We start from the raw sequence: 72,089 nt of genomic DNA on the forward strand, positions 1-72,089 counted from the left end.
GGAAACAGTATGCAGTGTTGGTTGGGTAGATAATTTGAGTGTTGTGGGGTCCTACTTGGAGGGTAGTACTATTGTTTATTCTGCTATTGAACGAAGCAAAGATAAGTTATCAAATCAAACACTAAATGTGGTGGGTCCATTATGTGCCTTAACAAAACAAAATAGGTAACAACTGCCAAACTGGTTGCCTGCAATACAATCAAACATAAAACTGACTGTGTCCCACTTCTTCAACTCAAATGTGTACTTAAGTAATTTTTGTCATTTAATCACAAATATGTGTACCTTTGCTTATATCTTACATAGGAGTTGATGTCATCAGTGTTTTCACTCTCAGCTATAATAACAAATCTCCACTTGTAATATTTACAGGAAATTATTATTACATTCATAATATCAAAACTTTCTTTGCTAATTCTTTGTCTGGTTGGTGGTGAGGGAAGTTAATAATTGATTTGGGACAAAAAGAATGAGATAGTATGATTTAATTAAAAGAGTATATTTAAATAATTTTTTTAATATTGAATCATTGAAGATTAATTAGTTGTTTCTACTTAAGGTTATTCTTAGATAATTTTTTAAAATATAAACAATTTTAATTAAAAAAGTAGTTCAGAAACTGCAAATAAATTATTTAAAATATTAATTATTTAAAAGTTATTTATTATTTGTCAAGAATAATTATGAAAATTTATAAAAAAACTCAATAAATAGAAATATTAAAAAAAAATGTTGAATATAAAGATAATTTTATAATTTAATAATTTATCAAACTTTTTTCTTATTTCACATTTAATTTTCTCTTCTAAATTGTTTTCCTATTACAAAACGTCACAAACCATTTTTGCCTACAGTTCTCATAAACCATTTAATATCAATCTCCTAAAGTACCTATAAATAGTAAATAACTTACCAAAAAAAATCTACAAAAATGTTTATTTAACCAAAAGAAGTACATATGTAAAAAAAAAAAGTTATTGTCATCAACCAAAAACAGTTGAATGGTACTATAAAATATAAATATTTCAGCCGAAAGTTATGAGTACTCAAATGTTATTTTTTTAAGAAAAAGTAAATAAAATATAAATGTAAGATTAAATCAATATAACTATTTAAGAAACCCTACCTACTTCTATGTGATAAAAATAATAAAATTAAAGAGGTTTAGTTTAATTTGTTTTTAATTAGATAATATTTTTAATATATATTATCTTGTGATAAATTTTTAGGCTATCATCTAATTTAATTTATAAAATTTATTTATAAAATAATATTAGTTACTATTTTAGTTAATGTAAAACTTGAATATATTTCAACCATTTTTCTATGTTCAACTATATTCAGTTTGATATTAGGATAACATGACTAACTGTCTTTTAAAAAATTTATGATCACTTTTTTTATAATGTTTTAGATTATTTGAATTAGTCATTATCTTTTAAAATATTAAAATTTAATTTGAAATATAAATGAAAAATTTATGTGAAAAAGATAAAATTTTCTAAGTCTCGTTAAATAAAAACTTCTAAAAACACTTTTGAAAAAAAAATTCTAATAATTCATTTCATTTTTACCTATATTAAATATTACATTTATTATGTTTCTTACTCTATCCGTCTCCTTCTTCTCCAAAAAAAATTAATTATAATTTTTAATTGTACATAGCGAATAATTTAAATAGTAAATTTTATATTAAATTCAATAAAAAAATTACTTTTATTTATTATCAATATAAAAACTTTGCACGCGAATACAACAGGAAATGTTATCAAAGTGACTTTTAAACGTAAAAATAAGAAACTATAATACACATGATAATTTATATTAGACATAATTGTAGTAGTGTGTATATAATTGGTACAGACTACTAAATCAAGTGCATCTAATTTTATATTGTTCAGTCTCTAAGATTGAAGGCTACAATTAAAAATGAGTGAATTTTAATTTTAATCTTTATAGAATATATTTTTTATTTAATTTAATTAGAATTTAAGAGAATTATTTTTTTGTAAAATTCATTTTAAAGTAAATAAAAGCATTTATTGAAAATTCCTCAAAGATGTAGGATATTTGGCATTAAATTATAAAGTTGGGAATATTAGTTGGAATAAAGAGGAGTTTATTTGTTTAAAATTGATTATAATAGGATGGTGAAATGCATGGAGAAAGAGAAAGAGAAAAGAGAAAGAGAGAGAAAAGACATGGATCACGTGGTGGGGACAAGTAGCGTGGACCAGTCTAAAAGGGTAGAGTTAGTTACTTTATATTTGAAAACCAAACACATTGGAACACCTACCTTTACCAAACTAATTCTTATTTGATAATCATGCGGTTCAACACTTCACACACCTTATCACTTTCACGCAGAGTTAACGTGAGATTAAGAACTCTGTTGCGACTGTGACTGCGTGAATGATGGGACAAGCACGACCGTGTTGTACGGAACGGAATTTAGAATTCGAAGAAGCTAGAGACCGGACACATCACACGTCTCACATGTGAAATAGGCAAAAGAGCATATGCTCATGCATGCCCATATATGCCATGCGCATCCATTCTTTCTCTTCTAGAACCTCCCGCTTCAACTTTCAACATTCCTACTTCTTTCGCCGACTCTTTACCCTTTTTTAATATCTTCTCACTAAAAGGAAGTTGGATGAGTTATTGCTGTCAAAATTTTCTATTTAAATCAAAGGGAAAAATAATAAATAAAACAGATTCCATTTAATTCTTAATTTTAACCAGTGAAAGTCATATACAAAATTTAATATTGTAGTCGCGGTTTAATATATGGAGGAAAATAACTCCTTTGTAAAACCAAATAATTAATAGCTTTCAGCTCAAAATATGATTTCTACCTTCTTCCTAACTTCTCAAACCATTCTAATAGTTTATACCAATGGTTTATTATGGTACATAGGTTTGATGCTACATGCCTTTCCCCTGCCATTAATATTTCTCTTGTTATTTTTTAAAGTTCAAGTTTTAACTCATTTAATTTTCACTTTTTTATTTATTTTAGGTTAATGTTATAATTTTTTTTATAGGCAATAATAAATTAATAAATACGAGTCACTTCAGGGGTGATTCAACTCTTATACAAAAGAAACAAGAGATACCAAACCAACTACTAGCTAAAACCTCCAAACTAATAAACACAAACATTAACCGGACATAGACTTAAACTACATCAAGCAATCATTCTCATACACTCCCAAGGGACCATATACCAACTAGAAAAGGGAAACGAAGTGGACTGAGATCTAACATTAATCCAAGACCAAACCTTTCCTTTCACTCGTGCACACACTTCAAACGTATCAGCCACTCCCCTGTTGAAGATAATAGAATTCATGTGGATCCAAAAATTTCACTCACCACCCCAACCCAGATTGTGCGCCACACTTCATTAACCGACTGAAGACTGACTCATCCTAAAATGTGCAAAGTTTAACACAGGATCAATATGGGACACAAACGCCACCCCCAACCACTTTAGGCAGAGGCACCAAACCCGCCAAGCAAATCTGCAATCGAAAAACAAATGGCGGTAAGACTCTTCCTCCTTCCCACACAAACAACACAAAAGGCTACCAACCAACACACCTCGCCTTTCCAAATTGGTCTTAGTAACGATCTTATTCTCCAACACCCTCCAGACAGTGACTAAAGCAGAAGGTACGACTTTACAACTCCATAACTTACTGTAAGTCGGAGAGAAAACCACCTCACCATCCCTCATAAGAAAAGAATAAGCAGAACTAACTGAAAACGTCTGAAGACCCCCTGCCTTCCAAACCCACCTATCCGCTTCTCCCAGGACCAACCTAACCTCAAGTAAAGCCTGATATAACTGATTCACCAAAGGTTTCTCCCATTCAAACAAAGGTCTACGCCATGCTAAAAGCCAAACCCAAACACCATCAGACCAAGACCCAATCTCAGCCACCTTTGCATCTTTGATCAGACACAGGGAGAACAATCTTGGAAATACTCTCTTTAGCGCATCTTGACCAAGCCAGCAGTCCTCCCAAAAAAGAACATCGTTTCCATCACCAACTTTCCAACTAATCCCGTCTTCAAAACTACTACCCCACCCCTCCGAAACCCACATATTTTTTAAGTCTTTCCACCAAAGAGAGAACCTACTACTTTTCTCTTCCTCTCTCAAACTTCTCCAACCACCATATTTGGAGACAAGAATCTCCTTCCAAAGACCATCCTTATCTGAACTCAACCTCCATATCCACTGGCCTAACAGAGCCACATTAAAAGTCTTTAGATCAATGATACCAAGGCCCCCAAGTTCGCAAGGTTTACAAACCTTTTCCTAGGAGGCCCAAGCGATCTTCCTTCCTTCAAATCCCCAACCCCAAAGAAAATCCCTTTGAATCCTGACCAACTTGTCTGTCACCCCGGAAGGCAATTTAAATAGTGACATAAAGAATAACGGGATGGAAGAAAGAACAGACTTGATCAAATAAACTCTCCCTGCCCACAACAAGCACTTACCTTTCCACCTACTAAGCCTAGTCTTAACCTTCTTGATCACCCCATTCCAAAAGTCATCGCGCTTATGACTCCCACCAATAGGCAAACCCAAGTAAACAAAAGGAGAACCCATTACATCACACTTAAGGATATCTGCAAAACTCCAAAGCGAACCATGACTCAACCCCGTTGCGCCAATCCTACTTTTCACAAAATTAACCCTAAGTCCAGAGGCAAGTTCAAAGCATTGCAAAATCGCCTTAATATTGAAAATGTTTTTGGTGTTAGCTTCACAGAAAAACAAAGTATCGTCAGCGTACTGTAACATATTAACCTTCACTCTATCCCTGCCAACCTCCAAACTATCAATCAAATTCTTTTCTTCAGCCATCCTAACATAATTAATTTTTTTTATGTAAGTTGTTAAAGAGTTTTAGTATCTCTTATACCATTCCTATTAATATATATCATTTCTGGATATTGATTTTTTTTTTTATAATTGGTAGGTTTTTCTACAATCTCAAATAGCTTATTAATCACTAAAAGAAACATTACTTACTTTACACATAGCTTATTAATCACTAAAAGAAACATTACTTACTTTACACATGTATAATTATGAAATTGTGTATCATAACTCTGTTAATATTGATAATATGAATAAAAGAACATGTTGGTTATGTCAATTGAAGTTGTAAAAATTGTGACAATATATAATATTTTTATTTTTTTTACCTATGAACTATAATATATATAATATTTAATTAAATATTTATATATTCACATCTTTATTATTGTAAAATCATTTGTTTTTGTGTAAAATAATTTGTTTTTGTGTAAAAACATGATCATTACATATTGATCCTGCCTGTTGACCGGAGCGCTGGAGAATGCCTCGTCAAAGGATCGACGTGCGCGCCGCTTCTCACTTCCGTTCCTCCTCTGGATCTATCTCAAGAACCTGCAAAGAAACGATACGGCGCCGCTGCGGCCGATCGCACTCCGACGCTCAAGTCAGTGACGGTATCACCAAATACTAAGAACTGGAGCCGTGCAAATCTCTCTCACAAACAGCTCTGTCACTCGCAAGCGTAAAGTGTATGAACTGAACGTGCGTACCTTAGGAAAACTGTTAGGAACTCTTATATACCTGGTGATTTTCTCTCTCCTGGCAGTTACAGGCTATGACACGTGGCCTGCATCCAACCGTACACGTGCCATCATCTGGAGGCTCACTGACTTGGCGCTGTTTCTACTCTCATTTTGGCTAAGTTACCTATGCATGGTGCTGCCCAGTGCATAGCTAACTCAGGAGTGCGATCCCTACTGAAACTGGCGAGGTAGGGCCTTCATACACCTTCCCTGTGGTCTCGCCGGCCGCCTTCATAATCTGCTTCTCCTTTAACTTCGGCGATGTGCTCGTTCTGGCGATCTCCGACTGCCTGGTCGCCTGAGTCCGCATTTGGCGACTTCATCCCCAAACTGGCGATCGCCTATGCTGGAGACCGGAACACGCCAACTTAACTATCGGCGACTACACGTGCCTCCTGACTTCTTTCTCAACTGCCAATCTGGCGCCTTGTCAACACGCCTACACTGTAACAGGATGCCACGTCACCGCACCCGACCACCAGGGCGGTACACATATGATTAAAACAAAAAAAATGCAAACAAGAAGAAAAATTAACTATTTTTAAAACTTCTAATATAAATATAACTTCAATCAATACTCATATATGTATACACACAGAAATCAAGTGTCTATAAAATTTCATAATCAATATGTCTGATGTCAGACTTCTACTAACCCATATACTTAGACACTTAATTATACTTTAATAAGACTTATGCATTGACTTAGACACATAATTTTGTACTTGTCATACTACCTCACTGTGAATCTACATAGTTATGCACATAATAATTTCAATATCTCGAATCACCTATGATAAGGTTAATTCATATAAATTTGAAAGATCATATTCTTTTTCACATCTAGACATAATCACATGAAGCTCTTTCAACTTTCACCACCTGACTAACTTCTTCTATATGATTCCAATATATCAGTAGAGTCAATATACCCCCTTCTAGATGCATCACTAGCCAATGCATGTCCTAACAATCTTAACACTGTATTTTCTTTCCTGAAAATACTATGTCTCGGGAAAAAATTTCATATCTTATATCTTATATCATACCATAAATTAAACCAAAAAGTTAAAAATTCAATCAAAACAATTTTTTTTTCTAAAATCACATAAAATACATAAACTAAAGATTTTCAATTAAATATATAATTAAAATTTACATAAAATTTAATTAAAAACAATAAACAATAATAAAACACAAACACAAACAAATCCTAAAATTTAAGTTTTTTTTAGCTTGAGCAACAATAATCTCGCTTGTGCGAAAATCCTCTCATTTGAGTGAAAATCAACCCATGAGCACCCCAAAATTCATCCAATTTTTGCTTGAGTGAGATCCTCTTTTGCTTGAGCGAGAATTGACTCGAGAACATCCTTTTTTTTTTTTACTTTATGAGCTTGAGTGAGAATTTTCTCGCTTGAGCGAAAGTTGTAGATTCAAAGTGCATAATTTGGTTGTATTTCCAATTTTAAACCATTTTCATCAAACATGTTAGACCCACAATGACAATTCTCTTCTCATAGTTGGATAATTACTCTAATAAAGCTACTATGTCAATCTATAATACTATTTATATATTCAACATCTCTCAATTAAATTCATTCATAATCAACAACCAATACTCACAATTTCTTAATTTCAATTATATCATAGTATAATTCAACTCCTTTATACTACCCTACAAACACTTTCAATCTCAATTGTAACATCCCTATATTTTCTCATATCTAATAACCATAATCTGTATGAAATATTAAAATAAATATATAAAAATAATACAAATATATTTGCAATTCTTTCGTATAATGTTTCAAATTATCTCTCTCTTTATAAGACTTGAAACATTTACATAAAATTAAAAACAAAATTTCAAAAGAAAATAAACATTTTCCATCATCCATCTTCTCACCGAGAAACTTTATCACCTGTAATATCATCTGCTCCCGTGTAAAATACACAATCATCACATATCAAAGGAAAACAACCACAAAACAAAACAAAGGGTAAGCTAGGTATTTTTAAAACTTATAACATAATATAACTTTAAACATCCACATAAATCCATCCTTTCTCATGCATTCCACATAACCATCGAGTGTCTATCAACAATTTCAATATTCATCTTTCTCATGTCAGACTTCTACTGACTCATAACACATAGACACTTGACTCATACTTCCGGAAGACTCGTGCGTTGACTTAGACTCAAAGATCTGCACCTGTCATACTACATCACTGTGAAATCCACACAGCTATGCGCATAATTAATCTCAATATCATCTCTCTCCCAGTATGACAGGGTTAACTCATATAACAGGTCAAGTTAGTTATCTTTCAAACAACTTACCCATTCATATGAACCTCCTTCGACTCTCACCACCTGAATAACTTCATCTATATGATTCCATTATCTCAATAGAGTCAAGATATCTCCTTCTAGACGAATCCCTAGTCAATGCACATCCTAAACAATCTTAACACGGTATTTTCTTTCCTGAAAATACTATGTCTTGATTAAAACTCATATTTTGAACCTCATAATATCCAACATCAAACAATCAAATCATACCAATGTTTACAATATCCAAAATGCACAACAATTCATTGACTAATCATATAAATGTCTAATTAAAGAGATTTTCAATTAACTATACATGAAATAAAAGTTTACATACTTTATAAGAAAAACTATATAGAAATAAATAAATTAATCTTTTAAAAGCAAATAAAAATTAGTTTAATATTTTTATTTTCATTTATTTATTTATTATTATTATTTTTTTAAACTCTAGCTTGAGCTAGAAATTGCTAGCTTGAGCTAGAAATTCGCCAAAGAGCAACTAGAATTTTAGCTTGAGCTAAAATTCGCTAGCTTGAGCTAAAATCCACCAGAGAGCACCCAGAATTTTAGTTTGAGCTAAAATTCGCTAGCTTGGGCTAAAATCCTCTAGAGAGCACCTAGAATTTTAGCTTGAGCTAGAATTCGCTAGCTTGAGCTAAAATCCTCTAGAGAGCATCCAAAATTTTAGCTTGAGCTAAAATTCGCTAGCTTGAGCTAAAATCCTCCAGAGAGCACCCATAATTTTTTTGCTTGAGCTAGAACTTGCTAGCTTGAGCGAAATCTGCAGAAAAATTCTACATAACTTAATATACTTATTAGATTATAAATTAATATCTCATTCAATTCATAAATTATAAATCTACACATGACATTGACAGTTCCTGTTCACCATGATACAATCACTCTCATTGAATCATTGAGCTATTATGTCCATCTATACACACACACACACACACACACACACATATATATATATGTGATTTCTAATTCCAAAACCATTTAAATCAAACAACCAATTCTCAATCACAACACTTTCAATTTCAATCAAACTACAATCTACACAAAACCAGAAATCTTGCAACAAAATTTGGAATTGGTGACCACGTCACACTCACATTCAAATCTTCTAACCTGGGGTTCTATTGAAAATTTAAATTAGCTTCCCTTACCTGGACTTTAGCAAATGCTCACTAAGAGCTTCAAACTCACCAAAAGCTTAAGGATACCCTAACCTGCACCACAGAGTCCTGATCACAAATCCAACTATATCACTAAGACCCTGAGCTAACAGAGACTAATTCTGAAGATAAAAATCTCACATGCAAACTTAAACTAAAAGGCAACCTAACCAGATCAAAACTAACTCAAAGGAAAAGGAGCCAATAAAGAACTTACTCTATCTAAGATTTTGATCGGTCAATCTTGTAGAGTTCACTGCCAGGAGTCCAATGGCAGACTCCGATCATTGATTTGATGAGCGAGAAGGTCGAAATTTTAGAGAGAAGGTAGAGGAAAGGAAAATGAGTTTTTAGAGAGATGATGATTCTTTTAAAATGAAACTTGAATAACCAAATTTCTATTTATATAGCCTTTTCACTTTAATAATAAAATATTCAGGTGTCATTTTAACTGTACCATTTATATTCTAAGACTATTTTTCTCGGTCCTTACATCAATCAAAACAAATCACTCATTCACATCAAAATGAACATATATTATACAAAATAGACAAAATCAACCATTTCACAATTTAATTTCAATCAAAACACTACTTTACTCAAAAATCAAACAATCGTGCAAGAAAATTTTAGACTACTGACCACATCAGCCCCACATATAGATCTTCTGACCTAGGGTTCTATTGAAAATTAAAACTAGCTTCCCTTACCCAAGTTTGAGCAGGTCTTCACTAAGAGCTCCAATCCTACAAAAGTTCAATGGTAGCTTAACTTGCACCACAGAGTCCTGATAAAAAATCTAACTATATCACTAGGACTCTGAGCTAATAGAGACTACTCCTGAAACTCTAAACGTCACATGCAAAGTCTATACCAAAGATAATCAAACAAGTTCAAAACTGAATTAGAGAAAAAATGAGCAAAAATGATCTTACTCTATCTAAAACTTTGGTAGAGCAGTCTTGTATTTGCTGTCAAGAATCCAATGACGAACTTTGATCGTCATTCTAATGACAGAGAGGTTCAAAAAGTTAGAAAGAAGACAAATAAAAGAAAAAAGAAAATTTTATGAAAAATGACAATTATTTTAAAATAAAACCTAAATAACTTATTTTTCTATTTATATACTTTTTTTATTTTAATAAAAAATATCCCGATGTCATTTAAAATATACTCTAAAACTATTTTCTAGGTTCTTACATAATGTGTTGGTGTTTTTTTCTGGATGTTGGAGATGTTTTTTTGTAATGCAAGTTACTTTACAACTTGATTAAGTATTTTTATAAATTAGATGTGTTGAAATGTATCATTATTTGTATAAGTATTACTTCTCAAATATTAATATTGTGATAGTCATTCAAGTAATAATGTTATTTACTTAAGTTACTAATAGAGAAAGTTGTCAAAGTAGTTTTCTCTTATGTAACTTCTAATATTATGATAAATAATTAATTAAGTGATATAATAATTTATTAACGGTATTATTTATGGAAAATAGATACATTTACTTAAGATAAATGTAATTGTTATAAATAATAATAATTTTAGTCCAATATCACATTGATTAATGGATGTGGTTTTAGTAAGATTTTTTTAAATCTTCCATTTATTGTTTTGTTTGGATTGAGTGTGTAGGGAACAAAAAGGGAAGTATGAAAAAGAAAGATAAAGAAAAAAATAAAGTTGTCCTAATTAAGCCAAGATAATGTGAATGAACAAAAATTGATGAAAAAATTATACTTGAATTGATTGATGTGGCAAAACATAAAATTAAATTAATTAGAAAATATAATAAATGATCAAAATACACTTAATTAAAATTTAATAAAGATGAATACGAATCAAAATAAAAATAGATAATTATTAATATTATTCTATAAAACTGAAAATAATATTGAAATTATTTTAAAAAGTAAAATTTAATTTATTTAATAATTAAATATTAATCATGCATTTTCATAAAATTAATTACTAAATATTAAAATAATTAACTTCAAAAAATATAAAAATTAAGTGAATTTATTTTATTTTATTTCTTATTGTGATATTATTTATTTTAATTATATGTTTATTATACTGAGGTAGAAAACGTAAATATTTTATTATTTGCGTATACATGATAGAAATGAAGTTATTAAGTGGGGCACACGTGATTTCAATATACAATTATTGCTTATTTTTCATAGTGGAAAATATTTTAGCATTTTAGTATTAAATTTTGTGAAACATAATATGTAAGTAGGATTGTAGTTACCCCATTATACAAAGCAGCCATTATTTGAACACAAGGTACTATTGTAGGAATAAGGTACTATTTTCAGAGAAGTACATTGTACACTTTTAAAAATGTTGTTTTCTTCATCAATTAATCAAAATTTAAAATCAAAGATCACACATATTAAATTTCTTAAAATCCAAATCGAAATTAGAGATATTTACTTATAATTTGTGAAATTGTTATATGCCAAAAAAGGTAGATGAAAGAGTAAATAATTTATAAAGAGTAATAAATTAGTTAGTAATTTAAGTGATGTGAAAAGGATAAAAAGGTGTTTTGAAGTTAAATAAAAGAGAAGAGTGTGAAAATGAAGAATGGTCCCAAACCGAAAAAGTGGTCATACACAGTGGGCCCCACTCTGATAAGTGCATCGATATATATACACACCATTGCTTATCTTCAAATTAATTCTACATTTTCAACTTACTTATGACGTCACTGCTTACGCTTATCACTTCATCCCCTTCTTATGTTTCAACACTTTTGGTTAAATCATTAAATACTTTCAAAAATTATCATTTATTTCATTACACTAAATTATATATTTAAAAGAAGAGAAGTTGTGTTCTATAAAAAGATTATTAAAAAAAATCTAACTAGTTATCTTCACAGATTTATCTTCCCATTAAATATGATTAAATAGATTTGTTTTTTTTTATATAAAAATTAAGATTTGACTAGTTGTGTGGCATGAGGTATGAAGCATGGCCAATTTCGTGCCTTCCAAATTACCCCATCAAATCGTAGACAAAATTTTAATCAATTTTCGTTTTCCAATGAGAAATAAGATGGATCATGCCTCCACTTAAATTAAACCATTTAATCCAATGAAATATTAAACATAGTATAAAAACAATCGAATGTTCAAATAAAAAAAATCTTAACCTTACTAGTGAAACGGAATGCAACTAGTATCTAATAGTAGAACTAATTTACTTTTCCATTCAAAAAAAGTATATCTTTTCAGACATTTCTAGAATATGTATTTGTTTGAGAAAAAGTAAAATATTCACTCCATAATTTATTCGATGTATATGAAAATAAAAGAATGATGAGTTTGATGTTTGAAGTGCATGCATCCTGAGATTTAAAATATTATAAAAAATAGGGTTGAATTTAAAAGTGAAGAGGATTAAAATCCGGAACATATTCACACGTTCATCGTAGTCAATGAATATAAACCTAACGTTCATAAGCAGATCTGCTTTTCTATCAACTTATACTACTCCCTTAGAAGATGAAATATTCACACCATCTAACATTCTAATAAATTAATATTTTTATTATTCTTATTTTATTTTTAATTTAAAATATTATTATATTATTAGAAGAAGCTGTCAAGTATGTGTTTTTTACTGTTTAGAATGTGAAAGAAAAGTTTTCACTGTATGTATTCAGTGTAAATGGTATCAATATATCAACTTTTATTTTAGTTACCTGCATCTCTTTATAGTTACAATTATAATGTTTTTGCTCAACATTTTTTAATATAATGCTTTATCGTGTCATTTAATAATCGGATAATGATATATTAATATTCAAAACCATTTGTAATCTTTAATTGCATAAAAAATGCTGATATTTAAGTTTTTTTATTATTAAAAATTTGTCCAATTCAATATGATTTTGATGATAATTGTTGTAATATATATTTATAGTAAGGAGTCCCAGAGAGAAGTTTTAGAGAAAAGAAAAAGATGAATTGTAGATGATAGTGAAACCTAACATAATAAATAGACTTCACATGGTCTTGGTTAGTAGTGGATACATGTCACACCAATACTCCAGAAAAGGGACAAAGACAAGAAACCCACTTTTTCTTTTCATAATTGTTTTCCTTCCTAAACCAATTTTTCCTAACATCTTATTTTTTTTTATATACATGTTCCAAAATATCAATCATTTTTATTTTCTATATGACCTACTATATTACTTTCAAGTGATGTTCAGCTTTTAAAAAAAGCAAAAGAAAAAAAATAAAGTTAATTGTAGAGTTATTACCTTATTTAGAAGTTATTAAGATTAGTTCATTATTTGAGTGCCTTCATTAAAATTTGAAGCTGGAGTAAATAATTACAAATGAGTTGTTTTCCAAGAATTAATTAAATGTGAAAAAAAATAATCTTAAATGCTTCCTAGTTAAAAGGAGAGGGCATCCTATCTAATATTCCACCAAAATTATTATTAAGATAATAGTGGAATAAAATTATAATATCATTTGAATGTAAAAGTCTCAAAAAATAATTTATACATTATAAAAAATCTATTTAATTATTTAATGATTAGTGTATCCTCCATCATACTTCCATATTAAGTAAGATCATTTAGTAATGTTCACAAACATGCAACTAATAAACTAATTAAATTTAACCAAAAATAACACATATCATCATCACTATCAATCATAATATCATTATAAATATAAATACAATGAACTAATATGTAGCCACACATCATGTCATGATTAGATATAGGAAATTTCACTCAAAAGGTTATACACTTATGATAAATAAGTCTCAATAGAGGTTAATACTTCACATATTTTGAACTCACTAGACTTTAGTTGGCCTATGTACCCAATATTAGGGTAGCAAGAAGCATGTCACCAAGTCATGTACACCTACAAACAAGTCAAATGTAAGTCTCCCTCAATTTCTCACCATTTGAAATTCTTACCAGACACTAATACTTGACATATCTTGAACCGAATAGACCTTAGTTGACCTATGTGTCTTGATGTCATGGTGACAGGAAGCACTTGCTACCAAGTCAAATGCACACCTACTAACAAATAAGATTTAAATCTCTCTCAACTCCTTACCACCTAAGATTTTGTATATGTGACTAGACTATAGTAAAGTCGAAATACCTTTGTTAATATGAATTTTGTGTTTATAACCTCCACTCAAGGAATAATACTTCTCTGGTATGTTTACATCACACACGAGGGTCATGCAACCACCCAATTAGGACTACCCATCCAAGATCAAATTTTATATACATATATATCACTCCATATACATATATATAAATGATCCAACATGATTAATCACCCCACGAATGATCACCTAAAATGACATATATCATGCCATGCATCTTAAATCTTAGCTTTTATACATCAATCCATCCATAAAGCATGCATAAAATTATTAAATAAACACCACATAATGGGATTTTCAAGAGAAAGTGCATTGGGAAGATTAGACACCAATGAGTCATGATCAACCCATATAAGAGACTATGACACCCACTTTCAACTCAAAATCTTAAAACCAATAAGTTTGTGGGTCTTCTTCCTTACATGTTGCTCAATGTTTTTTACTTAATGTGAGATTTAAACTCACAATTAAATTCCTATAATATATCAACATCATCTCAACATATTATTATTGGAGTAAGCTCTTCTCGCTTGAGCAACTTCATCATCATAAAAGAGATAACATTCATTTCACTTGAGTGTCACACCTACCGCTTAAGTGAAATGCAACTCAAGAACAATACCCTCTCACGTCCCTCCTCACTCCAATGACAACCTCATTATTTGAGTGGTGATCGCTTGAGTGTTACAACTAGTGACATCCACTTGTTAGAATAAATCTAAGAAGTTCCAAAAATTCATCCATTGTAATAGGATGCTTGAGCATCCAACTAGTTCATGAGCACCAGTAACATGTGTCATACATCGCTACGTGTTGTGATCACATGTACATCACCTCACCTCTCGCTAAAATGTTAAAAAACAACACTTAAGTCACCAAACATATTGCTTTAGTGTCTTGTCAAATACTTGAAAGATATGCTTATAAGGGAGATATAATTGTCTTGGTCTCTCACACTCAAACTACAAGCCAACGTTTGAGGTATATAGCACACCACTTGAGCACTCAAGCTATCACTTAAGTTACCAGCTCATCGCTTGAGTGATGTAAGACAATTAGTACAATTATTGCATATCGCTTAACCTCACTTTAGCGATAATACATTTATCAATACTTAACTGGAGAGAAACACAACAATTTCATTAACATTATATAGATTCTCCCTCTTTCTATAATCATTCCCCATGATTAATCTTATGTTGACACTAACATATGCAATAATAAAATCAACAATCATAATATAGAAAATCACATTATTCACTTATCTACATTTTTCATATATTCAATACAACTAAAATAACTCTCACTTTTATAAAAGGGATATTATTACCTTACTTTGTTTGAATTGAAGTTTTTTTACAACAAATCCTTAAGAATCACCTCCACAATCAAAAGTATGTTTTCAAAATTTAACCCACTCACATTATTTCTTCTTAATTAACTCGCCTAGAAAAAAAAGAAAATAATTAAAATATTTGTAAAAATGAGTATACTTAATAATACTAAATTTTGTTAGTCTAAACTTAGGGATGACAATGCGGGGAGGGTCATGCGGGTCGGTCTGCAGCTCGTTACCAAAAAGTGCAGGGCAGGTTCACTAATCTAGCCTGTTGACTCGTTTTGTCCCGCCGCGCATAACCCACAGCCTGTGCGGGTCGGTCTGCAGCTCATTACCAAAAAGTGCGGGCGCGCGTTCTCTAATCTAGCCTGTTGACTCGCTTTGGCCCGTCGCGCATAACCCACAGCTTGTGCGGGCAGGTCTGCAGCTCGTTACCAAAAAGTGCGGGGCAGGTTGACTAATCTAGCTTGTTGACTCGCTTTGGCCCGCTGCGCATAACCCACAGCCTGCGCGGGCCAAAGTGGGGCGAGACGCGTTGACCCACTTGCCCGCATAAATAAAAAAAATAATTATTTTTTTTGTGAAAAAAAATTATACCCATTCACCTATTATTGCAGTGTGACTTTTATTTTATTTTATTTAAAAAAAATATTGAATTTAATGTACTAAAAAAAGGAATGTTTTGTTTTAATCATCTAAAGGAGTCAATATTAAGAGTGATAATAGATTTAATTTTAAGTAAAGTCTTATATCTAAAATTTGTTAATAAAAAATAATATAAAGAAGAGATTTCAATAGAATAGTTAAAAAATTAGTTATCTACATTAAAATATTTTGTAACAAAACTTTTATAAGATACTCTTATACATTTACATGCATATATAAGAAAAATAGATGCAAAACAAAACTTTAATTATTTTTAATCAAGCCTTCTAAAATCCTTATACTTGAATTTATATTTTTATTTTAATTGAATGAATTGAAACACGGATAAAATTTTAATTTTTAAGTAGTAGAAATAAGTTTTTTTATAATTAATAAAATTTTAATTTTTGAAAAAAAAATATTTTTCTTATATGGCCTGATCGGATTACATTTTATGTAGGCAGACTAGTGAAATGAGCCCACACAATGAGTTGGACCAACCTAACCTACATTTTACGGAGCAAATGCGAAATGGGACCGACCAGTGAAATGAGCTCACATTTATTGTAAGGGATAGACCAACCTAACCTACATTTTGTCGGCCAAATGCAAAATGGTACAACCCGGATTACCACCCCTATCTAAGCTAAATCACTTAACTAATTTTTCAAGATCTCTATCTAAATGAAAAATTATAATTTTACATAAAAAAAACATGTAAACATAATATTATAAGAAAGTAATTAAATAATAATTAATTTTAAAAACAAAAATGACTAATTATTATATTGACTAAGTTATAAATTATCTTATAAACTTAAATAATTATTAATATTTAAAGTAATTTTTAAATAAGTATTTAATATTAACTGGTTTTACCTATCTAAATTAAAAAATATTAATATATAAAATAATTTATATTATTAATAAATTTATAAACTAATTTTATTAATATATAACATTACTTATTTATATATTGATTAGATTCGGATATAAGTCAGAAAAATTATTTTACAAATCCAAGGGTCATACGTAGACACTAGTTATTTTTTTTCTTTTATTTTACTTTAATATATTAGTTTTTACGGAAAATTTCTGAATTGCAAATTTTCTGAATCGACATGGTGGTATTAAGTATAGTAGTGGGTTGGGTTGGGAGTGCATAGAGTTTAATTTAGTGGTGCAGAAGACTCTCTATGGTAGGGTTAGCTTGTGGCTTCAAATTTCAGCAAGTCTAATTGTTGCAGAATCTACACATTAAATTTTTTATGTCTCTGTATCTCAAATACACACTACTTCCTGTGTAAAATGATCTCAGATTTAAAGTTCCAACTTAATGAATTTTAAAATCATCATTAAAATAACCACAATAAATGTACATTTAAAACTTCATCAAATTTCACCTACCAAAACAACCACCATCACTGAATCTCTTTCAAAATTGATTATTTTTGCAGCAGAATCTGTATTCAACTTGATGACGAAATCAAAACCACAAAATAACAAGAGATTGAGAAGCCAGTAACATATTATTCACTCAAAATTATGATTATCATTGTGGTTATTACATTTACAAGAACTCAGACACAGTTTCAAGTCTGGGAGACAACCCACTTTCTCACTTTCTATACAGAGAAAATCATCGAGAGTGGAAGAAAACAAGATTCTCTGGACTCATATACATACATAAGAGTCTCAGATTCCACTATGAAAAACAAAAAGGGAAAAAAATCTACTCGCAACCACCAGAATTTACAGAAGCTTCCTCTGTTCCGTTCCTTCCTCTGCCACCACGAATAGACCACCTTATTGTCATAGTAGAAGAGAACAAAGACAAGGGGCAAAATCAGCTACACCAACCAACCGTGTAAAGTAGCTTAGGTCGTCTCTCTCTCTCTCTCTCTCTCTCTATTTATATATATGTAAATACATGTAGCTCCATTGCATTCATCTGAAGTCAAGTCATATGAGCTGTGTCACCCGCACTCAAGATCCAAGGGTGTCCTACAAATAACAAAGCAACAATCAACACAAAATCCCCAAAATTAAAGACAAAGACGAACATGAAACTAAAAACAGAAGAGAGTGGTAACTTACTCAAGGCTTGTTCTGCAGAGAACCTTCTAGAAGGGTCTCGACAAATCAATTTTCTGAGGAGATCCTTGGCGGCGGGGGAGACAGTCCGGAAGATTCTAGAAGGGAAGCGAAGGTTAGCCCTAACCACAGCCTCGAAGATCTCAGCAGCAGACTCTCCATAAAATGGAGGAACCCCTGCCAACATTATGTACAAAATAACACCACAGCTCCATAGATCAACTTTCTCATCATATTCCCTTCCCATTACAACCTCCGGCGCGACGTAGTACGGCGTCCCCACCACGCCACTCATGGTGCTTCCGTCGCCGAACCAGTCCGCGGAGCCGAAGTCCGCCAGCTTGAGATTACCCGCCGAGTCGAAGAGAAGATTGTCGGGCTTGATGTCGCGGTGAGCGACGCCGAGGCGGTGGCAGTGGGCGACGGCTTCGAGAAGGCTCTTGATGAGGTGAGCCGCCTGGGGCTCGGAGATAGGGCCGTTAACGATGCGGTCGAAGAGCGTGTGGGGCTGGCAGAGGTCCATGACGATGGAGAGATAATCGTCGTCCTCGAAGACATCGAAGATTTGGAGGATGTTGGGGTGAGGAGAGAGGAGGGTCATGAATTTTGGTTCATTTTGGAGGCACTCGCGGTCCGTGGAATCGGCGAGAAGAGACTTGTCGATGACCTTGCAGGCGTAGGGTTCGTTGGAGAGAGGATGGAAACACCGGAAGATGGTTCCGAACCGACCACGACCGATCTCCTCGTTTACCTGGTACTGCGTCTTCAGCGTTTCGCACATTCTTCTTTCCTTCCTTTCTTTTTCTGTTCTTCTTCCTGTGTTCTCTTTCTCTTAACTTGTGGGGCTTTATAGAAAAAGGGAACCCCCAAAGATGGGGAAAGAAAGGGACCCATTTTCTCGCGGAATATTGAAAACGAATATTCCTTCCTCGATACCATACCCTTCTTCACTCTCCTCTCAACTCAACTCAACTCCCCCCACCCTACTTCACGCTCAAATAATACTATTATTCATTTCACTTTTTTACAATAACCACACTGCATACTACATGCATCTATACTTCAATAATTATTTCTTTTTTTATTTAACCTACACTTTTTAAACTGCTACAATTTTAAATATTTACGAATTAATTCAATCAACACCTTCGCGGTTAGAATACAAGGTTGCATTGCCAATATTTTATGGTGACAGTAAAATTATTTGTTTCAAGCATCTATAAGTCTCTATAATTAGCCATGAATTATAGAAATCAATTTCGTTTCTTGTTCTACAAGTTGAATCTCTTTCCTTTCTCTTGTTGCTTTGCAACGGCTTATTTTAATGCTTTTCTAAAGGAGGATTCTCTTTTATGCCTTATTTTTTTCTTTGCATCTGAACACGAGGAGTAAACGAATTGGAACAACATATGCTATCCTTAGAATATACCTCCTCGGAACCAAAAGTCGTAATTTCTTTCTTTAATAGTCCAAATTTCACAAGACTTTTCTATTTAGAAACTAATATCTGTAAAACGAAGCATGTTCATCATCATTCCTTCTCCTCTCTCAACTACTGACACCTAGAGTTTGACTAGAAGCTCACAACCTAACTTCTTATATGACACCATCTTTTCTTTTTCCACTCCATATACCACACCATCTTATTCAGACTAAATATTATAAACATTTTTTCAATCATACTTTAGCTTTAAATTGTATCTCTACTTACTGTAAAATTGATTTTTATTATCTTACGAGTATTCATTGGTTGGACTTACTAATTAGACTATCCAAACTAAATCAATTAAGTTTTCTTTTCTAATTGGATTTGGTCACGAAAACAGTAACCGAATTATTATTATTATTCCATCTCCTTTATATCTCCTTTTTTTTTCTTATACTTTCATATGCCATAAGCTATATAATTATATTTTATATATTTGTTCTAGATTGGATTTAAGTTATTAGAAAAATAGAATAAAAATATGATTTTCTTAACTTATTTTAAAAAGGATTACAAATATTTGGCTGGATGCTTGATAGACCCTATACAGGCTAAACAGGTTTAACATTCTAAAAAAATAAATAAAAAAATGAATAACATTTATTGTTGAAAAGATAGTGGTGAAAGTAATTTATGTAACTAAAGGGTGTGAAGGCGTATCTAATGTATGAAGTGGAAAGATGTAACGGCCACAAAATATAAATTGGAATTTAAAAAATAGGAGGATATTTTGTTAGAAATAAACAAGTAGAAGATTTGTGGGGTAGTAAGTTGGTGTTGCCTCCACCAAGAGTAGAAGTGGATGGGTTCCTTCTGTGTACTGCAAAAGTAGACAAAAGTTACTGAGTTGGGGTCCATCCAAAATGATGATAAGGATATGCTTTCCCGGATATGTAGCCATTAAGAAAGGAGCACCTTGGGATTTTTATTTTTTTTTCTTTTTCTAAAAGGCCAGGCACCGTATCACTTACCGGACACTGCAACGTACAACACAGGACAACCATCCAGACATTGGAGAGCCACCACGTTGCATATCTTTATGCCACTCCATTTTCCTCTTTTAACCAACGGCTACGATGAAAAACTCCATGCTTTAATTCAACTGCTCTTCACTCAACATTTCCCCTTTCTAAAAAACACACTACAACTTTACGTTAATTTATTTTATTTTAACAAATTAATAGTTTGTTCTTGTATAGTATAGCCAGATGCACATGTGATTCAAAATGAATCAATAAAACCTGCACCACTCCAGTCAAACAATTAATAAGTAACTAAGACTCTGTCCAAAAATACTGACTCTACATGGTGTCAATAAATTACCAATCCAACAAATTAATCCCAAACCTATCATTAATTGACCTTTAAACAGTCAACTGACTTCTTACTTAGGCTCCATTTTTTAAAAAGTCAATCTCAAATCTTAAAGCACCTTTAAACTTCATCTGGATTTTAGCAATAATGATGGAGATCCCTATATCTACATATTTCTTCAAGAAAAATACCAGACAAAAGTAGGATTGATTGAAAAGAAATATATGCAATGTACAAAGCGACTGGATGGAAAATACACTTTCCTCAGCCCACCGTCCTCCAAGAGAAAAAAAAAAACACAGTCAAGTAGTATCTATACGGAAGAATCAATATCATCCTGCATACATCTTGAAAAAAAAAATGTGACATTACTCGTTAAATTCTTCGATGCCTAACAAAAAAAATTCAGTGAAAGACGGCAGCCAGAGGCGCAGATGATGAAACAAATGCACTCTTCAACAGATCTGGGGCAAAAGGGAGTCGATCACTGATGCAAACTACTAAAAGTTCCAAAGCTGAGAAAATATTGCTACTTATGTTCCTTAACAACTTGAGTTCCCCAAAATAACATACTCACTGATGTTAATAATATTCAACCTTCTCAGAAAACGTCCTCATTTTGCACGGATAGCAACAGAAGGCAACAAAACTTCCATGATTAATGGTTTTATCACTACCAGCAAATCAGAATATTGTTGGAACTTGCCCACCAAAAACACATTTTCTAAGCTTCGGAATTTCCCACTCGTTGAAGCAAAGTTGACACAGTCCCCACTTAAAAGCTGATCCTGTGCCCAGTGTCTCTGAATAATGGCCAGTCTATCAGTTATGGGGCATTAATTTCTTTTCATCCCTGTACTAATACACACACACTCATATATAATGCCCAAAATAAGAGAAATTCAGAAGTTTAAAAAAAGACAGAAGAGGGAATAGACACTGCACTGAACAAAGACCTCAAGTTCCTGATTTCATCTTTCAAGTAACATAAATCAAACTTAAGCATGTAGCATGGTCAGAAGACAAAAGAAAAGTCTTATTTCAAAAACACTCACCTAAAATATCTTTAGAACGGAGCCTCTAGTGATTCATCCCAGACTTCTGCACTTCCGTTAGAGACATCTTCCACGTCTTCTTCCATTGAAAGCCTGATGTATTCTCTATGAGCAAATCGATCCCACTCTGTCAATGTTGGATTCTCACGTTCCTATTCACACAATACATGCATACCATTTAATAACGAAGTCACTAACAGTAGCCAAGCCTACATACTAACTCAACAATGCAATAAACTTTATGAAATATTCCATGCACCTGACGGATCAAAAATGGGTCACGAGTTTCAAAGGCTATGAACTTATTGAGATTGAACAGGATGTTGAAAACACTTCCTGAAAGTTTACCACCTTTCAGATCACGCAGAGTTACAAGACTCTCATCCTGCAGAGCCAAAAATTTCAACTGATTAAAACACATCAAAATAATAAATCAGCACTGACATGACATGACACCAACCAAAAAATAGAGGACAAGAAAAGGGGACAATATGTTTGGGATAAGCTTTATTCCAGGAAAAAGAAAATTAAACTGCTCCTACATCTACCCTCACTTTTCCAGGTAATGTTACCTCACAGTAAAAGATCAAACAATCAGCAAAAGAAAGTTGGAAAGGGCAAACCTCAGGTTTAATCATGTCAATTAACTGACATAATATGTCCTCAAAAAGCACGGGCTCTTGGGCCATGCACTCCATCCGATGCAATTGCTCCTCATAAAAAAATTGCAGTTCATTTCTAGTCAGAACTCCATTTCCATCCAAATCTATGCACTTGAACCTATTAGTGACATTTTCAAGTCAGCCCAGACGATGATGGTTAAGAAGTTGGGAAACCAAGTTAACCACAATGTCAAATATCCACTGTTTGTCAAATAGCATGCTTTCTTGTGAAGACAGATATAAGTATAAAAGAGCAGTGACAATGTAAAGCATATCATTTTGCTCAGACACTAACAAAGGATGAAAAGTATACTGATAATACGTAGCCCAAACAGATGGAGAACACGCAAACAAAAGCTAGCTATTAAAAGGGGAGAAAAAACATTTAAATACTCCACCAAGCACTACAACTCAATGTGGGGCTTGGGCACACTGCATAATACCTATGTTCCTAGCACCGCCTAAGAGGCGACGTATCGGCAACTTTTACTCAACAACACACTTCACTCAACTTTCTCGTTGGTCAGAGAATCAGAACCCTTTGCAGGTAGCTTTTTCCATTAACAGCCACCCTTTGATAACTCAATGTGGGGCTTGGGCACCACACTGCATAATACCTATGTTCCTAGCACCTCCCTAAGAGGCGACGTCTCGGCAACTTTTACTCAACAACACTGTTAGGAACCAAGAATTATAAAGAGAAGAAAAGAAAGGTTTTTATTAAATAGACAGAAAAGAACAAGAAATAGGAGAGCACTCACTCCTTCAAAGGCTTCCCCTTCACAAAGAGCTAAAGCTCAATCTACAAAATTATTACACACTACCCCTCCCCCTCTCCTTCTTTCTTATTTATATCTAACTAGCAAATCAAATAACAACTCATGACTATTCTAATTCTAACTAACTCCTCCTCTATGTGTAACCTAACAATACACTCTTCCAAAAAACAACCTTGTCCTCAAGGTTGGAACAGTGGAACCTTGACTTCGTGGCTCATCTTCAACACCATGATCTTTATCTTCTCTCCTGAAAGTATTGTGATATTGTCTATCATAGGGAGGGAACCCATTGGCTACTGCATGCAAATTCAGGTCTAGAGGCTTAGGTGGTGGTCGGAATGAGAGGGGGTTTTGTATAAAAGTCTCTGCATCCAGTATGTTGAAATTCCAAGATTCTAATGTCATCGATGTTCAAGCCACCTTCATTATCAAATCTTGATCCCACAATGATTTCTTATGCATAGGAAGTAAATCTGAATTTGGGAAAAAATGATGCTTGGTTGCATCTCCACCTTCAACTTTCTTACTGGTTAGCTCTATAATTGGCCTATCAAGAAAAAGATCCTTATAGCACATAGTCTTCACTTTCTTTATTGATGCATGCTCTTCTGCCCTTATGATAGAGATCAAGTAAGAGAGGATTTTACTAATGGAGGAAAAGGCCATCCACCCAAACATTTAAAGTTCTTCCTTCTAGTCTTCTCAAAAAGTAAAGAAGAATTAAAATAAAGAGAGGACCAAGCCTAAAGCCAAAAGAAGACTACAAACATTCAAGAATGGACTCCAATTAATATCTCTCTTTATAGTTTCTTTTGTATAAATTTGTAAATAATATAGAATAGTGTTTAGGAAGGTGATAAAGAGGGAAACCTAAGACACCTCTTTTGTATAGCACCTATAGGCATTAGTTTTAGGAAAAGTCTAGAAGGTGTCTCTTCACTCTCCATTTAGGCGCTAGAAAATGAAGAGTTTAGAAGGCTACCTTAGAAAGCTTCTCTTGTAAGCTTCTTTTGTAATAGGTGACCGGTCTTCCTCCCTATAAAAGGAAGGCTTAGGTCTTTGAAATAATAGAATTGATTTTGAGTAAAGAACCTCTCCCAAATTGGTGAGTGAATTGAGAGAGACTTGTGTCTTCTTCTCTTCTAGTCTTATCTTGAGTGCATTCTTGGACTCTCAAGTGGCGGCAACTACACTCATCTTGAAGCTTTTCATCCTTCAAGTGGCGTGCACATCTCCAAGAGCTCCAACCACATAAGTTTCCTAGTTCTTTTCATCTTCTTCATCCATTTCCATTCTAAAACAAACTTTAAAACATGTCTTTGATGTTTCTAGTCATTTCAATCGGTAGAACTTGCTTGTTTTGTGTTTTTATTCGGTAGTTCCTTTTAGTTTGCTGTTCTTGAGACTTTAATTGAGTTTTCTTGAGTTTTAATCGGTTCATATGCCATGTTATGGGTTTCTGTATGAGTTTGGCTTGGTTACTTGTGTTTTGGTGAGTTTTTGAATGTTAAGAACATTGATCCAATTCTTAAAAAGTGCCTAATCATATTCCAACTCTTGTTGAATCCATAACATGTTCATTTCATATCTCTATCAAGTTTTTGGAATCATATCACCTTATCATTTCAGTTTCTCTTGCAAATCTCACTTCATTTTTGGTTTTTTCTTCGCTACAGAGGGTGTGATTCTTCATATCTAAACTTTCTCTCACATCTTGGGTCTTCTTGTCTTCATCATTAACAAATTTCTCTCCTCCCTCTGACATTCTGTCCCTTTTCTTGATGTCCTGCAACAATTCTTTAATTTCTTTCAAGTCTAGAAGGCTTTCCTTCAAGAACTTTGTGTCCATTCTAACAGAGTTCTCTCCTCCCTCAGATATTCTTCTCTCCTCCCTCAGATATTCTTTCCCCTTTCTTGAAATCCTGCAACATTTCTTTCAACTCCAGCATGAAAGGTTTTTATTGAATAGACAGAAAAGAACAAGAAATAGGAAAGCGCTCTCTCCTTCAAGGGTTTCCCCTTCACAAAGAGCTAAAGTTCAATCTACAAAAATATTACACATTGTCCCTCCCCCTCTCCTTTCTTATTTATATCTAACTAGCAAATCAAATAACAAACTCATGACTATTATAATTCTAACTAACTCCTCTATGTGTAACCAAACAACACTTCACTCAACTTTCACATTGGTTAGAATCAGAACCCTTGGCAGGTAGCTTTTTCCGAGATATTAACAGCCACCCTTTGATAATAATTGATAAGTACCAAAGCAATTGGGGGACCCACCCTCAAAAGCTAGCTAGCTATTAAGGGGGAGAACGAAACACTCAAGTACTCCTCTCAGCATTTCATACTACTCGATGCGGGACTTGGACACCCCATAATACCCAAATTCCTATCATATATAAAACTCCAGACATAAAAGTTAGACAGATGGAAAAATGTAGAGGATCATCTCATTATCAATTTTCCTTCAATTGTTCTGCACAATATACCCTAAATTTTCAATAGTTCAGTTTTCACTGTCCAATTTTCTGATGTGCCAAGCATCCTTCGGTAACTCTCTAGTATGCTAAAATCTTTTGACACTACACTTGCCCAGAGCATAGAATGCAGTTAACCAAACTTACAATAACATATTCGCGGTCTCAAGCACATGGGTTACTTGGCACAAATAGAACTGTTCTCTTTTGCACGATGCCATTGATTAATGTACATAACATTCCAGACGTCCAGCAACAGATAAAGTTTCATAAGCATGGACTCCAGAACAAGGATGTGCACAATTCAAAATCCAATCAAATAAAGCACATTTCAACCATATGCCTAATCTAGCAAAGCACCATCCCGAGAAACTAATCTGGTAACTCCTTTCAAAAAAAGAAAGCAACAAATGAATAGATATGAATGAGAAACAAATACCAATACTCAAGACTTGGTTCAGACGATTTATCCTCTTCTGCCAGTATGAAATAAACAAAATCTTCATATCCCATCTTTCCCTGAACCTTACTGGTAAACTTTCTTGGGACCTGAGAGATAATATCGAAGCAAGTCAAAATCTGTATCTTCAATAAATGATTTGATTAATAAAAGTGGATGCACACTGGACTAAACATATTGCATTCCTAAGAGAAGGGGTGTAGGGTCTGTTGCAGAAGTCAGAAACAATTAAATCTTAATGACAGAAGAAACATGTAATCCACACAAACCTGACAAAATATTCTATCAACAATTCGGTAGGTAAGCGCATGGTTACCATATCTGATAAGATTCTCTTTGTCTATCAGAAAATCATGATCTGTATCCAGCTCCCAAAACTTACAGTATATAACATAAAAATGCTCATAAGAGAAGTACCTACAGACAATTATCAGGTAAAGTAAAAACAGTCAGTTTATTTTGGAATGAAAATGTTTTGGCACCTAAACAGAGACATTGTGTAAAGTTAACGATAATCATAGTTTATCTACCTCAAAACCTTATTGATATCCTCTTCTTCATCGGCATGTAGCATTGCATCAATTATGTTTCCACGTTTCAGCTCCCTCAAAGTGAGAGAACCATTTCCAGATCTATTAATGTAATAATAGATTCTGTATATTACAGTTTCAGCTGGGACATTGAAAAAATAAATTAAGATTATCGAACTCAATACATACAAAATATTGCACCAGAAATCATGACCAGTTAAAATCAAAATAGCATAGATTTCAAGTTTCAACAATCACCATTAGGAGGCCACTGGAAAAGCTTCTAAAGAATTCATTTGGATTTAAGGGGAAGCATTTAGAAGGAAGCGAGAACATGGAGAAGGAATCTATAATTTCAGATCACTGGAATTAGGGTTGAAACACGACATAAAGTAGAAGTTGCCAAAAAGTTTGTTACAGATTTCACCTGAAAAATGTTTAAAATCAAATTGGTTCCATAGTTCAATAAGGAGTGTGGCAATGGAATTGTGTCAGGACAGGTCACATTGAATGGCACTGCTCTAAAATCTAATACCATATTAGAATGGACTGGGCTTGTTCACCCTCATAATCAAAAGTAGGCTCAAGGTAGGAAGGTTCCCAAAGTAACAAGGCAACAAGGTACATGTTGCATAATCACGCGAATTATGTTATAATTAAGTGCAGATTCCATTTTATATTTATTAGGACAAATTTGTTAGTGATTTGATTTTATTTGATTTGTACAGCTTTAAACACCCATTATTTCTGGCTTTCATTACCTATTATTTCTTTCCTTAATTAGGTTGTAAAACAGTCTATAAATAAAGACTGTAATCACATTTGTAAGATATCTCAGAAATATATTTCATCTATTTCTTTCCACTTAGTATCAGAGTCATTTCGAACCTATTCTAGCGAGTGTTTGTGTTAGGCCTATCGTGCCACCCGCTATCGGACCACCCATAATATATAGTCTCACGCACGAGTTGGCAGTCTCGGCGTGAAGGGGTGTGTTGGAGATCCCACATCAACTAGAGATTAGAGTCTTTCATAGTATATAAGTGGGTGCAAACCTCACCTCATTGAGCCGGTTTTATGGGGTTGAGTTAGGTTTAAAGTCCACTTTGTAATAGTACATTCTAGCCATATTTTTTACTTTAAGCAAAGTCGGACACCTTTACACACGCCATTTATGATTTACGCTAAAGATTTTAGGATGTTTGTGTTTAGAAATTTGTAGGTAACCCCACATTAATGTTAGATAGACTCTAAGACCACATTGAATTCAAAGAGAAACAGGAAACAACTTATTTGGTAAAATGTGCATTACATAAGGCATACACATCATCCATATATATAGTAATAGACTTGGTGATGACTATTACCTAGGCTATTACTTTCTATGTTCCTTTCACGAGTCAGGTTTTTTGAAATCTTTTATTTCTCTTTATCTTTTGTATTCAAATTTAAGATAACATTAATAACCTTTTTTGTCAATTATATCTACTAATTATTTATTTATTTACACATGTAATGAAAGTGAAAAAGGAAAATTAATACGATTTTATTATGAAGTAGAAATGAATAAGGGTAAACTAGGAAACTTCATAACTATTTTATTAAGATCAACAAAAATTATTACATTTATTCATGTCTACATAAGAACCTTGAAAGATAGTTAAAAAGGGACAGGGGTAGTATTTGTTGAAGATCAGAATAATATATTTAGTATTTATTTGTAATAATAGTGGCCTATAAGAATGGAATATTTGATTTTTAGGAAACAGAATATACTCCATATATGCATAATTAATGCAATAATAACACTATAAACTTGCATCCGTTGTTTATTCAGACACACCCTTTCAGTCAAATGTCTCTGTTTTCTCTTTCTTAACTGTGTTAATTAAGTGCAATTACCTAGACAATAATTACCAATGAAACAGTAAATGCATATAAACATGGGATACATGAATGGAGTCTGAAATATAAGAATGCTCTTTCAACTAGAAAATCAGAAACACTGAAACACATCACGTAAATCCAACTTGAGCTCAAAAGCTTACACATTGCTTTCAGCCTTTAGGATTTACGGCCCCCCACCCCAAACTTATGAAGCTCATTTTTATCCAATCATCTTTATAACAAAGAGATGCACTCCAACCCAGTATTATTGTCGTATTTACTTTGGATAACTGATACACGATGGCAAAAAAATTAAGAATATGCACATTTTTAGTACAATTTATGCCTTTATCTTAACCATTCTTACTTTCTACTACAGATAAATTTATGCTTCATATATGCATGTTCTTACTCTGTTGATCCTACTTGTTTTAATGCCTGCAGCTATCTTTATTTCTAATCATATAATTAACTTGGTATTATTATCAGGAACTAGGAATGCATCACAAAGATACAAAAGGAACCAGAAAAACATGATAGAACAACCAACTCCAGTTGTATTAATAACAGAGGTTCCAGCCAGAATCAATTACATTCAGAACATAGAAATAGCAGAAAAACAAATCATAACAGGGAAAATTTTGACAGAGCCCAATTCTCTCCCAAGTTCCATATAATTCCAGCCTACTTTCCCTCTCCTACGAACCTCCTATTTATACTTTCTCTCTCTTTAACTACTTGTGGGCAGCCCACACCACTAATGCCAAGTCAGTAGTTAGTTATGCCCCCAATTCTCTAGCCTTATTCTGATCAAGTGTGGTGCCTCTCTTCTGTATCCTAATGTACACCTTAAACATAGGGGTCTTATTAGATACCATGTCAAGTCACAAAAGGACCAAACCTGAGTATATCTGATGGAAATTGAATAGTAAATGAATCAAAATTTCCTCACGATTGAAATAATAAAGTTTCAAGGAACTAACTACATGTGCTACAAACCATATGCTTATAAAAAACACAATTACAAACCATATCTCTCTTGAAACTCAGGCGTGCTCTGCAGGAACTCCAGCCCTGGATGAGTTGCTAAAAGCTCACGTAGCACAGGCTTAAAATCATCCTGAATGTAATAGAATATTGCTCTAATATAAGAAAGATGGATATGAACGAAATATGAAAGCCAAAGAAATCAACAAGCAAGATCCTTAAAAAAGATAAATCCGCCCAGAATGAAACTGAAATTAAAATATGAAATGACATACTTTAAGAGTCTAAGACTTAATGTACCTTTAGGATGAATGGAAGGAATTTAAAAGAAATAAAAAGCAAAAGGAAAGAAAAATAAATTAGAGAAAAAAACCTGAGTAATGTAACTCAGCTGTGGTTGCTTTAATATTTTGAATATTACCGTAGCTATATCCATTGTCAACATGTTGCCATTAATCCAATATTCAATAAATGCGTTCCTGTAGGAACATTAAATCACAAACTTAAGAATATGTACAAGGAAATAATAATTACAAGGCACAAGACCATTCATCAATAATTGCCTGCATTAGGCTAAAGGAGAGAATCAAATTAACCAATATACCTTTCTAAATAATACAAAAAATTTCACCCAATAATTCAAACAGCATAGCATATGGTGACAAAAGACAGAAAGTTATATTCAGAAAAAGTAAAAGGATTTGCACAAAAAGCATTTCAGCAGTATGCCTAGAAACATATTTCCTTACTAAAATGGCAATTTACTAAGGAGATTTCCCATATAGTGCCATCCATGACCACAATGTCTTTGTTGTTGTATTTGTCCAAGTTGCATCTTTGTCTGACATTCTCTTTGATTTCCCATCATCAAATATCTGAACTTTGAAACTTGGGTGGTATCTTCTCCTAGTTGTACTTCCAATTGATTTCCCCTAATTGCTTGATGTAATAGTAATAAAAATGGTAGTCAAAAATTGAGATCCAAGTCATAAGATTGTACGACTCTACGATCCTCTTCTCCATCTCCAATCTCCAATAACTTGGAATGTGCAATTCCGACGGATAGCATCGAATCGACATTGCAAATCGCAACTAGCGTGAGAGCGGGGAGTCTCGCGTTGTTGCAAATCACCTCTCTCAACAGTTCTCGCAGCGGTGCCTCTATTGACGTTCTTCTCGTGCCTTCTTTCCATACCTTGTGACGACGCTTCGCAGCAATGCTTCTAATATGCGACGCTTCTCACTCGTTGATGTTAATCATGGCAGCATGGTGGCGCCTCTGGCGGCCTCATTGTACTTGTTGTGGCTGCTCCTCTTGCAAGCCAACACTCCTCCCTTGCAATGCCTGCGCATCCTTTCTTTTTAGGTCTTTATAATTTTATTGGGTTGAGATGGGAAGCATGACTTCCAAAGCCCAATTAAATACTTCTTCCAAAGCCCAATTGACACAGCTTCCATAAGCTTCCAGTGTGACTCCTCTCTTCCACGGCACTGTGACTGGATTCACAGCTGATTCATCACGATTCACGAGTCCCTCTCTTCCATAATTGTGACTCAATCTTTTCCCCATAAGCTCTTAAGAAACTGGGATGACTTCCGCTCTCCCCTCCCTCATCTATACAATTTCATTGCACTGCACTCCAAAGTACAGTTTTCTTTCTTCCTTTGTTTTTTCCACTGCACCCAAAGTGCAGTTTTCTTCCTCTATTTTTTCCACTCCACTGCACCCAATCTCCACTCACAAATTCCCAATCATTAAAATGACTTCAAACTCTTCTATATCCCTAACGGTGACTCCCAACAATACTCCAGGAAATAGGAGTGATATAGCTTGGAAGCATTGTATCTCAGTTGCTGGAGATACTAGAAAACTTCAAAGCAAATACTTTCAAAAGGTAATAACAGGGGAAATTGATCAGTTGAAGCATCACTTGGTTGATATGCAAATGGATGTTGGAGCTTGCAAGGATGTTATTGATGAAGTGAAAAAGGAAATGTGGGAAATTGTTGTTCGTTTGCAAAATTAAGCAAGAAATCAAGCTTTAATATGGAGGAGGGAATGACAGAAGTTGGTGAGAAAAGAAAAAACACTAAGGAATCGAGCAACAGTCCTAGTCATAAAAATATTTATAAGAAAAGAATATTTAGTACACAAGCTACCATCAACAAAATGTTTAATAAAGGTCTGAGAGAGGAAGCATGTAAAGCAATTGTCAGGTTCTTCTGTAACAATGTTATACCTTTCAATGTGGAAAAGGCTAAAGAGTTCACTACTATGTTTGATTTGGTTTCAAGATATGTCCTTGGATTTAAACCTCCATCCTATCATGAGATTATAGTCAAATATTTGAAGGAGGAAGTTACAAATACATCACTTGTTTTAAAAGCACACAGGGATGAATGGAAGAAAACAAGAGGTACGATTATGACTAACGGTTGGACTAATAACAAAAGAAGGACAATAATAAACTTCTTGGTGAATATCTCAGAGGAAATTGTATTTCTAAAGTTCATAGATGCATCTATTATATCTAAAACAGCTGAGAAAGTGTTTGAGATGATGGATAACATTGTTGAAGAGGTGGGAGAAGACAATATCGTTTAAGTTGTGATTGATAATGCAACAATAAAGTTGCTCGTCAAATGTTGATGGCAAAGAGGAAAAGACTATTTGGGACACCTTGTGTTGCACATTATGTTGACTTAATGTTGGAGGATTATGAGAAGAAGATCCCAATTCATGAGTAGACAATTCCAAAAGGTATAAAAATTACTACCTTTATCTATTAAAAAACTCCTCTAATTTCTCTACAATATTTCACATAAGGAAAAAATTTGGTAAGTTCAGGTATTACTCGCTTGGCTACATCTTCTTGACATTAGGGTGTCTTCATGAGAATAAATGAGCTTTAATTAGAATGTTTACAAGTAATGAATGGAAGTCTGACAGGTTTGCTAAAACAAATGATGGTAAAATAGTTGAAGATGTGGTTTTAGATAAGGATTTTTTAAAGAATACCATAACTGGTTTGAAGGGTGCATTGCCTCTAATTGAAGTTCTTCAATTGGTTGATCCGGATCAAAAGCCAGTCATGGGTTTCATTTATAAAGCAATGGACCAAGCCAAGGTGAAGATACAAAAGACTTTCAATGTTGTCAAAGAAAGGTATTTTATTTTGGTTAACTAATTGTCTATGTATTTGTTTGTTAGAATGGTGATTTTGAAATTCAAAACAAAAAAACTAAGTCAATGTAATATATTTTGGTTAGTTATTTGCCTTTATGGAACATCATTGATGAAAGGCAGGACAAGCAACTCCATAGGCCTTTGCATGTTGTAGGCTATTTTCTTAACCCTTAAATGCATTATCGTCCCGAATTTAAAGCAGATTTGGAAGTGAAACAAGGTCTAATGAAATGTATAACTAGGATGGTGGAGTATGAGGATGAACAAACTCTCATTGATAATTTCAAAAAACAAGCAAAATATTTTAGTAGTTCCTTGGCTACTAGGTCAATTAATTTAAAGACTCTAACAAATTGGTAGGAGTCTTATGGTGATGAGTATCCTGAACTCCAAAAACGTGTCAATCATGTATTGAGCTTGATAGCTCCTCCATATGTGAGCGTAATTGGAGTTCCTTTGAGATGGTAAGTTAATATTAAAATATATCTCTAGAATAAAATTAGTAGTCTACTACTCCACTACTTGCTTATCATATTTGTCTTTGCATTTGTTTAGGTCCACACAAAGAGAAGAAATAAGCAAAGCACAATGAATGATGTTATTGTTTTTGTTATGGCGAATTTAAAGTTAACTAAGAAGAAGCAAACAAGAAAACCAACTCAAATTAATATTGATGACTATTCATCTGATGAAGAGTGGATTGTGGAAGATGAGCATGAGCATAATGAAACATTTGATTTGGATGAAAACTTGGTTCCAGTTGTTAAGGAGGATGAAACTTTACACAGTCATGATTTACTCGTGACTGATTTGAATGGTGAAGAAGATGGAAATGGAGTTGAATATGAATTTAACTTACAAGATTATTTGGTTTAGATAAATCATTATTTTGCACTGTTTTGTAACTAGAAAAGAGTTACTCCTATGTAACTAGGATGTGGTGTTTACACCTAATTATGTACTCTTTTATTTATTATGAGGTTCAATTATGAATTTTGAGTGAGATATAATGATTTTATGTGTGTATATAAATTTTCATAAAATTTGTACGATCTTACTATTTGTGTTACAATCTCCTGATCTACGATTCATACTTCTCTTTTCGATCTTGAGTAAGATCTCGATTTTGACTACCATGGCAATACATATACTTTCCACTTACTTCTATTCAGGCAAAAACCCTTTGATTCCAAAGGTTGTTTCCAAAGCTCAAGTTTAGACTTCACTTCTTTCCTTGATTTCTCAATCAAAACTATACCATTAAAAAACAGGCAGTCAGGAGTAATCTAACGTAAATCTTTGGAAAGCACATCCAAGACTAGCTTAAACAGGTACAGACTCAAGACTATACTGGATGTAATCCTATCCTACATTTTATATTGTGGGCTGCTTCCTCATTCACTTTGGCCTCTCCTATTTACTGTCTGGCTTCCCTTCTTTTGAGCCTTGGACAGTTCAATGCCAGAAAATGTGTTATAAAAATTGGTGCAAAGAATAAAAAACCCTCAATATTAAACAGAAGATTTAGAAAATGAAACATAAGGTAGATCTGTTAAAATAAACTTATTACCAAAACTGAAATCAAGAAGCAATAAAACAGTGAGGTATTGAGGAACCCATAGGCTTAAGATAATCTACCAGTGATGATGGAGATTTCCTCAAGCATAATAAACATGATGCTGGCAACTATTTTCAACACAATAGAAAAAGGAAAAGAGAAAAGAAGTAGAACAAGATAGAGAAAACGGATAGTGTAGATAGCAAGTCAGGTAAAGGGTCAAACTTCAAAACATGATGCTCTTACAAAAATAAATAATTCAATAAACGGGAGCAGAGCTGTTAAAAAAATTTATGAATGACTTATGATAACTGTAATGCTAGCCCAATACCTAACCTAAAACTTTGAAATTCTCAACAGCTCAAACAAGAATCACAATCCATGACACAAAAAAGTTAACAAGTTCCAGAAAAAAATAAATTACACACCTTGTCACAACACCAGTTCCATTGTCAATCTTTTTGAAAAGAGTAGTGGAAAAAAAAGATGGCAGCTTGCAAACTTCCTTAGTAATTGACTTGAATTCTGACATTTCAAGAAAACAAGTAAAATGATTCTCAGAACTGGCTGTTACAACTCTATTAAATTAGAAAGTGAGTTTATATAGAACATCCCTTTTAGATCTCTGGCAATATTTAAAATAAGCTATTTTTAATCAACTTAAAGAAGGTGGTGTGAATGTCTGATTACTTAGAAACCTAGAATAAGAAACTTATTTAAAATCACTTTCCCCAGTTGCAACAAAATGGCCCTTCAGACTATATCTCACCATGCATCTGCAGGCCATCCATATGTTGATGAAATAATCGATCAATTTTATACAAGCACTGTTCTTTCAGTTCATTTGGAGGTGGACGCCCATTTTGAAAGTAGAACTGCGAGTGAGCCAAAATTTGTTATGACATAAAAACGGCAGGAAACGAGAGAGAAAAAATATGATATACACACACAAGGCAAACCCAGTACAATAGAAAAGTATCATCGAACAAAACCTCAGCTAAGAGAACTAGACAGCAGTTCTTAATAGGATTGGTATAAATTATTTGCTACAAATTCATGGGGGGTTTGCCAGCAGGCGTTGGGTTGTCCTTCTACTCTGGAACAACTTCTTAAGATTAAGTAACAAGATTAGGAAAAACCACAATGTAAGTGTTTTGTGATAATATGCAGTACTTTCATTTCTTTGGAACATATGGTTGTTGTGCAAAGTCACATTTAAGGATGTCTTTGTCCGTTGACTGGCTATAAATATATGGGATAGAATGGTTTACGGCCTTTCTTTGGTGTTCTGCAAGAGACTGTCTGGGTAAAATTTGTCATTTCACATATAATATTGAGCATCTTGGCTGAATTTGTTCTTCTTCTCTGAGAGGTATTTTTCTTTTTCTGTTTTGGAGGATATCTTATCCGCCTTTTAGATATGCTTTGTTGAGTTTTTAAATTCTTTCCTTCTTCTATAATACATTTAACAAATTAGAAAAAAAAAGGCATACCAGACTGCCCTAACCTGTGGTATCACTTCTTTAACTGGCTCACTGACAACTTTCAAAGGGGAACCCAAATTGGAAAGGCCAACTCTCTGTTTCAGAATGCGAGGGGAACCAGATGTACTTCTTGGTGAAAGAGGCGGAGCAGTGCCAGCAGGAAACATGGAAGGCACACTGCTAGCATTTGGACTAGAGCAATTCCCGGCAACATTCAAGGGATTACCTGACTTTGCTTCATTGAGTAACAATGTTACCTGCTTAATTAAAAAGGGAGATGTTAAAACAATATCACCAACTTTGCAGGTGATTTTTTGTTGAGTGTTCACGAGAACAGCAAAACAGTTTCATCCCAAAATAAAATACCAAAGCTATAGCATTGTCAACCAGCATTTCATACATTTCAAAATTACCAAGAGCCTATCTATTTATATTGTTCTGGAGTAGATAGGATTTACAAAAAATTGGCCATGGTCATTTGTCGTAAGGGATAGAGCTATAACAGTTGAAGCTGATTACTACACAATAATATGGTGCGTTAGAACCACTCATGCATCCTTGAAAAGTGATAATTCTCACAACTGTGCGGAACCGGTATCAACAACTCAACGACGTAATATAAGACCGATGCATCTTTCCCCCGAGCATTAATTATCTAAATAATCATTGCCTTGTAACCACGGATTCTATCTCACCCTTTCAACACCACCACTGATTTATTTCAATCACTTCATTCTTCATGCACACGTATATACATACAAATATATCAACGAAGGGAACAAATGAAAACTCAAGAGACTCTCAAATTAGCAATGTAGCAATGTTAAGATTCCGAAACGGAAGGGAGCGTACCAATCGATGACTTTCCGGCAGCGAAAACCACTGGTCGAAGAGCTTCTGGATGAAATTGTTGTTAGCCTTGAGTGCCAAAGCGGGAAAGTCTGGGAGCTGCAACAATTCGACGTCCAACGACGCCGCATCAGTGACGACCTCCATGTTCATCTAAAACAATCTCTTTACCGTATCTCTCACTCACAAACCAAATCACTGCGCACAGAGATCAACGCTAATCCTATGTTTGATTTTTCTTTTCTCCTTAAAAAAAATGCACTAAGTTGAATTTCAATGCCTCATCGAAATCAATACTGTATCGAAATGGAACAAATGCGGTTGAGATATATTCAGATTGGAAATTTGAGGGGCAGAACCCTAGATCTCTTCGGAATTAAAATTTGGAATCAATCAACGAACAACATATAATATGCACGGTGACGGTGATGGTGGTGATGTGATGAAATATGTGGAATGGATAGAAAGTGAAAGAAAACGAATTAGAGGGAGAAGGAAAAATAATTGTGCATAAAAAAAAGTAAAAAAGGGGAAGAGATGGAGAATTTGTTGCATGTAATTTTTTTATTAAGCAAGAGAAAGAAAATATTAGACTTTATTATTTTTCGTATTATTTATTGATCATTCAGTTAATAAAGTTTAAAATTACAATACTTTTAAATTCTTGAAGAATATAATCATATAATTAAAGTTAGATAGTTGTAAATGGTATGTATCATTATATAAAAAGATAACATCCCATCTTTTAATTCCACAATTTTATTTATTTATTTAATAAAATAATTAATTAAATATATATTTTTAAAATAATTAATTTTTTTAAATGATAACCATATAAATTTTTAATACTATTTTTTACAAAATTATATATATACATATTAAATTGTATTGATATTTTAATTAATTATCCAAAAAAATAATAAAAAACTATAAAAAATTATAAAATGATAAAAATGTATATATATATATATATTATTTTTTAATTAATACTCATAAAATTGTAAAAATAAGAAAATTATATATATTCTAATACAATAAAATTGTGAATACTCAAACCTATTTTCACTGGTGATGTATAGTATTTATTTATAACTAACAGAAACACATAACATTTCGTACCTGTGTATTACATTTTTTTTAATTTAAATAATGTAATTTTACAAAAAAAAAATTAAAAGAATGATTTAAAAAATAAAAATATATATTTATGTTATTTTAAGTAGAGAGCAACAAAATATTTATTAAAAACTAAAATTATCAAATAAAAAGACGATACTCACAAAATATAATTATATAGATAATTTACTAAATTTCTAAAAGTTGAGAAAAATGAGTAACTATGTATTTTATATATGAAGAAATAGTTAAAGTTGAAAAAAAAATTGTATAATTATATGGTCATATAAATGTGTAAGTTGTAAACATAATGTAGGCTGAAGACATGCTAATTCAGTAATTTTGTATTATTAAAGTTACCTTGAGTATTTTCGGGTGCCTCTGGTCTCTTCCATAAACTAAAAAAGATAGGATAAAACAAATTTAATGAAACATAAAATAATAATTGCGGTCTCCAATCCATTTCCTTGGTGTTGGATTTCCTCATTCTTTCAATCCCTTATCCACAAACCAACCCCTAAATTTTCCTCTGCAACTTCCTTCCCCTGTGATTCTGTCTGGGTACCCATTTGTCGATGAGCAGAGAAACCAGCAACTTCAACCCACGGCCTCGTCAATGACAACAGTTTCAACCGAATTCCTGTCGCATACCCTCTCACTTCGAACAAACTCGAAGGGGGCGTGGCATCCAAAACCCAACACTGTCATCACATGCAGAATCCCGGTTCTAAATGAAGACAACCCCAGCAAGCGAAAGAACAACTACAATAAGGGAAACGGCAGGGTTAGTTCTTCAGACACAAGGCCCCGACATTACGACTTTCGAGACACCCATCACATGAGAGCCCTCAACAGGTTGTGCAGAACGGGCAAATACACCGAAGCCCTCTATTTTCTGGAGCAAATGGTGAAGAGGGGTTACAAACCCGACGTCATTCTTTGCACCAAGCTCATCAAGGGCTTGTTCACTTCCAAGAAAACAGAGAAAGCGGTGCAAGTCATGGAGATTCTGGAACAGCATGGTGACCCTGATGCTTTTGCTTACAATGCAGTGATTAGTGGGTTCTGCAGGAGCGATAGATTTGATGCTGCAAATGGGGTGCTTCTAAGAATGAAGAATAGAGGATTCTCCCCTGATGTTGTCACCTACAACATTCTCATTGGGAGCCTCTGTGCAAGGGGAAAGCTTGATTTGGCTATGAAGGTTATGGATCAGTTGATGAAAGATAACTGCAACCCCACTGTGATCACTTACACTATCTTGATAGAAGCGACTATCATACACGGTGTCATTGACAAGGCAATGAAGCTTCTTGATGAGATGGTGTCAAGAGGACTTCAACCGGACATGTACACTTACAATGTGATTGTGAGGGGTATGTGCAAACGAGGATTGGTGGATCGAGCGTTTGAGTTTGTTTGTAATTTGAGCACCACCCCGAGTTTGAACCTCTACAACTTGGTTTTGAAGGGTCTTTTGAATGAGGGAAGATGGAAAACCGGGGAGAGGTTGATGTCTGATATGATGGTGAAGGGTTGTGAGCCGAACGTTGTGACTTACAGCGTTTTGATTAATTCGCTTTGCCGTGATGGCAAAACTGGGGAGGCTGTAGATTTGTTGAAGGTTATGAAGGAGAAGGGGTTGAGCCCTGATGCTTACTGCTATGATCCGTTGATTTCTGCGTTCTGCAAAGAGGGGAAAGTGGATTTGGCTATAGGGTTTGTGGATGATATGGTATCTGCTGGATGGTTGCCTGACATTATCAACTACAACACCATCATGGGGTCTCTGTGTAAGAAGGGAAGAGGTGATGAGGCTTTGAGCATCTTTAAGAAGCTTGATGAAGTGGGCTGTCCTCCAAATGTGAGTTCATATAACACAATGTTGGGAGCACTGTGGAGTAGTGGGGACAAAATTAGAGCATTGAGGATGGTTTTGGAGATGCTGAACAACGGTCTTGATCCTGATAGGATCACTTATAATTCACTCATATCTTGTTTGTGCAGAGATGGGATGGTGGATGAGGCCATTGGGTTGTTGGTGGACATGGAAAGGAGCGAGTGGCAACCTACTGTTATTAGTTACAACATTGTTCTTCTTGGATTGTGCAAAGCACACAGAATAGTGGATGCCATTGAGGTGCTAGCTGTTATGGTTGACAATGGATGCCAGCCAAATCAAACAACTTACACGTTGTTGGTCGAAGGGATTAGCTATGCTGGATGGCCAAGTGATGCTGTGGAGCTGGCAAAATCCCTTTCTAGTATGAAGGCTATTTCTCAAGATTTATTCAGACGTTTAAACAAACAAAGCCTTTTCCGTGCCTGATGTGTGCAAATACAAGGAGCTCGCTTTATCAGATTACACTAAATTCTAGGGCACAAAGCTGATTTATTTGGGTCTTCTAATTGAGAGTTTGTTCAAATCATTTTAATGTGTCATCTGCTAATTTGCTAATTTACCAAGTCTCTGTTGTTTAAAGTGCCTAATTTTTGCCTCATTGTTTTCATGACTTGTGCAGAGAATTGAAATCTGTCAAAATCTATAGCTTCTGCAAGTATCCTTTCGTGAACACATTAGATCTTGATAACAATGATTAGCAAATCAAAAAGAAAAAAAAAGGTTTTTTAAAATTATCCAGGAATTATTAAAAAATCACTAGAGAACATATTTCTTTATCATTCAAAAACCCTTTTTAATTCCTTAAAAGTAACAATTAGCAATTGCCAACCTATATGATATGATTTATGCAGTAAATAAAATAATGTAATGAAGTTTTATAAATAACTTGTTACTTGACAACGATCATGATATGAAGAATAGGTAACTTCTTACTTGAGAGATTTCAAAAATTCTACTCTATTAATGATTACATACTATTAGTTAAAACTTTTATAAATGATATTGTTTTTGGATCACCTAATAGATACATTTGGCAAGAATTTGCAAATGTTAATGTAGGAGTTTGAGATGTTCATAATTGTCAACCAATTTACGATAAGAAAAGTTGTCCAACAAAAGTATAAGTAGTAGTAACCTTCTTTCTTGGACTTCAAGAATGATTATTACAAGAGGCTATCTTAATGTTAATGAAAATGAAATGGGAAATGAGTAGATCAAGTCAATAAAGAGGTACGATAGATTATTTACTTTACCTTACCAATAGAAGACCTAATATCATGCAAAGTGTATGTTATGAAGATAAATCAACAACACCCATGATTACTACATGCTATCTTAATATTAATGAAAAGGGAAAATGAGTAGATAAAGTCAAATAAAGAGGTATGATAGATTATTAATTCTATCTCACTACTAGAAGACCTAATATCATGCAAAGTGTACGTTAAGACGATTTTAATATACTTTAGGATAACTAAGTAGTTCTTTAAATTAAAAGGAAAAATGTTATACATCCTACAAATCAATGCAAAAAAGGAATGTGCTTGGCCAACCAAAATCAAATCCATATTATTATTGCTGAGTTGATAATAATGCACTCTAATTACTAAAAGTTGAGCACTAAAGACACCAAAAATATAGAATGCATTAATTTTTTTATGACAAATGCCACTTTTGCACTCTTTCCCTTGCTCTTTATATATCTAACAGGATTCTAAGCTCGATTCCTATAAAAGGAAATAGTATCATAAGACCTTTACTGAACATTTATTTTGCATATCACGATTGATGTTTTTCTCACAACCTTTGGGCAATTGAACAAAAATCTTGAGACCAAAAAATAAAATATATAATTTAGTCCTAATTAAAATGAAAATTCCAAACAAGTTCAAGGGCTAAGTTATATGATTAACTTAAAAAATATATGATTAACCTAAAATAACTCGCAAGATCGCATGGATGTGTGCAATAATGACAAACTTTAATCCCTAAAATTGCATGATAAAAACTAAAAAATGCTCTTAAATTGTATTATACAAGCCAATGGAACGAACTTAAAACTACCAAACTTAACACATGGATAAAACTTATTGTTCAACAATCGAGTTATCTAAAATCTACAAACTTGAAGATTAGATTTACTTTAAAAATAACTTAACACGAGCACATGTTCATGTCAACTTCAACTACCGAAATTCTAGTTCATGCTGAGGACAGTACTAGCCAATACTGTCGGATCTTGCAGCCCCACGAAACTATTCGTCAAAACTTCCCAGCATGCTTTCCTACATTGGCAAATACCCACAGTAAAAATTAGCGACTCTTAGGCACACATGTTACTTCCAGTTTTAGGGAGCAACCATGATTCATCACATAAGACTAGCACCGGAAAAAACTACATAACTGAATAACAAGGTAAGACTATGGAGAATAAAAGTTTAGTAAATCTCTGTTTTGGTCTTGAGATTGTATGCGTTTTTCACTTTAATCCCTGTTTTTCAAGTTTAACTACAAATCCTTGAATTCGCAAATGTAACAAAGTCTCGTTCATTTATTTGAAGTCCTATTCCACTACCTTTTTTCAGTGACATTAAGGTGAAAATTAAGTAAAGACTAATTCACTGATGTTTACAGTCTCAAGTACAAGAACAGAGGTTTACTAAATAAAAATCTAGTAAAATGCCTTCCAACTTGATCTAAAGTTCTGATATCAAAAGCTAAGCTAACAGCAGAGAATGAAATTAAAATTCAAGGATATGCTAGAATTAACAAAAAATAATGGAATGGAATTATATTAGACTCCATTATATGGATAGTGTACAGTGAAATCAGATGGAACGCAATCCCTTCCATAAGATACAACACCCCTCTTTTTCACCATCTAATTTGAGAGTATAATATGGAATTTGTCATCTTTTTTTACATTTCATCATAAAAAAATCCAAATAATAGAATAGTAAGTTTACCCCATCTTAGTCTATTCTATTTCCATTTCATTTACCAGTAGATATCCAAACATAAACATATTACAAGAAACTCAATTCTCTAGTAGCCTTATGACCTATATAACACGGACATTTCATTTTATTAATGTCAACAACATACAATGTAATTTTAGCTCAAGATTAATGGTAGTAAGTTGTGCTTAATTTAGTAAAATATAATAGCACCAAGGGTGGTTGCAAATTGTCATTATAGACATGAAAGAAAGAGGCAAGTTGTAAATTAACAGAAAAAAGGAACTAAGGCAATGACATTGTAACACGTATTTGTTAGAACAATTACAAAATTAGCTGCATCAAAATTTGGAAAAAAAAAACAGCACAATCTAGAAACAAAAAACTTATGGAGTTAGCCATCATTACATTCAACCAATTATTAACAATTATTAACAGATCTCAGAATGAAGGATTTGGATCCTCTTTTGTTCAGGGGAAGATTTGTTCCCCAAATTCTTTATCTCGCTATAGCCTCTACCACGAATAGGGAGAAATAGAAATAGAGAGAACTTAGGGTGTGTAACACCCTTATCTCACTCTAGTCTCTACCGTGATTAGAGAGAAATATAAATAGAGAGAACTTAGGGAGTGTGACACTAATCCTAATAGGCACGATCAAAGCCCCACAACCACAAGCAAAGGGGATCAAAAGAATTACCTGAGAGAACGTATAATCTGTACATGGTCATAAGCATGAAATTTTGCCTATCTTTACACACAAACTCCAATTAATTCAACATGATTTCTTCTTTCAGAATATTCCATTTGATCAACGTCTGATGCAAATCATTAGCCTCTCTTTGCATACCCCCATCAGCAACAGATTTGATTAAAGCAGAATATATCCTCTTATCTGGATTGTATTGACTTTTCACCATCAAATCTAGAACTTGAATTGCAATATCAACCTTCTTTTTTCTGCATAATCCAAGGATTACACATTTATACGCAGTACTTTTAATCCTTTGTTCTTTCTTACACATCTTCTTTAGCAGCTCTGTAGCTTCCTCAAATTGATCAGCCCCGCATAACCCCCAAGTCAAACTAGTGTGAGTAATTTCATCAGGAATTATTCCCTTTTCCACCATTTCATCATACAATTTTTTTGCTGACTCCATGAAACCCAATCTAGCCAGCCCATCAATTAAAATATTATAGGTGACTAACCCAGGAGAATAGTTAGTACCTGCCAATAGGTTAAGTAACTGGATGCCCTCCTCTACAAACCCCTCCTTACATAGACCACTTAGAAGAGTATTGTATGTTATAATATCTGGCGAACAGTTCTTAATAACCATTGTGCTGTAGAGGCTTAAGGCACGGTCCAAAAGTCCAGATTTACAAAAGCCATTTAGAAGAATATTGTACGTAACCTGTGTAGGAGGATGGGAGGTCTCATTCATAATCCTCACAACATCATCAACTTCATCCCAATATTGATGGTTAATAAGAGAGTGGATAAGGGTATTGTATGTCACAACATTGGGCTGCATTCCATGGGATAGAAGATTTGATATAACCAAATCCGTATCCTTGTATTTCCCTTGTTTAGAAGTCAAATTTACAAGAGAGTTATATGTAACAATATCAGGATAACAGCCTTCCATTACCATATCTTCCAGTAGTTCTAGGGCTTGAGCAGCCCCACAATATTTGCAAACCAGCTCAATAAGCACGGTATAGGTAATCAGATAAGGAGGGCAGCCTTTTCTCAATTGGTCTCTCCAAAAACTAATTGCCTGATGATAATCCCCCATATCAAATAGGCAGCGAATTATTGTATTATAAGTAACTGCATCTGGGGAGCAACCACTCAGGCTCATATCTTCTACCAGATCAAGGGCAGATCTTAAATGACCTTTTTTACACAGGCCACCAATAACTATGTTGTATGTAATTGTGTCAGGAATTCCACCAGACATGACCATTTTGTTCATTATTTTGCAAGCTTCACCTATAATACCTTTTCTAATAAAACCTCGGATCAAATTCGTGCAAGAAAGGAAATGCGGTATTTGACTTTTCCGTGTCATGACATCAATCAACCTTGCCGCAACTGTTAACTTTCCTAGACTGCAGAGCCTCTGAAGAATTTTATTGTTGGTGGTTTCATCGTTTTCAACAAATGGTGCCTCTGGTGACAGACTCGGAGAGTTTCTAGAATTGTTTGAATCCATTAGTTCCCTGGAATTTCTCCTTACACCAACAAAATCACTTTCAGAGCCACGACCTTCATGGTCAGCTTCAATAACTCTATCAATTAAAACACTTCCCTGAAAACTTCTACACCGCAATCCTTTCCAAGGAAAAGAATATTTAGTTGAACAAAAGTAATCACCAAAATAAATTCGGTGTAGGGTAGGCGGTTTTTTCCTTGAACTGTGAACCAAAGCAGAACTAGCACATAAAATACAGCTCTCTTCTTTGTTGCAACCAAGCAGACCATTCAAAGAATGGGAGCTGAAAACATTGTTTTGCAGAGTAGCTATATGTCCCATTGTAGTTGTTCAGTCAAGTATATTGATTGGACAGTCTCAAGCTATAAACGGCCGGCGCACTTCTCATTCACCAACCCTCTTTTCCCTATAAAGTTGGGACTCAGCTGTAAAAGTTCAAAACAATAAGATGTATCTTTGTTACAATAAACACATACGAAAAACAAAAGAAGAAGCACACAGCACCACTAATGAGAGACGGAAATAACATAACGGAAATTCCAATAACCATCACAATAATCTTGTAACAATATAATAACATCATTTGCTAGCATCCTACAATAGTATAGATTAAAACAGCTGTAAAGATGAAATATCGAAAGCTGCACTGCTTCTCCGTACATTAGAGAGCAAAAAAAATATAGATATTTAGGTGTTGGGCAGGGAAAGGATAAGATAACGTAACATTATCTAGAGGAGAGAGATTGAAGAAGGAGAATTTTGATTAGAGTAATAACAAGAATCAGTGGTTAGAGATTCTAAAGGGGCCATAGTTGGCGTAAAACAATTGTAGAGAATAGAAATTGAAATTATGGTTGAAAGTTTGTCCTTGAATGTTATCTAAAAGTACAAAAATTGCGACCAGACTCACCAGTAGAAGTGACAGTGAGCAGTAGAAGCAAAGGCGTGAGGAAGAACCGTCGAGAAATGCAGCAGCTTCGGAGGGTCGATAGCTGTGGCGGCAATGGAGAAAACGAAGTAGTTGGGGTTTACGACTTTTTATATCTAAAACCCACAACAAGCCTACCCCTGCAACACCCCAAGCCGCGGAATTTGTATTATTTTAAATCTTTATTTCTATCAACTTGGCTTTAATATTTCACTTCTGTGAATGAAAATATACAATATCAGATAGAATTTATTAAGAAAATCAGTCAGATTTCTTAAATATAATACTTCTACCAACGTTTATTTGGTTATAAAAATAATATACTTTAAAGAAATACAATTATTTTTTAAAATGATAGTTAATTACTATGTGATTTATTATATATTTTCATTTTCAATGAAATTACGATTCAAAGTAAATAGTAATTATTAAATAATTCATTAAGAATATATATATATATATAAACAATTTAAATGTTTTTTTATATTTTACAAAATAATAAAATGTGATATCTCTGATATTCTATTTTGCTGTTAGATCTCATGATTCATTTCTCAAACTATCTTAAATTATTTTCATTTTTTAAATCTAGAATTTAGGTCCAAAACTCCAAATATTAAATTAAGAAAATTACATGATTAAACACCATTACATAACCCATTGTTTAATGAGGTCGATACTTTCATTTTCTTAATGAAATATCATTAAGATCCATGACACATAAAAGTTAATGTACTAAAAGTACTCGTTTAATCTTTTTTGAGAAGTAGTAGTCTCATTTCATTTGTTAGATTGTAAGTGATTTATCCTCCTCAACTTATTTGTGAAAATACAATTTATTGAGAGTAATATTTAATGGTATAAATTAAAGATCAATTATTATATTTATATAAATATGGTATTAATAAATTTATTTAGTAAAATATATTTTACCTTTGAAATGCAAGCGCTTTAAAATGTTATTAATAATGATGTACACTAACACTTCTTTAAATAAATTATCAAATTGAAAAAAAAATATGATTTATATGTGAACTGGATCAGAGCGTTTAGAGTTCAGCGCTTGGTCGAACCTCAGCACTTGTCATAGGTAGGTCAGTTCGACTCGTGGGCCAAGTTGGTGGGCCAGGTGATTAGGCCCCAAATGTATGTGTAGTCCCTTTCTTATATAACCCTTCGTGCATAAGTCCTAGAATGCTAGCGAGGGGTTTGGACCTAGGGGTGTGCTTAGTGCACATGAGGTCTAGTTTAAGTAAATGTTTTCCTTTAAACCTAAGCCCATGTGTGCTAGGGCACATAGATGTTAGGTTGCATGCATTCAAAAGATAGCGTAGTGCCACGTTAAGGGTGGCTACGTGAACAAATTGAACCCCTGATGCTGGTACATGAGTTGGTACCCTGGTAGTAATTCTGTTATTATTTTATGCACTCCATGAAGAAAAGATTTTGTGTTGTTGCAACACCATGAGGGTGTGCCATTGAGCAAAATATTTTCCTGTTGAGTATGCTTTCAGTTGAGATTATATTCTCGTGATAGATTTACAAGAGGTAAACTATAAAAGGGACATGAGATCTCAGGTTAAGGTTTAATGTTTCTAAGACTGAAACTTACTACTTCTTATATCTTATAAGCTCTGTACTGACTTAATCATCAGAGTGCAATCAACAGGTAGGACCCCTATGTTTCAACGAAACTACATTCCAGAACACCAAAAGATAAGACGGGTTCGTAAAAAAATAGACAGAGTTAAAGCTTGTCATCAAAGTCAACCGACGAGCAAGTCAACCAATAAGAATAATATGTAATATTTAACAATAAATTATAGGTTCATGCTATGTTGGAATTTTGTTAAAGAAAATCCGTAAGGTTATGCGTTGGTAGTTTTGTGAAATGTCAAAAATGTTATATGCACCTTTATTCAAGATAAAACTTATAGTGACAAATTTCTATTTATACCGCAATTCAAGGTTAAACTTATAAAGGGACTATGTTTATCATTACTCACTTGACAAATGTAATTTCATTATTTGGTTTAATTTGACTATCATTTGTACCTCCATTTGAATTTAAATGCTGGATGTATCATATGTAGCTTAATTATTATTACGTATCATTTCACACATAATTTATCGGTATTATCGATTTTATCTCTATTAACATAACTTATTTTATTATTTTACTTTTTAAGTTCTGTAATTAATCTAAGCTTAATTAACGATGTATAATAGTAAAAGACTACTTATAATACAATTATAAAAATTAATTATTTTATGATTATTTTTATGAATATACATTTTATAAGTTTAATAATATTTTTAATTTTAATAATAACGATCAATTTTTTTTATATTTTTTATTATTATAAAAAATAGACAAACATGTGTTTTCACTTCTAGAAATAATCGAAACACTGATTGGAAAAATTTGAAAATAAATTAGGTCAAACAAGATTTTACTTAAAAAGATTTGTCCTCTTTAAAAAAAATGGTAAATATAGACATTACTTAAGTTAAAAGTAAATTTTTCATGGGACCTAAAAATATACCTTCCTCTAGTTATTAATGTTCATAATTTTCAATGAAAATCTGTTTTTAACTTCTTAACCAAAGAGCGTGCGTTAAACAAATTTCTTAAAAAAAAATTGTAACCAGTGTTTTGTTAGGTACTTGGCACTAATTTTTGTATAGACAGACATTTAAAAGTTTAGCCTGACTTGTCAATCCATTTTTCCATGGCTTATTTCATGTAAAAACATATCACCCCAAAGCACCAACTTGAGTACTCAATCTAAGATTTTTCATTAATTAAAATACGCAGAAGTCAAATTCAATACATTTTCTGAGTTTTACTTCCTCGTCCTACTGTATAATCCTGAAATATAAACATCAGAAATAAGGTACAGCAAGCAGTTCCTTGGAAATAAATATCTGAAGGGGAGGGAGGCCCTTAAGTCGGCTAAATTTCATATGAAAAGAGAAGTAGCCTTTTGTAAACACCGTTTTACTTAGCCAAGTAGGTAACCTGATTTACACAAATTCTGGCCCTTTTTACTTGTGCAGCACACCTTTCCTGGACAATTTTGGTTTCTTTTGAATGTGATTCTGTCATGTAAACAATAAAAGAATGAAGTTGGACATATAGGAGGATACATTAACGGAACAATTTCAAATCATTGACAAAGAAAATTGCAACCTTCTGTTTCTCCAGTGCTTCATAATCAGTCCTCTCCTTCCAGTTACTCTTGCGTAGTTTTATTGGTCGATTTCCAACATATTTACCTGAAATGGAGACATCAAAGTCAAAATACACATTTCATTGCATTTGCTAAAGTATTGTCTCTTTATGTTGAACGGATTTAGTGACTTGGGATAAGCCCTAAATAAATTCAATAGTAAAAGAAAAAATAATCCATCATGAAGTTTTGGATTGTCAAGCTATCATTTTATCTCCACTTAAATATTTATACCGAATCAAAGCACTAGTCGGCAAAGTAACATATTAAAGAGAAGAGTCAATATATACTTAGACATTACAGAGTAATGCTTAAAGAGAGGCCCATCTTAACTTACTAACCATTCATTTCTTTAAGAGCAGCAGCAAGGTCAGAAGGATTGGCAAAGCTCACAAATCCATAACCTTTTGTTTTACCAGTACGCTTATCTCTGACAACCTAAACAAGATAAAAAAAATACCTTAATCACCCCGCATTACAATGCACCACAAATTTGTAAATTATTGTTTAGTTTGCTTACAGACAAGGAAAAGAAGGCAATTACAAATTACAAACAGATGACTATAATAAACCTTACGTTCTTTAGATGGAACTAAATGTCTCCACCATTAAATAGCATGCCCTCATATTTCCATCAACATAATATGCATGCAAAAATGCTGATTTAACTTCCAATTTCCACCAACTTAATATATTATTCACATTATTCATTATGCACAAAAAACCTAGTTCATAGAGAATGAATAATTAGTTGATAACTAATAGACACAACTATTACTAATTTTACAGTTCATATTTTCACTAACATTATTTTACCAATTTTCTCATTCCAACTGATATAAAAATACACCAATGTTTCCTGCCGACACGCAAAAACAACAACTCTCAGCTGCTCTCTGATAGGCCATTGACCCAAGAAGCCCATTTACAACTACTAACAGACCCAAATGCCAGTTATGCCATTGCCAGCCCATTTGGCTCAAGTATTTCAACCATTAGTCAATGATTCCAAGTGCTGATTATTTTACCCTGTTTTATCTTTCAGTAATTAGAAGCTTCTGGTAGCTTGTGGATCATGCCACCTGCAGGGCTACCCTCAGCACTAGGGTTTCCTTCTCTGTATTTATTGATCAAATCCTAATAAAAAATAACAGAATTTTCACCCTTATTATTGCTAATAATAGTAGTATAGTTTTAGATAGCCTCCGTCAAGGATAGGAACTTTCCCAGGCAAATTTCAAAGTCCTTTTAATGGTCCATTATTTTCATCCACACCTAAACTTAACTTCGTATATTGTTGAAACAATTGCATACTAGTAACATTACCCAAAAAATACAATGGTCGAAATAATTCTGAATAGTTAGAATGCTATGTAGGTTAAACAGAGCAAAACCCGCTAGGAAAAACAATCATCTGCGAATCAACCTGATGCCAGATCTAACAAATTTCAAAATACTCAAAGGACACCTGACTCCATCTATTTCTGATATCAAGATCTCACAACACTACAAAATAATAATCACAACGCTAATTTTAAAATGAATCGATTGTTAAAATTCAGGTTCATTAGGTCACCAGTATATAATTTCAATGGCCCTTGAATTGTGAATAACGAGCAACAACAAGAGGAAACCTGAGATGACAAAATAACACATCAATTTTATCATTAAAAAATGTCTAATCAAATGTGAAGTATAAAATAAGACCTACCTTAAGATACACAAATCATTAACAACTCCACCCCTTCAAACAAAAATCTGAACAGGAAATAAAAAATGCTCACACTAGCACGACAATCATGGCTAAACATAAAGAGAATTCGAGTTAGATGGGAAATCTTCTTACTCGTGCCATGTTAAAGGAAGGAAATCGGGAAAAAGCTTTTGAAAGAACATCATCATTCACTTCATTACCAAGATCACCACAGAAGAGCCGATAGTCATCTAATCATAAAAAAAATAAAAATAGTTCGTGATTTCTTATCTAACTTCAATATACATAAAATTAAATTTACGATATAGTAATGACTACATAATAGTCATAACCATCACCATCATTATACCTTCTGGCCACTCAGCGAGGATAGGATCCTCCCATGATTGGCCAGCAGCTTTGCGAGGAACTGCTTTCCTTTTGGCATCGGTTTTGTGTTCCACATCGCTGCTCGCAATTGCTGCCTTAACATTCTCAAGAGCCTCCGGCGTTATTATTTGAGCATCCCTCTCAAATAGCTGCTGCGCCTGGTCAATCACATAAAATTCAATCACGTTATTCATCCAATAAATTAAATCAATTTACGCCACATTTTTCCTCCTCTTCTTATTCTAAGAAGGAAGAACACGACTGACCTGGTATTGAGGCACGGCGGAGTATACAGCGGGAACTGGTGCCGGCGCAACCGGACCCACGACGGGAGGAGCGGGGATTTGCACGGAAGGGGCGGCGACGTAGGGTGCAGCGTAGTGAGTAGTTGCTGGTTGCTGCAGATGAAAGGGGACGGGGAAATAGGAAGGGTTTGAATAGGAAAACTGCGATTCCGAAGCTGAGGAGGAAGACGGCGGTGTCGTCATGGATCGCAACTCTGATGGAATTCGACAGTGCAAAAGGAAGGAGAAATTGGACTCAAAAACAGCGTTTGGAGTTTTTAGGGTTCATTTTCAGTTATCCCAATTTAATTGATTTGAAAGATTCCGGATAACAACATTTTGGCAGTTTCTTCCTGCACCCCTACATTTTTCTTCCTGCACCCCACAATATTATGCAAAAACCAAATTGTCCTTATTATTTTTTAAAAACCCTAAAATGCATTTGAACTGTATTTATTTTTTTGCATTCTGGATTATGGAATTCAGAAAAATTTTGGATTGACACTTCCAGTAAAATTTCAGATCCACCAATCCGTAATTCAAAATATGCATTTCACATTCAAAACTCCATCATTCAAAAAAAGCATTCCAAATCCACCATTCCATAACAAAAATATGGATTATGGATTAAGAAATCCATAATTCAAAAAAAAGCATTCTTGTTCCTGCCGGTTGACCAAATTGACCTTCGTGCGTAACTAAGACCTGCGTATCAAGGACTCATTCTTCCTCGTTCCAAACCTTCACCCTTCGTCCCCGTGAATACCTAAAACACAGAGCACAAAGGGCGGCCTCGCGACCGTTTGCACTCCGACGCTCAAGTCAGTAATGGCAGAAAACACCGTGCACCTTCGTATCGGAACACCGCAACTACAATGTTCAGAAGGTGCGTAACTGAATTCTAACTGATTTCTCTCTCGTTCTCAAATCACTCGTGCGTATAGTGTGTAAGCGTCAAATGAATTGAACGCACCTTAAACTCCTGACAACGAGAGCTTTTATACCTCGTCAGTGCTTCTGCCACATGTCTCTTTCTAACTTAAGAGCAACTCTGTGTGGGAGGCCTTACGACGTTGTAACCCAACTTAAGAAAATCCCAGCGTGTAAGTCTCCCTTCCTCGAAGTGCATCTGGCGTAGGGGGTGACTACCTGGGTGCCAACTCATGCATCCCAGCCTCTAGTCACTTGCCCTCGGAGTATTTCTGCTCTTCTCACGTACCATGCATGCATATTACCCCCTGGGACGTGGCCCTCTCCTGGGTAGTATCTGTCCTAGTGGTTCTCCAAAGGTGGCGCGTACTGTCGCGTCTCCACGCCTCATGCATAGGTACTTCGCGAGTCGGGTCTCTCCCTACTGGTACTAGGAGTATGGCTTTGGAGCCACCTTTCTCTTCTATTGTTACTCTTCTGAGGTACCGAGGCCCGAGGCCTCCACGCCCCTACCGTACCGCCTCCTACTGTGCCGCCCCCTCCACGGTCACTCCTACCGGTGGGTATCGGGGGGTGACACCACCCAATTGTAAATGCTTCTTGGTCCGAGCCTAGTCAACACCCGAGGCCGGTCAACGCCCGAGACCTGGTCGTCTCCCTTCTCATCTCACTGTGCCCCTGATGGGTCCCACCAAGTGTTGACTTTGGTCAACGCCCGAGGACGGGTCGGTACACAAGTCCCCCAGTCTTGAGCTGACAACGCCATTTTCAGCGAAAAGACTAAGGCCTCGCCCTACCGTCCTACGTGGCATTCTAGTGATGGGACGTTCCTGCGCCATGACGTGACACTTTGAGTCATGCGATAATCTTCCAACACGTGGCCCAATCACACGGTCACGACTTAACGTCGTTTGCGCTTCTCAAGTTTACGTTATAGCTTTCAAAAACGTGTGCTTCAGACACTGTTCCATCACCTACGCTCTCATTTGCTCTTTCATCTTCCTTCACCAAGCCTTCTCTGATCTCTCTCCTCAAACCCAAGACCCTCGCTTCTTCGATCACCCAAAGGTATGGTTTTTCTGCGTTGATGGCTTTTACTCTTGATTTTTCATATTGATATTACTGCCTGGGACTGTTTACATTCTTGCATTCACTCTTCCCTTCTCATTCTCCTCGTTCCCCTGTTCTCTGAACTTCTCGCGTGGGTAAGGTTTTTCTGGGTTTTCTTTCGCCTTTGACGCCATAACCTTTGTTTGCTAAACCTTTGCTCTTCTTCTTCTCCGCGTACAAAAACCACCGCTAACCCTCCACCTCCCAGTGTAAACTACAAACCACTTTACCCTTGGGCCTCTGACGAGTTGCTCGCAGAAACTTCAACCCTAACCTCCTTTTTCGATTGGAGGGACCATCTGAATAGCGAACCGGGGTGCAAGGGTAGTGCCTTTGGGAGGAGGCACGATGCTTATATTTTCGTTCGTCCCTGCACCGTGGGTGAACCCGTATGTGTAGACAATCGCTCGAATGGTGGGGAACCATTCTTCTTCTTCTACCAAACTGTTTTCCAACGCGTCGGAATGCGCCTCCCTTTCACAAGCTTCGAAAGGGAGCTTCTAACAGAGGTGAACGTGACTCCAGCCCAGCTATATCCCAACAGTTGGGCTTTCATCAAAGCTTTTGGAATCCTCTTCAGCTACTTTGGGTGCTATCCCCTAGTGGACGTCTTCCTCCATTTTTTCTAGGCAAAGAGCCCTGAGAAGAATTTATGGGTTAGCTTCAGCGGCATTGCCGGGAGGATAATCTTGTCCTTCTACCAGCAGTCTTACAAGGGCTTCCGAGGGAAATTCTTCAGGGTGTGCAGCTCCCAAGCTGACCCCATTTCCTTAGATGGGTTCCCCTTGTACTGGGTAAAGGAACCTAAACTGAAGAAAGCCAAGACTCTGGACGAGCTAAACTCGACTGATCGCGAGATATGCCAAGTCTTGGCTGGCTTAGGGGTAGTATTCAACACCGCTGAACTGATTAAGCACGAATACGACCCCGCTGCATTGACCAAACATATCGGTATGGGAGTAATCCCTTCTTTACTAACTTTAATTCTCTGTCTTTGTTTATGCCGTTTCCTTTGCACATTTTATAAACTGTTCTCACACTGCTTTCATGGCATGCTTGACCCATAACTATTTCTTTCTGGTGTAGACATGATGCTAGGAAAGGAGAAACGGAAAAGGTTTGCTAAGGTCTTGACCGCCCGTGGCAAGGCCAATTCTGGTGGGGCTGGTGCCTCTAGACCCCCAGCCCCCGAGGCTTTGGCTACCATAACTCCAACCTCCCCTGCCCCAACCTTGTCAATGCCTGCACCTGCTCAAACCACTCCAAACCCCCCTTCACCTCAAACCGTTCCAACTCCCACCTCCACACTTCCAATCGAAGCTATCCCATTGGCCATGGTTGGGACTTCATCTCCACCAGCCCTCCTTGACAAAGGAAAAGGGGTGGTGATCGTTCCCTCCAGCGACAAGGAGGATACCGCTGAGGGCCCAGTCTTCAAGAGGAGGAGGACTACCACAGTGGCTACATCCCACTCCACCTCTAATAAAGATGCTGAACCTCTGAGGGATCACCCTCCCAGTGCCCTCACACCTCCTAACTACACGGCGCTGGGGGAAGGAGCTGAAACCATCCCTGAGCCCACTCCTGCACCAGCTCCAGAGCTTTCTCGAGCCATCCAATACTTACTGAAGGGCTTCCAACAGGTACCCCCGGAAGACCCATCTTGCAAGGCCATGAAGGAGAATGCTCTTCGTTCCTTTGGGGAATACCTTTCAGTTGCCAGCTCTTGGCGGAAGGAAACTGAAGCTAAGGCTAGGGAGTTGGCCTTGCTGAAAGAACAAATGATCGACCAAGCTCGCCGCTGGTTCAATCAAGAAGCCGCTATCAAAGAGGCCCTAAAAGTGGCACAAAAGGCTGAAGAGGCAACCAACAAAAGACTTCATGTAGTGGGCCAAACATATACTGAACTTGTGGCCAAGGTAGTGTCCCTTCATGAACAAATAGTTGAGCTAAAAGTCACCGAGGCCTCCAAAACCAAAGTGACCAACCTTGAGGCACGCTGCGCCTCTCAAGAGGTAAACTTAGGCAAGGTGGAAGCTAACCTCACTGCCAAAAATGAAGCTTTTGATCTGCTGAAAGCTGAGCTGGCTGCCAAGAACGAAGCCTTTGACCTGATGAAGGCGGACCTCACCAAACAACTTGCTGAGAAGGCTGAGGTCTTGGCAGCCATGGAGAAAGAACTGGCCTCCCAGGCTGCACGTTCCCAAAAGGTCGAGAAGGAGCTCCTCGACGATGCTACCAACGCCTTTGCTACCGGATTTGAAGAGGCCCTATCTCAGGTGGTCTGCGAACACCCTGAGATGGACGTCTCCAATTACGGCCCTACAAAACACGTTGTCGAAGGAAATGTCGTGCCCATAGAATTTTCTGAAGATGATTGACTTTCCTTCTCGTTGTAAAGTTTGAACACTGTTCTTTGTTTTGTACACTTTAAAGCTTTACCTTTGCTTACTCTTATTCGCTGCTTTCAAGATGTTTATGTTATTTATCTTTGCTTTCCTTTGCTTAGCTTTGCTACTTCCTCGACAATAGGTAGCACGCGCTCTTCCTTTTTATCTTTCTTGCTAAGTCAAAGTGTATGTCTCTCACTTGCTCCCAATCTCTTTCCTTTCTTAACTCGCAAGAAACTCTTAGCTTGATCTTTGCTTAACCTTCGTGGCCCTGAGGCGTTTGCTGCTGAAAGTGTTACTGGCCTCGACATCGCTTAAAGGCGAAGGAGGACTTATCTTCCCTGGCCTCAACATCGCTCAAAGGTGAAGGAGGACTTATCTTGGCCGAAGCCTACTCACTCGTACTGGTGCCCACACTCGAGGAGAGACCTGCTGAAAGCAAGGTCGTTTTGTCCTCAGTGTGTCTAGACACTGGGACAAAGTTGAGCTTGGTGCCCACGCCCGAGGAGAGGCCTGCTAGGAGCAGTGCCGTATCATCCCCGGTGTGTCTAAACACTAAGGCAACTAGTCCTTATCTCTTCGCACTTGGTGCCCACGCCCGAGGAGAGGCCTGCTAGGAAGCAGTGTCGTTTCGTCCTCGGTGTGTCTAAAACACCAAGGCGGTCAGTGTACTTGGTGCCCACGCCCGAGGAGAGGCCTGTTGAAAGCAGTGTCGTTTTGTCCCCGGTGTGTCCAAACACCAAGGTGGCCAAGGACTTGGTGTTTACGCCCAAGTTGAAGGTTTCCCGAAGGATGGCGCTTCTCCTATCTGGCGTGTATCTGCACCAAGTCGCCTGGCTCCCCACTGCTCCGAACTTCCTTTCTACCTGATGCCCACGCTCGAAGGAGGCGCCCCCCGCCACTTCCTTGCGAGGGGTCTAAACATCAGGGCAACTAGGGCTAGTCGTTCTCACCTAGGGAGGAGGCGTCCCGAAGGAATCCATTAACTCCTGCCCAGGGACAAGACGCCTGAATTTTAACTAGGTTATGCTTACCTTTCGCACTCGACGTCCACGCCCGAAGAGTGCGCCCCCCGCCACTCCCTTCGGGGTGTCTAAACGTCCGAAGCGGTTTGCACGCTTGGTGTCCACGCCTAGAGGATATATCCGCGTCCCTCCTGCTGAGGTGTCTAAACACCATGGTGGTGGGTTTGTTTCTTACCGAACCGCGTCACTTCTTTTTAGCGTTTCTTTACATTGTAATGAGGAAAACTTAAGACAATGTATGCTCAAACTGATTTTTACTTGGGTGACCTCATTAAAACACCCCCGAAAGGGAAAAAAAGTGTCCCCTTAAACTGTATTCTACATAGAGTTTTTTAACTGAAATAAAACTTCAAGTTTGCCGCGTTCCAAGTGCGCGGGATGGGGCCTCCTTCCAGAGTCTCAAGCTTGTATGACTTGTTCCCTCGAGCCTCGGTCACCCTGAAGGGTCCAATCCACTTGGGAGACAACTTGTTTTCCAACTCATATGGATGAGCCTTCCGCATGACCAAGTCAGCCACTTGGAACTGCCGCGGCTTCACCTTGGAGTTGTACTGATGCTCTACCCTTCTCTTCACAGCCTCAACCTTGATTCTTGCCTTTTCTCTGGCTTCGTCCAACAGGTCTAAGTTCACCCTCCTCTCCTCATTGGACTCCTCAGCCACAAAGCTCTGGAAACGTGGTGAGCTCTCGTGGATCTCTACCGGGATCATCGCGTCCGATCCGTATACAAGGCTGAATGGCGTCTCCATGGTGGAAGACTGGGGCGTGGTGTGATAAGCCCATACTATCCTGGGCACCTCCTCCGCCCAAGTTCCTTTGGCCTTCTCGATCCTCCTCTTCAACCCCCTCAGTAGGATTCTGTTGGCAGACTCCACCTGCCCGTTCGACAGAGGGTGCTCGACAGATGCGAACACCTGCTTGATGCCCACATCTGCGCATAGCTTTCTCAGTTGCTGGCTTGCGAACTGAGTACCGTTATCTGAGACAAGGCGCCTCGGTACGCCGAAATGACACACAATATTTTTCGAAACAAAGTGTTGTACCTTGTGTGCGGTGATTTGCGCCACCGACTCTGCTTCTATCCACTTCGTGAAGTACTCGATGGCAACTATCAAGTACTTCATCTGCCTTATTGCTAACGGGAAGGGCCCCAGAATGTCAATTCCCCACGTGTGGAAAGGCCATGGGCTGTAAATTGACCTCAGCTCTTCTGGTGGCGCCTTGTGCTAGTCGGCATGCAGTTGGCATTGCTTGCACCGCTGGGCGTACCTTACACAGTCCTCCTTCACAGTCGACCAGTAGAAGCCTGCACGGACCACCTTGGCCACCAAAGACCTTCCTCCTACGTGGCTTCCGCAAATTCCTTCATGGAGCTCAGATATTATCCTTGTACACTCTTCTCCACTCACGCATGTCAAGATCGGGTGCGTGAACCTGTGTCTGAATAGTGCCCCATCCACGAGAGTGTACCTCGTGGAATTTCTCTTTATCTTCTTGCCTTCTTCAGGCTCTGCTGGGAGTATCCCATCCGCGATGTAGCGCCTATAGGGCATCATCCACGTGTCCCCTTCTTCCAGGACGCACACTTGCATGGGGTCCTCCTCTTCTGGCGAGGCCGGGTAAACACTTATGCTGGGTGCCCTCGCCGTGTCCTGAATCAAGGACCGATGACTCCTCGACCTTCCTTTGAACGCGTTGATCTGAAGGACGTCCACCCTGTTATTCGCCACAAACGTTCGTGGCATCTTGAGGGTCTCTTGGATGATCGTCCTCTGCCTTCCCCCCTTGCCAGAGCTGGCCAGCTTGGTGAGCAGGTCAGCTCGGGCATTCTGCTCTCTTGGGACGTGGACCAACTCGAACGCCACGAATGCCCCTTTCAACACTTGAACATATCTCAAATATGCCGCCATCTGCGGATCTTTAGCTTGGTACTCCCCGGTCACCTGCCCCGTGACCAGTTGTGAATCACTCTTCGCCAGCAGGCTCCGCGCACCCATCTCCTTGGCTAGGAGCATCCCAGCTATTAGGGCCTCGTATTCTGCTTGGTTATTGCTTGCTTTGAGCGCAAACTTCAGGGCCTGCTTGATCAACAAACCGTTTGGCCTCTCCAGGATCACGCTGGCTCCACTCTCTTGCTGATTGGAGGACCCATCCACCGAGAGCACCCACTAGGAGCCCACCTCTTCCTCTTGCTGTGTGCTTCCTGGCGAGAGCTCCGCCAAGAAGTCTGTGTATACTTGTCCCTTGATGGACCCCCTGGGCTCGTACAGGATATCAAACTCTGATAGCTCTACCGCCCAGCGGACCATCCTCCCTGCGACATCTAGCTTTTGCAACACCTTCTGGATGGGGAGGTCCGTCAGTACTACTACCGTGAAGCTTTGGAAGTAGTGACGGAGCCTCTTGGCCGAGAACACCATCGCCAGAGCCGCCTTCTCTAAAGACTGATACCTCGCCTCCAGTCCCTGCAAGACCTTACTTACGAAGTATATAGGTTTCTGGGTCTGGTCCTACTCCTGAACCAGCACAGCGCTGATCACCCACTCGGTCACCGCAAAATACAACCGGAGGGGCACACCTGTCCGTGGCTTACAAAGCACGGGAGGAGCCGCCAAATACTCCTTGAGCTTGAGGAATGCCGCCTCGCACTTCTCGGTCCATACGAACCTACTGTTTCTTTTTAAGCACTGGAAGTAAGGATGCCCCTTGTCTCCTCCAGTCGATACGAATCTGGACAGAGCGGCCATCTGCCCTGTCAACTGCTGCACCTCTTTCACCGAGGCGGGACTCCTCATTGCTAGAATCGCCGCACACTTGTCTGGGTTCGCTTCTATCCCCCGCTCGGTGAGTAGAAAACCCAAAAACTTACCCGCCTCGATCCCGAAGACACACTTCTCGGGGTTCAGCTTGAGGCGGTACTTAGCTATTGTGGCGAACAGCTGTTCCAGGTCAGCTATGAGCTGCCCTCTCTCTTGGGAGGTCACCACCATATTGTCTACATAGGCTGCACATTCCTACCCAGCATAGGTGCAAGGATCCTAATCATCAATCTTTGGTAGGTGGCGCCTGCATTCTTCAACCCGAACGGCATGACCTTGTAGCAATAACAACACGTTTCGGTCATGAATGCCGTTTTGCACTCGTCGCGGGGATGCATCTTGATCTGGTTGTACCCCGAGAACGCATCCAAAAAGCTTAACATCTTACAGACCGAGGCGCTGTCCACCAACGCGTCGATGCTGGGCAGGGGATACGAATCCTTAGAGCACGCCTTATTCAGGTCAGTGAAGTCCGCACACATCCTCCACTTCCCGTTCGCCTTCTTCACTAACACCACGTTGGCCAACCACTCAGGGTACTGGATCTCCCTGATGTGGCCAACGCTCAGCAGTTTCTTGGTCTCTTCCTGTACGACGAGGCGCCTTTCGTCATTGAACATCCTCCTCCTCTGCCGCACAGGATGAACCTTGGGGTCCATGGTGAGATGGTGGCATAAAAAATCCGGGTCGATGCCGGACATGTCCGAGGCGGACCACGCAAAGGCATCCAGATGACGTGAGATTACTGCCGCCACCTGGTCCTGCTCTTCCTGACTCAACAGTCGTCTCAGCTTGAAAGTCTTACCACCGATCTGCCTCTCGACCATGTTCTCGGCTGGCTTGGGTCGCCTATCTCGGGCGCTCTCTGCGCAAAACACGCCCTCGCGCCCCTCCCTTCTAGGCGTCGCCTCAACATGCGCTTCCTCCATGGGCGATGCCGCCTCGGGCGTCTCCTCCATGGAGACCGCCTCCTCGGGCGCCTCCTCCATGAGCACTGCCTCAACGGGCGTCTCCCCCACGGGTACCGTCTCCTCCACGGGCTCTACCTCCATGGGCGTACCCGTGCTGGGTGGGCGCTCCACCACCATAAACACGCCTCTCTTTGTTTTTAGGCTATTTTCATAGTACTTCTTTGCTTCCTGTTGATTGGACTTGATCACGATCAGGCAGCTTCAGCTTCATGTGCCATGTCGACGACACCCCCCTCAGCCTGTTCAGAGCTGGCCTCCCTAGCAAAATGTTGTACACCGAATTGGCGTTCACAACTAGATACCATATATTGTCAATACGCGACGCCGTACCATCCATGAACTTCGTCCTCAGCTCTAGGTAGCCATGTACCTCCACTTGGTCCCCTGCGAAGCCATACAAGCACTCTGTATATGGCCTCAGCAGATCAGGGGACAACTGCAGCTTGTTGAATGTGGACCAAAACATCACATCCGCGGAACGACCCTGGTCCACGAGCACCCGATGCACCTTCCTCCCTACGGTCACGACCGAAATAACCACAGGGTCATTGTCGTGGGGGACGACATCGCGGAGATCAGCCTTCGTAAATGCAAGGTTGATGTCCAGCGAGTCGTCCGCCGCCTGCTCGGCCATCGAGTTCACTGATCGCACGTACCTCTTACGCTGAGAGGCAGTGCATCCAACTCCTGAAAAACCACCAGATATGGTGTGCACCTCCCCATGGATTGGCATCTCATGGGCCTGATCCTCTTCTAGTACTGCCAAGGCCGCGGCTGCGGATGACCCCGCCATATAATCTTTCAAAAACCCACTCTTTACTAGCTCGTCCAACTGATGGCCCAGAGCCAAGCAGTTGGTGATCTGATGCCCGAACGCCTGGTGGAATTCGCACCACGCATCCTTGTGTGGTCCCAACACTTTATCTGTCTTCGCGAAGACCCTCAGCCTATCTGCGATGTTAGGCACTACGATAAGGTCCTTCAGTTCTACCATGAAGTTATGCCTAACCGACCTGTTCTCCCCTGTACGCCCCCTCGCCTGGGGCTTCCTCGCCTCGTAGGGGTGCTTCCTTTCTTGACCTATCCTCCCTGTCGCGACTTCATTCACCCTGGCGGGCTGTGAACGCGACTGTGCTCTAAGGCGGGCGGGTGCAACACTCGCGCGCTTCTCGCACACTTCCCCTTCCGTCGCGATGTGCTCCACCGCGCGACGCCTTATCTTTGCGAAAGTTCTAGGCGATTCCTGATGATCGACTCGCAGAATGGCCCAGGGCAGATCCCTTTCCTGAATGCATACACGATCATCGGCTCTTCTGTGGTGCCAACCTTCACCACCTGTGCCCCGAAACGGTTGATGTACTCTTTCAACGTCTCCCCCCTGATACTGCTTCACATCGAAGAGATCATACGACACTGACGGGGGAGCCCGGTTTGCGATGTACTGCTCACTGAACAGCTGCGAGAGTTGCGCAAAGGAGGTCACGTGACCGTCTGGAAGGCTAATGAACCAGTCCATGGCCATACCTGTCAACGTGCTCATCAAGAGCTTGCACCTCACAACGTCAAAATCGTCAACTAGCATCATCTGCGTATGAAACGCAGTGAGGTGTGCCTCTGGATCCTCCATCCCCGTGAACGTCACCTTCGGACCCACGAAAGTGTGCGGGATCACTGCCTCCATGATAGATTGCGAGAATGGCATAGGAAACTCCCTAGGTGGCGTAAAACACTCGCGATCCTCTGTTTCACGATTCCCAGGGTGGTTGTGCAACCCACGACGCAACTCTTCGTTCGCGCGGCACAACTCCTCATTCCTTGCTTGCGACGCCGCAAGATCCACCTGAATGCACTCTTGCTCTACCTTCGACACCGCCATCGCCTCTTGAAGGCCTTGTATCATCTCCATGACCTGCTGCAAGGTCATGTCATCACTTTCTGCGCGCGTCGTCGAACTTTGCCTCGTTGTCCTCATTCTTCGAACTGTTACTGTGAATCTTTGAACTTCCTTTGGTAGAACTGAACGAAACTTGAGGATTACTTGTAAATCTTGCAAGAATCTTGAAAGACCTCCATGAACCTCGCTGCTGAACCTCCAACTACTTGCGGTGGGACTACCGTTTTAAATCGGCCCCACGGTGGGCGCCAAATGTTCCTGCCGGTTGACCAGATTGACCTTCGTGCGTAGCTAAGACCTGCGTATCAAGGACTCCTTCTTCCTCGTTCCAAACCTTCACCCTTCACCGCTGTGAATACTTGAAACAGAGAGAACAAAGGGCGCCCTCGCACCCGTTTGCACTCCGGCGCTCAAGTCAGTAATGGCAGAAAACACCGTGCACCTCTGTATCGGAACACCGCAACTACAATGTTCAGAAGGTGCGTAACTGAATTCTAACTGATTTCTCTCTCGTTCTCAAATCACTCGTGCGTATAGTGTGTAAGCGTCAAATGAATTGAACGTACCTTAAACTCCTGACAACGAGAGCTTTTATACCTCGTCAATGCTTCTGCCACGTGTCTTTTTCTAACTTAAGCGCAACTCTGTGTGGGAGGCCTTACGACGCTGTAACCCAACTTAGGGAAATCCCAGCGTGTAAGTCTCCCTTCCTCGAAGTGCATCTGGCGCGGGGGGTGACTACCTGGGTGCCAACTCATGCACCCCGGCCTCTAGTCACTCGCCCTGGGAGTATTTCTACCCTTCTCACATACCATGCATGCAAATTACCGCCTGGGACGTGGCCCTCTCCTGGGTCGTATCTGTCCCAGTGGTTCTCCAAAGGTGGCGCGTACTGCCGCGTCTCCACGCCTCATGCATAGGTACTTCGCGAGCCGGGTCTCTCCTTACTGGTATTAGGAGTATGGCTTTAGAGCCACCTTTCTCTTCTATTGTTACTCTTCTGAGGTACCGAGGCCCGAGGCCTCCACGCCCCTACCATACCGCCTCCTACTGTGCCGCCCCCTCCACGGTCACTCCTACCCGTGGGTATCGGGGGGTGACACCACCCAACTGTAAGCGCTTCTTGGTCCGAGCCTAGTCAACGCCCGAGACCTGGTCGTCTCCCTTCTCATCTCACTGTGCCCCTAATGGGTCCCACCAAGTGTTGACTTTGGTCAACGCTCGAGGACGGGTCGGTACAATTCTGGATCCACCAATCCATAACAGAATTAGGCTTTTGAATTCAGCATTATGAAAATCAATAATTTATGCAAAATTTGTTTCCAAAATACCCCCTTATCCAGAAAAAAATGATTCAATTCTAGATTGATGAATCCGTAGCACACTCCCAGATCTTGATTTCCAGTAATCACAGTGCCCTTTTTCAAATAAAAGGTCAAGGTCAGTTTCAGGATTTAGAAAATTGTGGGGATGTAGGTAGAAAAACGTAGGGGTGCAGGAAGATGAAGCCCAACATTTTTGCAGGTTCCTTCCTGATGGGCTCACTTTAACACTGAATTAGAAAAAGTTACGATAGATTGTTCTTGCACCCCTACGTTTTTCTTTTGCACCCCCACAATGTTATGCAAAGATAATTCTATTCCTAATATTTTCTAAAAACCCTAAATGCACACAACATCCACACTCTACTTTTTCTTTTCCTTTGCACACAGACTGCACACAAACTGATTGCATTGCTCTTTCTACGGCAGTGTTGCTCCATCTCTTGACATAGGAAGGTGTTTCTCTTGGTGGTGGTCGGTGGTGTCCCAAGCGACTTGGTGGTGGTTCGGTGGGTGGTTCTCTATTCGGAGAAGAATGTAAGTATTTTATTTTTAGATCAATAATTCCATTTTTTTTTGGATTTTTGTTTTCGCATTACATATGTTGTGATTCCAGACAATGCAGTTCGCTAGGTTGACGGAACAGGGAATCTGCACTTTGTTTTTCGTCTTCTAGAATATTGAATCCACAAAAATTCCAAATTGGTGCATCCATAAATCTTCTTGATTGATGAGTTCGATAATCTTCCAGATTTGCGGATTTGTAGTATGTTTTCAAATTTCAGAATCCATAATGCAAATAATGCATTATGGATTCACAAATCCATAATTCGAAACATGCATTCCAAATCACAAATCCATATGTCAAAATAACTTCCGGACCAACAAATTTGTAACAAAAATTAGGCTTCCAGATTTAGCAATTCGTAAGTCAATAATTTATTAAAAATTTGCTTCTGGAATACCCCCTCATTCATAAAACAAAATGATTTACTTACGGATCGGGGAATCAGGAAATCATATTTTCACTTCCAGATTGATCAATCCGTAGCACAATCCCAGATCCCGATTTTCAAGAACCACAAAAACTTCATAACCACCCAAGTTCTTAAAAAAACTTAATTCTTACATCTAAAACCCAACCAATACTTCGACAACGCAACCCGCTCCTTCACCTTTCTTTGAACCCTCCACCAACGCCTCAGATGAATGAAGAAGAAGATTAGTGCCAAACCAACTCATCCACGGTACCGTTTTTTAAATAAAAGGTCAAGGCTAGTTTTGAAATTTTAAAAATTGTGAGGGTGTAGGAAGAAAAACGTAGGGATGCAGAAAGAAACTTCCAAAAGTTACCTATGACAATGGGCCTCAGGTTGAAGAAAAGATAATTTAAGCCAGGTTGTTTCTTCTTGCAACTCCGTAACATCCATAGTTCACGGAAAAAGATCAATTTATCTTCAAAAAATACATTTTAAAATTTGGAAATGTATTTTTTCTATTTACACCTTCCAAATTATAAAATCTGAAAGATATTTATGGATTTAGAAATACCTTCCTGAAAATACCTTTCATGAGGTATTTCTAGAATCTGAAAGGTATTTCTAGATGCATAAATACCTTTCTGGATCATCCATTCCAAAATTAAAAACATTAATAAAATAAAAGATACTTTTAGTATTTTAACAAGTATGGGATGCCACAAGAAACTATGTAGGTGCATGAAGAAAACAACATTTAAGCCACTCAAAATGTTTCTAGCCAACTAGTATGGGTCTTGTATTATTATGAGGGTTTTTACTTTTGTAGTTTCAACTTGCACCTCATAAGTTCAAAATACTTTTTTACCCTTTGGAGTTTTATATGAAATTGTCTCCTCTTGAAAGAGCTTGTGTTGTGTTGCTGCTTCAAATTTGGAATTGAAGAATTTCGACGTAGCGTGGTGGTGTTTGGGATGGTGTTTTAAAGTCGCTTTTGTCAAGGTAAAGTGGATAAGGCCTGGAAGGTGATTATGTTTCGTTTTGTTGGTTGTAATGGTGAAGGTCCATTGAAAAAAATTCAGAACACATATTTCAAAATGTGTTTTGGCAATAAATATTGGCTTTTGTATTGGTGTTTCTAGAAAGTGTGGATGTATATTTCAAAAAAGCACATTCCATTATAATGGGGTTGGGAGGTGAGAATTGTATTCCGGAGTCATATTTCTATAAACAAATTTTGTAGTGAAATCTACAATTATGGAAAAAATAAGGATTCTAAAAGTGTATGTTGAGAAAGTAATCTAGAAAGCATATTCTAGAATAGTTAACGTTCCACAAAGATCTTTTAAAATAGTATTTTTTTTTTAGTTTAGGAAAGGTCAATCTGATATTTTAAATTTACATTTCAGAATACTCTTTTCATAATTATTCCGAACAAAATATTTTGGAATATAAATTTACAATTTCGATTTCAACTTTCTATGAGACATATTTTGAGTTATGGATTGACATTCCGAAAAGTAAAAAATTATGTTTTTTTTTTAGTTTTTTATGGACAACTACATTTCATTTTTGCAAAATTATTATGAATGAAGACTTTTATACGAGGATATCAGATGAGGTTCACATGTGTTCGAGTGTAGATGATGTTAATGTGGAGTATGTTGTATCTTGCAATGTATTGGATAATGAATGTAAGTGATGTGAGTTGATTTTAAGATTCATTAATTTGTGACACTTTAAGAATATGATGAGGAATTGACTAAAAGAAGACAAGGTGCAACACAATAAGGAGGCTTAAGGAAACATCAATGGAGTTCAATGCCTTCCAGATGATGAACCAAACTCATAGAACATGAGTGTCATATCCTTACACAACAATATAATGTGGAAATTGAAAGGAAAGCAAGATCAACACATTTAACCGAATATAAACACAATATAAAGCAAATGAACCGATTGGAATGAAGAAATAAGTGCAGAATTGAAAAGGAAACACAAGAACAACAAGAACAATGGGTAGAATTGAAGAACAAGACAACATAACCGTATAAAAATTGAAGTATGGAACGAAAATGGAAATGGAAGATGAAAGCAAGAAGAACTTATATGAATGAAGCCATGGAAGGGAAGAGCACGCCACTTGGATGGTGATTGATTCAAGATAAGTGCAAGATGCCGCCACTTGAGAGCTTCCTAAACTCACAAGATAGGACTACTAGAAGGAGAACAATTCTCATAACTCACACAATTTGTGTATAGTAACTTTTCTTCAAATTCCAAATCTGAATTTACATGAGCATAACACCTCTATTTATAGTGTGAGAGGGATGAAATTAAAGTGGGAAAATTCAAATAAGAAGCATTTGAATTTGGCGCCTATTTACATGTCACAAGGGAGGTGTGACTTGGTTTCTTTCTTTGACACCTCCTAAAACTACACCTACACCTTCTTTTTATGTCACATGGAAGGTGTGACTTATCTTTGTACATTGACACCCCTTATATCTATATCTACACCTTCCTTTTATGTTCTACTAAAAAAACTATTCAAAAGAATTTACAAAAGGAGACATCCAATGATGCTCATCTCCCAAAGCCTTGGCCTTGCTCCTAGTAATCCTTTGAGCTCATGGTTTGGGCTTGGGCCCCCACTAATAGGAAGAACTTCAAATGTTTTGGTCCTTGACCATTCCTCCTATTGATGGCATCTTTATTTGCTTGTTGAGATGACCCTTCAAGTATAGCATCCTTGGTAATCTTTATGTGTTTTTGAATCACATCATGCCCCCTAAGTTGGAGAGAATTCGTCCACGAATTCAACACTCCTGCATAAGACAAAGTCAATTTGCATTTAGATAAGAGAATGCAAGAAGAGATAGGCAAACTTGACTTAACATTTAGAAACGTTGGAAGTTCAGAAAAAGAGGTCCTATAGATAGACCATGTTGAAAAAGATTGTTTGGGAATGATGACATTCTTTGGAAAAAATCCTCTTAAATGGTGAAAACCATTAGGAGGTATGTAAAAATCATCCTTAACAATCTTTAACCAATATGGTGTGGAAGTAGGCACCTTAGGTAATGAAAAATACAAAGAAGAAGAATACCTTGGAGGCGTAGCACGAGTCAACAAAATTGATTTAGTTGATAAGGTATTGTGACTCTGTTTATCATGTACTTTATTTGCTTTTTCATTTTCTCTTTTAGTTTTCATTTTTATTTGGTCCTCATTGTTAGAATATATGACCTTAAACGAGAGGGGGGTGAATTGTTTAAGAGAGGTTTTTGAAAACTTTTTGAGGTTTAACAAAATTCTTTGTGTGAATCTAGAACAAGAATCAAGTTAGCTAAGAATATAAGCAATTAAACTGCAAAGCAATAAAAAAACAATCGGTTGTTATACTAGTAAAGCTTAAAAACAAAATTAAATGAGTTTAGAGTGAGGGAGAGATACACCAACAATTTATTCTGGTTCACTCTTAAGCCAAGAGCTACATCCAGTCCCCAAAAAACCACTAGGTAATCCACTAAGCAATCAAACCAGATTACAACACACAAACCACCAAAGTAGTGACCTTGAACCCTTCAAGAAACACACCCCCTTTGGCAAAACACACCAAAAGTATTGATCTTGATCACCTCTAGAACACACAACACTCATTGGCAACACAACACCAGAAATACAGTAGGTTGATAATGGATTACACTTGTTCACAGTACAAACCAAAATCAATACAATTGCAATCCTTTTCCACTCTCTTTGGAAACACAAAGCTTGATGTGAATGTTCAAATCTTAGAAACAACTTTGTCACAACTGAAAAAATCAAATATGTTTTCACTTCCCTGTTTGAAAACATAAACAAACCATTTATATTTTCCAAAGATTGGTCAAAGCAATTAATGAAGGAGCGTATTCAGTTGAAAAACATTTAAAGCACATTCAACAACCAAAACTGAATTCTGTTAGGATTTTCAAAAGAAACAATCGGTTGAAACCACGAAACAATCGATTGTTTGGCTTGACAGTTAAGTCAACCAAACTAAAATAATTTTCAACCTTTTCAAAACTCCTAAGAGTAAAACAACCGGTTGATTCGACAAAACAACAGGTTGTTTTTCACTTAGTTAGAAAAACACTCGATTTCATGTAAAACATGTCTATCATATTTCCAAGGCCTTCCTAAAAGAACATGAGTTGCTTCCATGGGCGCAACATCACATAAAACCTCATCTTTATACTTTCCTATGAAAAAGTTTATGAGGACTTGTTTGTTAACCATGATTTCACCCTTGGCACTAAGCCATTGTAATTTATAAGGCTTGGTATGAGAGATAGTGGGTAAGGATAATTTCTCCACAACTCTTGTACTAACCACATTAGTGCAACTACCCCCATCAATAATCAAGGAACATAACTTGTTGGTGATAAGACAGCGGGTGTGGAAAATATTTTCTCTTTGGGTATCATCAAAAGGTTTTGGAATTGTTCCCAACATTCGCCTTATCATCAATAAGTCACCTTCACAAGGTATGTCACATTCATATTCAATAAGGGCTTTGGAAGGGGAAGGGGAGTTAGATCTAGATGAGTTATCACTATGTTCACTAACTACTTGATCTCCTTTAACCATCATGGTTCTCTTTGTTGGAAAATTTAGGCTATATGGCCAAAACCTAAACATTTAAAACATTTTTTACTTGAGGTTTTGGTAGGTGATATAGGAGTAGAAGGTGAGGGTTTTGAATCCTTTGATTTGTAAGTGGACTCCTTTTTAAAATTGGAGGGAAAAGTTGAAGTAGATTTTTGTTGAGTTGTCCAAGATGTGTGGTAAAAGCCATCATTATGAGAATTTTTAAAAGAGTTTTTCTTGGAAAGTTGAGATTCTACCTTGATGGCAAGGTGAAACAATTTTTTTAAAGAAGAATACTCATAAAGTTCCACCAAATCTTGGATATCCCTTCTAAGACCACTAACAAATCTAGCCATTTTAGCTTCATCACTTTCTTGCATATCAACTTTAATTAAAAGCGTGTCAAGTTCTTTAAAATACCCATCCACACTAAGCGTGCCTTAATGAAGCTGTTGGAGCTTCAACAAAAGGTCTTTCCTAAAATGTGGAGGTACAAATCTAGCGCGCATGTAAGCTTTTAAATCATCCCAAGAGACCACAAGCGACCTCTTGTTTAGGCCAATGTCCATAAGAGTTTTGTGCCACCATTGCATGGCATAGTCCATGAACTCTAAAGAAGCTAACCTAAACCTTTGGTCTTCTAGGACCTCATGTCCATGAAATATTTGCTTAACTTTGGCCTCCCATCTCAAATACACATTAGGATCCCCTTCACCACTAAAACTAGGTAATTTTACATAAGGCAAATAAGGCTTAGCCACATTTTGGCGCCTATCTTCAAAATTATGGTGCATCCTCCATTCGACTTCTTCATGATGTCCATAAGAACTTTGAGAAGTCCGTAAGGCATGCCTATGATGATGATGATGTCTTTTCTCTCGGTATTGGTGATTACTTGTGTTATCCAACTCCAATTTTTGGAGTCTTGCCTCTATTTGTCTTATCACCTCATCTCTTTGTGCAATAGTTCTTTTAGCATCCTTTAATTCATCAATGAGGATTGTTTTTTGAGGAGAATGAGGTTTAGAGGATTCTCCACTAGAAAAATTAGCCATTATAGCAAAGAAATACAAAAATAACACAAAGAGCAAACAATTAAAGAAAACTTGTTAGAAAAGAAAGAAAGCACTTGTGGTAACATGATAAAGAGCACTCAAACCACTCCAATAAAATTTTTCTTTCCTTAACCAAGCCTCTCTTGTGGATTGGATGAGCCTCAAGTGAAATATGCCAATGCAAAATACACTTACGCAAAGAACAAATCACCACAAAACTTGAGGAAACAAGAAAAGACAAGCAAGAAAAGGTGTAAACAAGAAATAGCTAAACCAAAATAGAAATAAAAGAGATGACAAAACAGTGAATAGAATATTGAATGAAAAAGACAATCAAGAAAATAAGGCACTCAAGAAAAGATATCACACAAATGGAACCTAGAGAATAGTACTAGAATTGGATGAAGAAAACTAAAAAACAGTACTACTGGAATTTGTAAAAAAAATTTGCGTGACTTTAAAGATTTATGCTAAACTGAATAATGCAAACTGAAAGTTGAAATTTAAACCACTGAAAGTTCAAGATCTTATCTCAAATTAGGCACTAAAATCACAGAAAAAAGTGCGGCAATTAATTGTGATAAATTTTTCAAAATCACTGTCGCTTCACTGTTTTTTTCCGCGCCAGAATTGCACACTGATTGTTTTTGATTTATCATTTTTTTTTGTATTTTGAATTTTGATTCACTGTTTTTTCCACTTTTTCTATAACACTTCAAACTACTTAAATCAGAATTTTTCTCCAACAGAATTAATTTTCATAAGCAATTTTAGTCAGCACAAATACTGGAAAAAAAAGGAGACCTATTCTGGAATTAAAAAATAGAATTGAAACTTCAAAGACACAATGAAATTGATGTGTAGGAACTTGTATGGATGTAACAAACAAGCATGAACTCAATTCTAAAAATAAAAATGCATCAAAAGATCAAAAACAAAATTATAAAAACTACACTCTAAGAAAATCAATCAACCAAAATTATGAATAAAAGTACTATATAGAATTGATCACATTTTAGGAGAAACATGACTTTGACAAAACAAATATAGATTCAAAAATCAAAATGACTCAAACACAATTAATTTGTACCAATTAAAACAGCAAGAAAGACTCAATTAA

General features: G+C 36.7%; 7 protein-coding genes across 14 annotated transcripts; 1 reads left to right on the forward strand and 6 right to left on the reverse strand.

Moving 5' to 3' along the window:
- Positions 1 to 17,813: 17,813 nt before the first annotated feature.
- Positions 17,814 to 19,437, reverse strand: LOC137823372 (phosphoenolpyruvate carboxylase kinase 1-like). Its single transcript, XM_068628476.1, has 2 exons — positions 18,401 to 19,437; positions 17,814 to 18,307 (listed from the first exon to the last, which is right to left on the reverse strand). The coding sequence occupies exons 1-2, from the start codon at positions 19,176 to 19,178 to the stop codon at positions 18,261 to 18,263; spliced, it is 825 nt and encodes a 274-aa protein (XP_068484577.1). The 5' UTR covers positions 19,179 to 19,437; the 3' UTR covers positions 17,814 to 18,260.
- A 1,948-nt stretch (positions 19,438 to 21,385) lies between these two features.
- On the reverse strand, positions 21,386 to 37,657 carry LOC137823373 (probable serine/threonine protein phosphatase 2A regulatory subunit B''delta). 3 transcript variants are annotated; one of them, XM_068628480.1, is made up of 13 exons: positions 37,122 to 37,657; positions 36,293 to 36,526; positions 35,555 to 35,660; positions 35,214 to 35,310; positions 30,414 to 30,519; positions 30,083 to 30,173; positions 27,167 to 27,308; positions 26,906 to 27,053; positions 26,616 to 26,725; positions 22,876 to 23,032; positions 22,512 to 22,637; positions 22,253 to 22,404; positions 21,386 to 22,000 (listed from the first exon to the last, which is right to left on the reverse strand). In XM_068628480.1, the coding sequence occupies exons 1-12, from the start codon at positions 37,269 to 37,271 to the stop codon at positions 22,264 to 22,266; spliced, it is 1,608 nt and encodes a 535-aa protein (XP_068484581.1). In that variant the 5' UTR covers positions 37,272 to 37,657; the 3' UTR covers positions 21,386 to 22,000; positions 22,253 to 22,263. The 3 variants fall into 3 exon arrangements, with proteins under 3 accessions (XP_068484581.1, XP_068484580.1, XP_068484579.1); XM_068628479.1 differs by having other exon boundaries at positions 21,386 to 22,050; XM_068628478.1 differs by having other exon boundaries at positions 21,386 to 22,055.
- A 1,012-nt stretch (positions 37,658 to 38,669) lies between these two features.
- Positions 38,670 to 40,724, forward strand: LOC137824409 (pentatricopeptide repeat-containing protein At3g04760, chloroplastic-like). Its single transcript, XM_068630046.1, is given in 2 exon segments — positions 38,670 to 40,536; positions 40,538 to 40,724. Coding segments are annotated over 2 exon segments (1,761 nt in total). The 5' UTR covers positions 38,670 to 38,850; the 3' UTR covers positions 40,613 to 40,724.
- A 1,377-nt stretch (positions 40,725 to 42,101) lies between these two features.
- LOC137826151 (pentatricopeptide repeat-containing protein At1g08610) lies at positions 42,102 to 46,465 on the reverse strand. The gene is made up of 3 exons (XM_068632018.1): positions 46,224 to 46,465; positions 43,795 to 45,738; positions 42,102 to 42,422 (listed from the first exon to the last, which is right to left on the reverse strand). Exon 2 carries the CDS (start codon positions 45,632 to 45,634, stop codon positions 43,865 to 43,867), a length of 1,770 nt encoding a protein of 589 aa, XP_068488119.1. The 5' UTR covers positions 45,635 to 45,738; positions 46,224 to 46,465; the 3' UTR covers positions 42,102 to 42,422; positions 43,795 to 43,864.
- A 2,551-nt stretch (positions 46,466 to 49,016) lies between these two features.
- Positions 49,017 to 52,203, reverse strand: LOC137824261 (uncharacterized). Of its 6 annotated transcripts, XR_011083226.1 has the most exons (9): positions 51,824 to 52,138; positions 51,538 to 51,715; positions 51,321 to 51,418; positions 51,186 to 51,232; positions 51,051 to 51,108; positions 49,816 to 49,912; positions 49,435 to 49,520; positions 49,264 to 49,343; positions 49,017 to 49,113 (listed from the first exon to the last, which is right to left on the reverse strand). XR_011083226.1 is itself a non-coding variant. In XM_068629819.1 (7 exons), exons 1-6 carry the CDS (start codon positions 52,043 to 52,045, stop codon positions 49,290 to 49,292), a joined length of 735 nt encoding a protein of 244 aa, XP_068485920.1. In that variant the 5' UTR covers positions 52,046 to 52,138; the 3' UTR covers positions 49,017 to 49,113; positions 49,264 to 49,289. The 6 variants fall into 6 exon arrangements, 2 of the variants coding, with proteins under 2 accessions (XP_068485920.1, XP_068485919.1); XR_011083227.1 differs by lacking the exon at positions 51,051 to 51,108; XR_011083224.1 differs by having other exon boundaries at positions 49,017 to 49,343.
- A 6,319-nt stretch (positions 52,204 to 58,522) lies between these two features.
- LOC137825139 (uncharacterized) lies at positions 58,523 to 59,206 on the reverse strand. Its single transcript, XM_068630813.1, has one exon. It carries the CDS (start codon positions 59,204 to 59,206, stop codon positions 58,523 to 58,525), a length of 684 nt encoding a protein of 227 aa, XP_068486914.1.
- Positions 59,207 to 61,234: 2,028 nt separating this feature from the next.
- Positions 61,235 to 62,962, reverse strand: LOC137825141 (uncharacterized). Its single transcript, XM_068630814.1, has one exon. It carries the CDS (start codon positions 62,960 to 62,962, stop codon positions 61,235 to 61,237), a length of 1,728 nt encoding a protein of 575 aa, XP_068486915.1.
- Positions 62,963 to 72,089: the final 9,127 nt, after the last annotated feature.

The sequence above is a fragment of the Phaseolus vulgaris genome, chromosome 8 (genome assembly GCF_000499845.2).
Source record: "Phaseolus vulgaris cultivar G19833 chromosome 8, P. vulgaris v2.0, whole genome shotgun sequence".
In the NCBI taxonomy this organism is placed as follows: Eukaryota; Viridiplantae; Streptophyta; class Magnoliopsida; order Fabales; family Fabaceae; genus Phaseolus; species Phaseolus vulgaris.

Coding starts and splice junctions, on each gene's coding strand:
- LOC137823372 (XM_068628476.1), bottom strand. CDS start 19,178: ATGTGCGAAACGCTGAAGACGCAGTACCAGGTAAACGAGGAGATCGGT. Junction 18,308..18,400: donor CTCTGCAGAACAAGCCTTGA/GTAAGTTACCAC, acceptor TGTTATTTGTAG/GACACCCTTGGATCTTGAGT.
- LOC137823373 (XM_068628480.1), bottom strand. CDS start 37,271: ATGAACATGGAGGTCGTCACTGATGCGGCGTCGTTGGACGTCGAATTG. Junction 30,174..30,413: donor AGCTGAGTTACATTACTCAG/GTTTTTTTCTCT, acceptor TATTACATTCAG/GATGATTTTAAGCCTGTGCT. Junction 26,726..26,905: donor TTGATAGAATATTTTGTCAG/GTTTGTGTGGAT, acceptor ATTATCTCTCAG/GTCCCAAGAAAGTTTACCAG.
- LOC137826151 (XM_068632018.1), bottom strand. CDS start 45,634: ATGGGACATATAGCTACTCTGCAAAACAATGTTTTCAGCTCCCATTCT.
- LOC137824261 (XM_068629818.1), bottom strand. CDS start 52,045: ATGACGACACCGCCGTCTTCCTCCTCAGCTTCGGAATCGCAGTTTTCC. Junction 51,716..51,823: donor CCGCCGTGCCTCAATACCAG/GTCAGTCGTGTT, acceptor GTGATTGACCAG/GCGCAGCAGCTATTTGAGAG. Junction 49,521..49,815: donor TGCTCTTAAAGAAATGAATG/GTTAGTAAGTTA, acceptor TCTCCATTTCAG/GTAAATATGTTGGAAATCGA.
- LOC137825139 (XM_068630813.1), bottom strand. CDS start 59,206: ATGGCGGCATATTTGAGATATGTTCAAGTGTTGAAAGGGGCATTCGTG.
- LOC137825141 (XM_068630814.1), bottom strand. CDS start 62,962: ATGGCGGTGTCGAAGGTAGAGCAAGAGTGCATTCAGGTGGATCTTGCG.